The sequence below is a fragment of the Ammospiza caudacuta genome, chromosome Z (genome assembly GCF_027887145.1).
Source record: "Ammospiza caudacuta isolate bAmmCau1 chromosome Z, bAmmCau1.pri, whole genome shotgun sequence".
Classification (NCBI taxonomy): domain Eukaryota; kingdom Metazoa; phylum Chordata; class Aves; order Passeriformes; family Passerellidae; genus Ammospiza; species Ammospiza caudacuta.
In genome coordinates this window covers 78691410-78760718 of record NC_080632.1, presented here as the reverse complement: position 1 = coordinate 78760718, position 69309 = coordinate 78691410, and the positions used below count along the sequence as shown (strand labels likewise).

The 69309-nt window shown below is 52.6% G+C and overlaps 3 protein-coding genes across 4 annotated transcripts; 1 reads left to right on the top strand and 2 right to left on the bottom strand.

Moving 5' to 3' along the window:
* Nucleotides 1–11821: 11821 nt before the first annotated feature.
* Nucleotides 11822–24106, top strand: DNAJB5 (DnaJ heat shock protein family (Hsp40) member B5). Of its 2 annotated transcripts, none has more exons than XM_058823684.1 (4): nucleotides 11822–12311; nucleotides 15324–15568; nucleotides 17745–18343; nucleotides 22464–24106. In XM_058823684.1, exons 1-4 carry the CDS (start codon nucleotides 12244–12246, stop codon nucleotides 22695–22697), a joined length of 1146 nt encoding a protein of 381 aa, XP_058679667.1. In that variant the 5' UTR covers nucleotides 11822–12243; the 3' UTR covers nucleotides 22698–24106. The 2 variants fall into 2 exon arrangements, with proteins under 2 accessions (XP_058679667.1, XP_058679668.1); XM_058823685.1 differs by lacking the exon at nucleotides 11822–12311 and adding an exon at nucleotides 15071–15250.
* Nucleotides 24107–30893: 6787 nt separating this feature from the next.
* VCP (valosin containing protein) lies at nucleotides 30894–53530 on the bottom strand. Its single transcript, XM_058823288.1, has 17 exons — nucleotides 53405–53530; nucleotides 48422–48533; nucleotides 47870–48042; nucleotides 45954–46096; nucleotides 42760–42890; nucleotides 40954–41085; nucleotides 40437–40539; nucleotides 38604–38737; nucleotides 38212–38347; nucleotides 37105–37217; nucleotides 36351–36515; nucleotides 36121–36243; nucleotides 34823–35035; nucleotides 33249–33557; nucleotides 32235–32390; nucleotides 31754–31908; nucleotides 30894–31353 (listed from the first exon to the last, which is right to left on the bottom strand). The coding sequence occupies exons 1-17, from the start codon at nucleotides 53419–53421 to the stop codon at nucleotides 31248–31250; spliced, it is 2421 nt and encodes an 806-aa protein (XP_058679271.1). The 5' UTR covers nucleotides 53422–53530; the 3' UTR covers nucleotides 30894–31247.
* Nucleotides 53531–55217: 1687 nt separating this feature from the next.
* Nucleotides 55218–65105, bottom strand: FANCG (FA complementation group G). Its single transcript, XM_058824212.1, has 14 exons — nucleotides 64983–65105; nucleotides 64792–64873; nucleotides 63171–63302; nucleotides 62226–62419; nucleotides 61472–61625; nucleotides 60273–60403; nucleotides 59770–59916; nucleotides 58828–58988; nucleotides 58533–58599; nucleotides 57692–58029; nucleotides 57478–57533; nucleotides 56751–56888; nucleotides 55721–55853; nucleotides 55218–55448 (listed from the first exon to the last, which is right to left on the bottom strand). Exons 1-14 carry the CDS (start codon nucleotides 65103–65105, stop codon nucleotides 55331–55333), a joined length of 1974 nt encoding a protein of 657 aa, XP_058680195.1. The 3' UTR covers nucleotides 55218–55330.
* Between the last annotated feature and the right edge of the window lie 4204 nt (nucleotides 65106–69309).

The following is a 69309-nucleotide window of genomic DNA, read 5'->3' as shown; positions in this document are numbered from 1 at the left end:
CCACCACAGTCTGTGTGGCTTCCGTAAGCACGTCACCATGCCCTGGAATGAGACCCTTTCCCACCCCAGAGCCAGGTCACAGATCCTGATGCTCAGTTGTCATGACACATCCCCAGTCCTCTTCTCCCTCTCACATACAGGAGTGATGGACACTTATGCACCCACAGGTGCCTCAGGACCTGCAGGACAGGTACCCAGCTCAGTTCCCCCCTCTAATTGCACAGACGTGTGCCAACATCTGTCCTGGACAGGGAACATTTCCTGCAGTGGGTACTGCTGCCCAACTCAGAGAGACACAGGGATTCAGACCCTGCATGCCCCAAGGAAGCACAAGCACCAGCACCTACTGCATGCCCTGTCCCTGCCCACTCCCTCAATGACTGCTCTTCCCATTTAACTTTGAGTATTCATATTTTTCCTCAAACTTATCTAGAATTTGAGACCAGACACAGGGACTTGTATGTGCTCAGACTGCTGGTTTGTCCTAACTTAGCCTGCTATGTCCCTTATTGAACCCTCCTCCTGCACAAACGCAGGTCATTCAGTGCCATGCCAGCTTCAGTGACACTTTATAAGAAGGTGGTTTGCCAAAGAAGAAACCTGCCACCATCACTGTATGGCAGCAATCCCGGCTCCCCTTGGTGCAGCTCAGCCCCTCTCCCCGGGCCAGTACATTGAACCTTCTGTGGTTTTGTTCCTTTCCAGCAGCAGCAATTTCTCCTCTCCACCTCCCTCCCACTCCCCATCCTCTGGGCTGTACTTTCAGTGCCACTGCCCTTACTGAAAGTTGAAACAAAGCAGGCAATCAGTTTGGGACTGATTTTCTGAAGCATTAATTCTTCTATCCTGTTCTCATGTGGAGACGCTGCTGCTCTCCTCATTTACTCCGTAATTACACAGCACTGTAACTTTTCCCTCTCCATTATTTCTCTCCCAGCAAATCAGAAATGAGGGGCTGCAAAGTCTCCCTTTCACTCACCACCATCCCTGGCCAGGCCTGGATGTATTTTCTCTGAATGTACTTGATTTTTGGATGCATTGGCTTTATCTTGGGGTCTGGCACCATGTGCCAGGCTGAATCCTCTCTGCAGTTCTCACCATGGGAAATAGGATATGGCATTGGGAAGAGAGCCCCAGTGTTTCACATGTGGGCCACGCACCTGGTCAGCTGTGCAGGGCTTCCAGACACCTTTGCATCCCCAGGGATTTGGCCTCCCTGGACTCTCTGGAGTCCCACTTCACAGGGCTTCTGGGAAGCACTGGTGGGTGCCGGGGAAGGGCCAAACCCCTGTCCTGTCCTTTGGCCTGGGCTGAGAGCAGAATGCAGGGCTTGCTCTGTTCTCAGGATGTCCTCTCACGTCTGTGTTCCAAAGGGGGACAAGCACAGCTCCAGGCTCTGCCACAAAACCTGAGTGATGGAGGTGATGAGCAGGAGCACCATTCCAAGTTGGAGAAAGTGTAGAAGTTAGTGGACAGCTTCAAGGCCACCTGGACAGGACCAATCTCCTTTCCCCATGGGGCAGAGCAATGCATCGAGGAAAAATGCATGCAGAGAGCAGCAACTACAGACATGTCTGCCAGGCAGGAGAGGATGACTGTGCTCAGATACCTCATGACAGGCACCCAGGGAGACCAGATCCAACTGAAACCTCAAAAGACTACCCTCTGAATCAGAGGGACATGAGAAAGCTACTTGACTTGCAGATGGTGACCTATAGCACATTGTTAACCACTCCCCACTTCATACACTGCCTCCACACCTTGCCCCACCTGCCCATCCTCTGTCTCCAAGCAAGAAACAGGCAGAGAGGAAAAGCCTCCTTGGTACAGCCTCCAGCCAGACCATTAGATGCTCAGCCAGCCCCTGCCAGGAGCATCAGCTCACTCACTACGGCATCCCCTCCCATTTCAGCATCAAGACTGGCTGCTGTATTGGGTTCCTGATGCAAAGCTCTAGGCAAGACTGTTCCTGCCAGGAGCAGACAGCGACCTGGAGATCTGCAGAGCCATCACATGACAAGCAAAATGCCACACAGGAAACCCAAGGACTGAGAGGCACAAAATCCCATGAGACCAAGTCAAGATGCCCAGAGTCAGGCAGCTCCACGTCTGCTTTTACTTTTGAAGATAAGACAGGGCCACCTCAGCATCCTCTAGCACTCCTAAATGTGGGGGGGTGCTTGGATATCTTAACCCTGTCCTTTCTCCTCTGCACAGGGTTAGAACTTGACCTGCCCACTATTGATAAGAAGATGGGATACTAAGGAAGCAGCAAAATCAGAGATTGTAGTTACGGGCCATGGGTAGACAGGGAACCAAACCACTTCAGCACCAGCAGAATCTTCTGCCCTCAAAAAACATTACCTGCATCCCTCTGAGCATCACCTGCCATGGGGCCAGGGCAGACACTCGGAAGGAGGTTTGGTGGGAAATGGAGAACAGCCAAGACCAAAATAAAGGCAACCTAGCTTGTTCTTTCAGGAAACTCTCCTTGCAGACAATCCCTGTTATATTTTTATTTTTATTCTGGAGGTCACACATTTGGTAGCCCCACAGAGATATGAAGATTGCTACAGCAGTCAGCGGGGCACCACTTGCTGTCCCAATGAACTCCTCACAGCTCATCTGGCATGTCACGAATTAGATGCCAGGCAGATCTGCAATGGGAAGGCATCAGATGGACACACTTCCAGTAGATGGAGCAGGGTTTGTCTCCAACCTGTGCTTCAGGCTGGAGAAGCTACCCACCTCCAGCTGTGACTTTCAGGGACAGCATCTCTGCTGGAAGCACCTGGGGACACCCCTGTCCTAGAAAGAATGTTTCAGGGCCAAAATTTCCAAAATGACAGAGTGGCTGAACAGATTAGAGCAGCTCAGTGCGCTTGACACCCAAACACAGCAGAAACAATTTGGTCAAAATGTAACTTGGTGAGAGAAAGACATTCCCAGGAGAAACCAAGTAAATAGCTGGGCCAAAATGTAACTTGGGAGAGACATGCCCAGGAGGAACAGAGCGCTGCAGGACAACTTTGCTGACGAAAGCAGGGCAAAGGCTGGAAGCTGAAACAGAGCCAACCCAAACTTCAGCAGGCGTCCTCCACGTGCAGATGGGTCCCCAGGGGTGACTGACGCTATTTGGGTTCCCTGGCACAGCTGGCCTTCCTCCCAGGGAGATGTGGAGGTCAGGGGTGAGTGGCAAGAAGGATGACGGGGCTGTGGAGCTGCTGCTGGCTCTCATTTACTATCATCCTGCCTTGCTGGGTAGCATCACAACCAGAGTCAGGACACTCCAGATTCTAGTCCCATGCCTGCTGATGATTCCCACAGCAACTTGGGACAAATTGCCACATTCCAGCATGCCAAGCTAGGGTGGGGACACTGCCTTCCCTCTTCCAACTGCTTGGATACATGGCTGGCAGGAACGGCTCCAGGGGGGGCTTTCCCTGCCCACACAATCTGCATGCCCAGTTTAGACCTTTGCGTTGGTGGTTCAGTGAGGGGGACAACAGGCTTGGTCAGGACAAACCAAGGTGTCCAAAGGCAGGATCTGCTGAGTGGAATCTTCCTTATTCCCAGGCTCGACCACAGAAAAAGCACTGCAGCATCCCCCATGCTGCCCTTTCCTCCCACTCACTCCTGCCTTCAGGATCTGGCCCCTCCAGCAGAGCATGAGCACAGGTGGGGACAGCAAGCGACTGGAGAAGACCCAGTCCTCCCACACGCTGCCACTCAGAGCCGCTCGCATCTCCCCCGCGCACCTAACGGGGGCGGCAGGAGAGCCCCGCTGCGCTCATGCGAGGGGGCTGGCAAAGGTCAGCCCGGGAGATGGTCTCCAGCAAGGGCTGCCTGCCAACCACCGGCTGGGAACCACTCAAGAATAGCGGTGGGAAGGCAAAAAAGAAAGGAGAAAAGAAGAAGAAGAAGAAAAAAAATTATGAAAAAGAAAAAATAACCCAGCTGGCAGCACAGACGCTGCCGGGAGAGGAAGCGGCAGGTTGAGACAAGGACATGGCTCATTATGCCGCCCCCGCAGGTGCGGAGTGCCGAGCGGAGCGGCCGGCTCGGCTGCCGCCGGCGGCGCTGGCAGGGGAGAGACAGCGGCCACCATCCTCATCCTCAGCCCAGCCGGGGAGGACGAACCGAACACCATCATTATGGCTGAGAGCAGCTCCCACCCCCTTCCTCTGCACGCCCTGGGAGGCCAGTCAGGCTCTGACACACAGCAGCACAAGGACATGGAAGGTGCCGCTGGAACAAGCTCTTCTAGTGCTGTAATGACTGTCCTTGGTGGTTTGCAATGTGAGCCTGGATAACGCCCCAAGCAGCACACGCTGACCTTGTGGCTGATCCTGCTTGCAGCACGAGACTGCTGGGGACCATTCCCATCTGTTTTACCCCATGCTCAGAGCTGGGCAGACACGAGCCCCATCACATGCTGAGGCTACCAACACAACCAGAGTGACTGGGAGCTGGTGAGAGCTGGTGGTTTCCTCAGAGGACAAGCCAGAGGGCTGGATGAATCCCAAGGATGCCAGTTACCAGGTCTCCTGGACAGGGTTCCCCTGTATGGACAGCAGCTTCTGTAGGACATAAGAGCCCAGCCTGTCCTGGAGGGTGACCCACCAGCATCTCCTTAGAGATGCACCAAGCTCAGACCACAGCCAGAACAGCAGCAGGCACGGTATGGAGCATTAATCCCACCATTAAAAAAAAAAAAAAAAAAAAAATAAAACTGAGCATGGATTTTTTTCCCTTGCAGCCTTTTCCTCCTGCTGCAGCTCAGGGTACTGGAAAAGGCGGGTGACACCTCTGAGGATGGGAACAGGCAAGAAGGAGAGACAGCACCAAATGCGTGGGCGCTGCTCTTGCCGAGGAGAACAGAGCGCAAACCCTGCTGCTGCCAAGCCCAGTGTCCTCAGATGCATCTCCCCAGCTCACCCAGCCACAGACACTGGAGACTTCCCTGCGCTGCACTGAGCAGGGGATTCTGAGCAGGACAAGGGAGCAGTGCAGTAAGGAGCCAGTGCCTTGCTCCTGCCCCATCTGCTCAGCCATGGGGAGATCCAGATCCAGAAGGAGGTGGAAGCACCCTGGGAAAGGTCTTTCTTGCAGTGGCACGGCACTCGGATAGGCGGTTGCAGAGGTAAGTGGCCTTCTGCTCTGCTCCAACCTTCAGACATCAGGTAATGATGTTTTAACAGGTAAACAGCCCAGAGTGTGGTTTCCCACCTCCCCATCACCTCTGGAAGTGAGGCACAAAGTACCAGGAACAGCTGAAGCTCCAGGTGAACACAGCATGCTGCTCACGCCTCTAGGCTGGGGATTTCCTGTACCAGAACCAACATCAGTGGGCTCATCAGCCCTCGTGGATTTCTCTTTCCAGGAATTTGCTCAACTGCCTTTTCATCCCAAACAATTTTCCTACATCTTCCCTCTACCACTTCACCTAAGGCCACCATTTCCACAGGTTAATCCCAAACTGCTTCAGGAAATGTCTTCATGTCCTGAAATGTCACTGCATAATTTGACACAAGATGCCCAATTACAGGAACTCAAGCAACCCTTCCCTGCTCACCTTCCTTCCCCCCACCACACAGGATTTTATTATTCCCCATCATGCCTCCCTCAGTCATCTCTTCCCCCAGACGGAAGAGAGCCAGTTTATGTAATTGTTCCATCTATGGAAACGGCTTCGTACCTTTAATTATTCCTGCCACCCCTCCCTGCACTTTTCCCGGCGTGTCTTTAAAAGGGTGCGGATGCGCCAGCAAGGGAGACGGGCTGCGAAGGAGGCGCAGTTTTGGTTAAAACACCCTCTGCCCCCCAAGGAGGGGAGGCTGCGCTCTGCCCTGACCCCGCTCCTGCCCAGCGGGGCCGCAGCCAGCCCCTGGCCCGGAGCCCTTGTTTGTCCCCGGGCAGGCTGCACACCAAGCAGATCATTTGTGAGCACGGGGACGGCCAGCACCAGCTCCCCCAGCCCGGGGCCTCCAGCGCTGCCGGCGATGAAAAGCCAGAACAAAAAGCATTTGCAAGGCCAGGGCATGGGCACGGCGCGGGACACGCAGCCCCCCCGGCACGGGGACGGGGCCACCGAAGAGCACAGAGCGGAACAGGCGGGCCGCAGTAAGTGCTGGGTCAGTACCGCGATGACTCAGCCGCTCCACGGGCAGAGCGGAGCGAACTCCGGCTCTCCCAGCTCAGAGGGGCTCCACGGACAGGCCATGGTGGGAAATAGGAGCCCAGGGGGCTGCACACACTCTGCCAGGGACTCAGCAGAGCCAAGGAGCCCAGGCAGGACAGAGAGACCAATGCTGCGATCAAACCACAAGGAGGAGATGAACTGAGCGCCTGTGAAGTGAGAGCGCCCATTCCAAACGCTCCATCAGTAAGGAGGCACACAGAGGTTACAAAAGGACAAACATCTTTACAGCCTCAGCCCTTCACAGCAGCGCTCAGCTCCACCCACGAGCTGCAGCACCTGCACAACCAGATGCTTCCCCCCTCAGTCTATGGACAGGTGTGCAGCCAGGATGCTGTCCCCATGTTCTGCACTAATTTGACAGCATCAAGATGTGGGTTTTCTCCTCAAGACAGGCAGATTTCTCAGGACAAGATCCAGGTCACTGGGTCCAGACAGCTCCTCCAACCAGGAGCCACCTTGTTACCAGTCTAACCCATACAGGGATGCTGGAAAGATCAAGGGGGAGACTCACAAGGCAAAAGCCCAAAGGCACCCCACTTTGGAAGGAGACATGTGATAGCTGAGCCACACAGGGCATGTGTGGCTCAGCTATCCAGCTTCCCAGCTGGCTGGCCACAGACTCTGCGGAGGTGGGATGAACCGATGTCAGAGCAGAAGCTGTTTTAAACACAGACACTGAGCCTCCCAGTGGACCAGAGCTTTGGAGCCCAGTGGCTTTTCCATGACGAAAAGGCATAGCACAATGTCAGCCCTCACCATCTAAAGAGTCACAGCCACCCTCTGTTCCATAAGGACCCTGGCCCCATCGCACTGAGTGTTTGATCTGGCTATGGCATTGTTCCTGGGGAGGGGATGCTCACCCACCATCCTGTCAGACACCTCAGAGTGCCCCACAGAATCACAGAACCAATTAGGGAAAGACTTTTGAGCTAATTGAGTCCAGCCTATGACCAAACACCGCCCTGTAAAGCAGATCATGGACAAACTGCCACGTCCAATCTCTCCTTGAACACCTCCAGGGCAGTTGACTCCATCACCTGGAGTCCAGGAATGGAGAGTCCATTCCAATGTCTAATTACCTCTTCTACGAGGAAATGCTTCCTAATGTCCAACCTAAACCTCCTCTGGCACAGCTTGAGGCTTTGTCCTCCTCTCCAGTCCCTGGCTGCCTGGGAGAAGAGATCAACCCCCATCTGGCTATACCTCCTGGGAGTTGCAGAGAGTGATAAGGTGCCCCCTGAGCCTCCTTTTTCTCCAAACAGCCCCAGCTCCCTCAGCCAATTCTCACAGCACTCGTGCTCCAGACCCTTCACCTGCTCCACTGCCCTTCTCTGGACTCACTCCAGCACAGTAGTGTCCTTTTTAAGCTCCTCAGGGACTTGCTGTCCCTCCTGCCCCCACCAGTCCCACATGCAGCAGGGCACACCTCATGCAGGCAGGGCTCTTGAGATGCCTGCACTGTCCTGCATTCCCACTGCATGGCCCTGCTCCTCCAGTACCTTCCTGACACCTTCTCCTCACAATTCCCACCCTGGATCCAGCCCTCCCGGCCCTGCCAAGTGCTTGCAGGACCTTGAACCTCCTTCAGCAGAGAAGGGCAATGGAGCTGGGGATGAGAACCTGAGGGAGCTCAGGGTGTTCAGCCTGGAGGAGGCTCAAAGGGAGCCTTATCTTCTGTGACAGGAGGGTGTAGCCAGGTGGGAGGTCAGTCTGTCTTCCCTGGAAAAAAGTGACAGGACAAGAGGACAAAACCTCAACCTGCGCCAGGAGAGGTTTTCGTTGGACATTAGGAAGATTTTTGTCACAGAGTGACTGGGCTTTGGAATGGCTGCCCAGGGAGGTGTGGAGTGACCATCCCTGAAGGTGCTTCTAAGACAGGACCTGGCACTCAGTGCCCATGGTCTGGTTGATGGCGTGACGTCCACTCACAGGCTGGACTTGAGCTCAGGGGTCTTTTCCAACCTCATTCCCTCAGGGATCCTGCACCACCACAGCCCTCCTGCGCCGGGGTCCTGGGGCCCGTCAGGCCTGGGGGATGGGGCACGGGCCCTGCGCAGCCCCAGCCCCCGACAGCGTGCTGGGTGCCCCGGTGCCCTCAGAACCGCCCACGGCCGCCGCGCAGCCCCGGCCGGGGTCACGACCCCCGCTCCCCGAGCCCCCGGAGCCGCGGGCGGCGGGGGAGGGGGCGCGCCCACGGACGGCCTGAGGCGCGGCTCCTCGGTGACGTAACGCCTTTCCAGAAGATTCCCCCCGGGGATCCCGCCGCTGCGAGCGAGCGCCTGGCCAATCAGAGAGCGCCGAAAGGGCGGTGCTGGCTTGAACTGACCAATGGAAGGCGGCGACTGCGCGGCAAGGGGGGGAGAGACGGGCAGGGGAGCGGCGGGGACCCGCCTTCGCCCCGCCTCCCTTTCAGAGAAGACCAATCAGCGCGGCGCGGTGCGGCGATGGACAGCCCCCCGGGCCAACGGGGGCGTGGCGCGCGCGGGCGGGACTCCCCTGACGTGGCGGCCGGGGGGCGGGGGCGGGGGCGGTCCAGCGAGCGCGCGGCGCCCCGGGACAGCGGGAGCGGTGAGTGCCGGGGGGGCTCCCCCGACCGCCCCCGCACCCCCACAGCGACCCCCGCAGCCCGGCCCGGCCCGGGGCCAGCCCGCCTGCCTGCGGGGTGCCAGGGCGGCACTGCGGGACTGCCAAGGGGTGACAAGTTGTTGCCGAGGGGCAGGGAGGGGTCAGCCCCAGTGCCCCACAGAGCGAAGCGGCTCGCTGTGGGTGGGGGGGATCATGTCACCCCGGTGTCACTGTGGGGTGGGGCCGTGGGGTGACAGGGTGTTGCCGTGGGTCTGGGCGGGGGTCAGTCTCCCTCAGCCCGGGTGACAGGGTGCCCCTGTGGGACCGGCGGGGGGTGACAAAGGGTCACCCTGGGGTGGGGGGCAGTGCCCCTGTCTGGGGTTAGCAGCGTGTCGCTGTGGGGTCAGTCCCCCTGCCCTGGGGGTGACAGGGGTTGCTGTGGGACTCAGCCGTCAGTGTCCTGCGCCGTGCGTGACAAGTTGTTGCCATGAAATTGGGGGGTCATCAGTCCCCCTGGCCTGTGGGGATGGTGGAATGTCACTGTGGGGCTGGGGAGGGTCAGTTCCCCCGCCCCGAGGAGTGGCAGGGTATCACTGCGGGGCTGATTGGCCCCTCTGCCCATGGGGTGACAGCATGTCCCTGTAGGGCTGGGAGGGGGTGCTTGCCCCACTCCACCCATGGGGTGACAGTCTGTCCTGCTCTGGGGGCCAAACCTCTGCTTTATGAAGTGGCAGGGTGTCCCCAGGGCCTGGCAGGATCAGCCTCTGCCCGAAGGGTTGATAGGGTTTGGCAGTGGGTCTGAGAGCTTAGCCCCTTTGCCCCTTCGTGGGTGGGGAGCAGAGGGTAGCCAGCCTGTTCTGCCACCATGGGGTGACACGGAGTCTCTATGGGGCTGAAGGTGGGGGAGGAAGGAGTTGGCATCTCTGGCTCCTGTGGGCTGTCAGGGTTTCTTGGTGGGGCTGTGGGTCAGGGTCAACTGGGTTAACTGCCCTACCTGGTGACCATGTGTCCCTGTGGGCCTGAAGAGTGTGTCAGGAAGGGGTTAATCCCCGTGCCCCCTAACAGAGATAGTGCATCCAAGTGGGGCAGGGAGAGAGAGGGTGACACCCCCTGCCACGGGGCTGCAGTACAGCCCTGTGGAGCTGGAGAGGCTGGTGAGGTTAGGGTTAATCCCTCTCTCCTGTTTCACTTTGGAGGGAATAATGTGCTCTGTTTGAGCTATGTGGTGTGGCCTGGAAGGGGTCAGCAGCCCTCCACCACCGCCCTGGGGGTACCTGTGTATCCCAGTGGGGCTGAACTGGCTGGTGAGAGAGTTGGTAACCTCCCACCCAGGTGACAGTAACACGGTGAGAGGGACCAGCATGGAAGGGGTTAACCCCTGTCCTCAGTCGAGGTGACAGTGTCTCCTGGGAGGGCTGACCAGGAGGAAAGGGTTAACCTGCTTTCCTCTTGAGGCAGACAGTGGGTCCCAGTGGGGCTTGATCATGACAGGGGGTCACCCCTGGACCCTGTGGGTCTGTGCTCTGGGGCACAAAGCATGAGTGAACCCCTGTGTGTGTGACAGCCCCTAAAAAGGATAGCGCCTCTGGGCTCGGGAGGGGGACAAACCCGATCCCCCTGAAGTTCTTAGCCCCACAGTGGGGCTGGGTGGGGGGCATGGGGTGGTGGTCCGTGCACTGGGGGGGTTCAAACCCATCCCCATGCCATTGTGAACATCCTGGTGACTCTGGAATTGGGGTGCCCTACACGGGGAGGCAGCATGGGGGGCTTGACCCTATCTCCACACAGCTGTGAGCAGCCGAGTGTGGCTGCAAAGAGAGGAACCTACTTGGGGAGACACTGTGAGGGGCTTGACCCCATCTCCAGCCAAGAGCCAGCACCAGATAGGTCTGGAAAATGGGGGACCTTGTCGGGGGTGATCTCAGGTGGTACTTGACACCATCCCCACGCAGGAGACAGCACTTGGTGGCTGTGGGGATCTGGGACCCTCTCTGGGGACATTCTGGGCGGGGGTCCTGCTCCGTGCCCATGCAGGAGGCGGCCGCCGGCGGGGCTGGCAGCGGGGGCTGTGCTGGCAGAGGCAGCGAGGGGAGGGTTAACCCCGTCCCCACGCAGGTGCCGGCACCCCAGTGGGGCTGTCGGTGGGGAGGGGGAGGCGGGCGGTGCGTGTGGGGGCTCGGGGAGGGGATGATTCATTGCGGGTAGTCATGACATTGCTGCCTGGTTGCCTGAGACTGCCATCCAGCACGGGCACGGGTGCCTCTGCTTGCCCCGGCGCGACAAGATCCCCAGCAGCTCTCTGACTGAGCCCGGGATACGCTACCATGCCGGCAATCCTGCTCTTCTGGAGCCGCGCCGAGAGGTATGCGCTGCCTCGGCACCCGCGCCGGGCCGGACCCCGCCGGCTCAGAGCCCGGCGGGACTGCAGCCCCTGGGGACACGGCGGGATGGGGCTGTCGCCCGCCCGGCTGCTTCGCTTGCCGCGGGTGGGATGCAGGAGCTGCCCTGGCGGTACCCCCGGTACGGCTGCCTAGTTTCGGTGTAGAGCTTCTGGAGAGGATGCTCTCCGTGGCCTGCGAGTGACGGTGACAGACGAGGGGACGCGGTGGCATTAGCTTTCTTTGGCGTGCCTGAAGGTGACTTCTCAGAAGTAGGTTTTGCGCCGTGGGCTCGGGGGACGCACCGTCCCCTTCCCGCTGCCCTGCCGCCACGGGGAGCCCGGGACGCCGGGCGGGAATGCGGCACTCAAATCCCTTCTGCCGGGGGACCGGTGCCGGCGGCCGGTGCGGGGGACACAGGGACCCCCATGCATCCGAACGGGAAAAGCTGGGGAGGTGCACATTGGTTAACGTGACTTTTTTCCATATCAACGCCGCCCTACTTTTCTCCCTACCCGATTCGCCTGGCGGGTGCTCAGCCCTGGGCGTCAGCAGAGTCGTTTCTGGGGACACCGGGGGGCTCCTGGCTGCGCTCCCTGCGCTCCTTGGAGGGGGCTGCGTGGGGGACGTGACGGTACCAGGCGGCCGGGTGCCTTGTGGCAGCGGAGAAGAGGAATGCTGCAACTGACGGATTAAGCAGAAATGTCTTAATCTGTCCGTTTAACGAGAAAGCGTCAAGAAACCAATTAAAAGGAAAATCACGGCGCGGCGAGTGACTCCATTGAAGGGTCTCTCCGTGCGCGGCTGGGAAGCACACAAAGGACGGCAGCTCCCCGGCGGCACCGCGTCCACCGGAGGAGCCCTTTCAGAGCCATCCTGGGAGCGAGGTCAGAGCCAACCACGGCTGCCGGGCTGGCGAAGAGCTGCCCTTTGGGTGTGCCGGAGGAGCTGGAGGGGGGGACTCGCCAGCAGAGCATCCCTTGGCGGCGGCGGCATCCCCGGCACGAGCCAGCGCCTTTTGCCCCGCCACCCTCCTCCCGCCCTCCAGTGCCTCCCGGCCGGGCACACAGCACCTGCCGCCGCCTGCGGACAGCCGCGATGTTTAAAATAAAGCTAGAGCCTTTAAAAATGACAGCTTGGACTATGAATGTGTTCGTAAAGTTTCGGTAAGTGGGTTTCCGCCTCTCGACCTTGTGTCCTCGTTAAACCATCAGTGCCTGTCCCTGGCATCCCGCGGTGACCTTGCACCCCGAGATGAGGCAAAAAAAAAATCTTGTGCCGTTGCCAGGGTGGGTTAGTTCCCTTAGATGACTGCCGAGCAGAGGGATTATGTCAAACGATCGCTATTCAGCTGGCGCGCTAGCCCAGCGGTTGCTCGGGCTGATGTCATGTGCGGGGCCGGAACAAAGATTTATTCTTTATTTAATTTTTTTTTTTTTCTTTTGGTGTGGTTGCAAGAGGAGGATGGAGGTTAGGCTGGCTCGGCAGGGCAGGGGAATGCCTGTGGTTTTCACCAAGGCAGGGTGGCCGTGAATTATCTGGGGACATCTGATTTGCAAGGGTGGTACAGGAATGCCTTTGCCTGCCTGAAACCCCCCCCCAACCGCTCCCGAGGGGGTTAAATGGGAAGTCAGGAGAGGATGACTGAGCAGAAGGGGGAGAAGATCGGTGGCAAGGCGCAGCTGATCCCAGAGAGGTGGGAGGGAAGGAGGGAGGCTCTGCGGGGACAGAGTCGTGTTTTACCACAATTGTGCATGTGAGCTGAGCCTCGGGAGTGTGCCTTAACCCACCGGGTCACCCTCCGGCACCTGGTCCTCTCTGGCACGGTAAACGCGGCACCGGGATGCATTTCGGTACAGAAATTCCCTTCCCCATGCCCAGCCAGACGAAGGGGTCCTTGGTCAGGTCAGAGATCCTATCAGGCATCCCCACCCTGGCCAAAGACCTCTCGGTGGGCAAGACCAGAGATCTTGTGGGTAGCGACAGAATTTTGCATTTTTGGGATGTCTTTTCATGGGAAACACTTTGGGGTTTTGGCTGGATGAGGGTGTCCCAGTGGTGCTGTCAGGTTGGGCTCTGTGGGGTCAGAGCCAGACACTGAGATCCCTGGGCAGTGAGAGCTGAAGGTTTGTCTGCTCTGTGTTGCTGGAGCTAGGGTGTGATGGGTTATCTTTAGCGCTGCTTGGTTTGCTCTCGCTGTGGGAGGGTCAGCAACAGGGCGAGACAGGGCCAAATCATCATCCCAGTACCAGCCTCAGGGAGCCCGTGCCCTCCACTGGAGGTTGCTGTGGGGATGTGGGGTATTGGAGTGACCTTTGGTGTGGAGAATGGACAGGATAGCTCTTGGTTCTCCTGCTGGTTGCTCACACCAGGTCTCCTGCAGCTTCCCCAGCACTTAGGGAGGGTAAATGGGGAGGTGGATGTGGGCTGGGGGCAGAGCATCCCCCAGCACCTGTGTGGGCTGGGTGCTGCTGGCATCTCTGCATGCAGGAGCTGGTATAGAAATGTGCTGGCATCCGGGAGCTGCCACAGGAGACGCTGTCAGATGCTCTTTATGCCCCCAGGGACCTCCTCCCACCTCTTCTGTGCTGCCTGAGCTGTTGTACAGTGTTTGCAGATGCCCCCATCTCCCTTCACTGTGTCCTTCAGGGGTGCCTTAGCCCCCCTCCCCATCTACAGCAAAGCTTCTCCTCCACAGCTGGAGCAAAAAAGAGCAGAAGTTGGTGGTTTGGATGGAGGTGGCCAAATGTGGGGCCAATTTCCAAGCTCCTGTAGGGGGTCATTACCCAGGGCATGGCCCAAGGCAAGTGTTGGATGCTTGATGTGGCTGCCCGATGCTTAGAGCAGCACCCAAGCATGGATCCTTGGGGAGCATGGCCACCCTTGATCGAGCTGTGGTGATTGGAAGATCCCTCTGTGACCTCCAATGGGACCTCATGGACAGAGAGTAAGGGTGGGGAGAACATCTGGTAGCTTGTATGATGGTGAAGGAAAGGGCCAAAACTCACACCCCATTCCATAATCCCTCTGCTGGAGGGGCACAGTGGATTGGGGTGGCTCAGGTGTCTTTGGAGCAAGTATAGGGTGAAACTGGACTGTAGCAGGGAGCAGGATGTGAGCAGTGGGAGTGCAAGGGCAGCACCTGGGAGAAGCAGGGTCAGCACTGAGTGTGAGAGGGGCCAGGCCAGACCCTGCAGTTCGGGGTGTCAAGTGTTTGCTGTCAGATAACCAAAAGTCGAGGAGCAGTGGGAAACATCTGGGGAGAGGCATGGGACCTGTTAGTTTCTGCCTGGAGGAGCAGCCCTGCCGTCCCCCTGGCTGCTCCCTGGGTGGCTGTGGCTCCAGTGGTGAGTGGGGGATGAATTACGGCCACCGGGTTTTCCATGCCTTAGTATAGGCATGGGCACAGCCTCAGCCCCCGCGCGATGCAGCGAGTGAGCCCTGAGCTCCTGCCTTACTGCAAGATCCAGCTGGGGAGTGCAAGTCAGGCTAGAAAGTGTTGGGTTTTTTTTTAAAACAGAAAAAGAAAAAAGCCCTCCCACCATCACAAGATGTTTCTGTCTAACGGCTCCGTTCCCTCTCCGCTAAATACAAATTATGGCTCTGACAGCCGGAGGCGCTTATCTCCAGCTGAATGCCAATTGCTTTCAGGAACAAAATGTTTGAAGTTCCTCTAAGGTGAAGGCACAACATGGTCCCTGCCACTGCTTTCAGCCTCCAAAACCTGCTGTCATCACCCTGACTTGGGTCTCAGGTCCCCAGCTGGGAGAGAACCAGGCAAGGGGGTGGACACAGGCCGGCAGCTACATTTGGACATAGCTCAGCCCTCCTGACTCAGCCGGGGGGGGTGGACAGGGACGTGGTCCTGGCCTGACGTTAGCAGTGGCGTGGCCCCTATAATAGCACCGTGCCCCGACTTGAGCTCTCTCTCCCTGTCAGCCTCAGAGATGAGTCTGCCCGTCCCGGCCGAGGGGCTCAACAGGATAAAACCACAGCTGGGATACATTCTGGCACCGGGGCTCTGACCTCTGTTGGGAAGCGTGGACTTGAGCCGGCTTTGGTGCTGCTGGCCCGTGGGACACAGGGAGCATCGTCTCCGCAATAAGTGTGTGCCTGTCCCGTCCCCAGCTGCCCCTATGTGATTTTCACCTCACGAAGAGCTGTCTTTCTCCTTTCAGGAATAAGTACTCGGCTCCCAGCAGCGTTGCCATCATGGGGAAGGACTACTACAAGATTTTGGGCATCCAGAGCGGTGCCAACGAAGATGAAATCAAGAAGGCCTATCGGAAAATGGCCCTCAAATATCACCCTGATAAGAATAAAGACCCCAACGCTGAGGAGAAGTTCAAGGAGATTGCGGAGGCTTATGACGTCCTGAGTGACCCCAAGAAACGAGCTGTGTACGACCAGTATGGGGAGGAAGGTAAGGGGATAGGCACTACCCACTGGGAGGCAGGGATGTGGGGTCCAAATCTGTTTTAGAGGTGAGGGAGGGTTTTCACAGAGAGATGTTTCAGTATTTCATGCCTGCTCCTAAAATGGGACTGGTTGCCAAAGAATCAGAGAGAGTGAAGGCTCCACAGGTGGCAGAAATCACCTCTCATCCCACTCTTCCCCAGGCTACTTTTACAGCAATTTGTCAGCTTGCTTCCTGGGGTGGCTGGGCTCCTCCTGCCCTCTGCCCCAGAACGTTGGGTGCCAGCTGAGAAATTGAAGGAGCTCACCTCCTGGGTTGTACCTAAGGTAATTTGTTAGCAGCTCTTTAAATGACCTAAATAACACAGCAGAGACGCACTGCTTCTGCCCACACTCCCCCTGCACTTGGGCACTGGTCCCACTGTCCTCCCTGGTACAGGCTGACCTAGAGGATTCAAAGCTTTTCCCAATTTAAGTAATAGGCCCTTGTTTTGAAACCAAGCGGCTGCTGTTGTCTGGTGGTTGGCATGGAGGAGGAGGAGGAGGAGGAGAGCCGCTCCAAGGCAGGCGGCCTTATTAGTCGATGATGGAAGAGTGCAGCCCCATTCGAGGAGAGTGCCGAATAGCATCTGCATTAATCAGCCCAGGGCCTGGGTGATTAAAAGAGCAGGAGGTCTGGCAGGAGCAGGCTGCTGGGTGGAAGAGGCAGCTCCTCTCTCGGGCAGGTGCATCCCCTCACAAGCCACCGGCGGGATTAAGCAGCAGTGGGTTAATTGTTGACCCATTAGTTATGTCAGGGCTGTGATGGATGCACAGGGCACAGTGATTTGCTGCCCTGTAAAATGAGAAGAGACTCTCTCAAGTGGGAAACCAGCTTTTCCCGGGAGGCCTCAATGAAATCGGACCCCGCTCAGGCTGGCGTCATGGGATTAAAGGTGAAACCTCCTGGCTGTACAGTCTATTAGGAGTGGGGCTCACTGGAGATTTGGCAAATCCCTGTCGCCTGCAGGCATCTAAAATAAGAGTGAATTAAGGAAGAGGGTAAGAGCTCCCTTGCTGCCCCATCAAGTTAAAGACCAAGTTCCCCCATGTCCCATCTTTGTTGAACCTCTCATGTTCTATGACCTTCCCCACCTGTTTTGTTTCCCTTTTTTTTGGGCAATGAAGGTCAGCATTTTGAGGAGCTTCAGGGTCATACATGCTTTGTGGGCAAGGTGAAGTGGGAAAGCCCCTTCAGCCCAGCCAGAATACTTCAGCACTCAGAAGAGACCCCGAAACTTGTCCTGCTGTGGACAGAGCATGGGGGGTTGGGACAAAGGACTGCCTGTCAGAAATAGTCCTTCACTGTCACTGGTGTGCCCTGAAAATAGTCCCTGAGCTAGGCTTGGCTTAACCCTTCCCAACCCTGCTGATCAAAAATAGCCTTGCAGAGCATGTGTGACCTCTTTGGGGGGCATTTGTCATGTGCCTTGACTCTTTGGGACTTGGGATGAGTTGCTCTCACGTCAGGCTCAGCCTGGGACCTGGCAGTGGAGTTTCCCATGGGAAAGGTTGCTAAATGATTCAAACCTGGAGCTTACCTGGCATTTTATACAGCCAGTGTGCAGGGAGTTGCATGCCCACCTGGAGGTCTGCTCACCTGCACCTGCCTGTAGAGTCACTGAGCGTGGAGAAGATCTCTAAGATCATTTAATGAAGCAGTGCCATGTTCATCACTAAGCCACATCACACACCTTTTGAACACTTCCAAGAATGGTGGCTCTATCACTTCCCTAGGCAGCCTGTTCCTGACCAACTTTTCTGTGAAGCAATTTTTCCTAATATCCAGTCTCAGAGATAAGACAATTAAGGTAGGAAGGAGCCTGCTCATGGGGAACAATGGAGATGGACTGATCAGGATATTTTTTAAATTAAAATTAGATTAATAAGGTGGAGAGAATCAAAGAAGTTTCTTCAGTAGGGATAGAGGGAATGAAACCTGAATGGATTGTGAGTTTGTAGAGTGTAGGAATGAGACTGTGTGAGATGGTGCCTTCACAGTGGTTGGGCTGGAGGTGGTCTGCACACTCAGGAGAGGGTGGAAGGAGGTGGCAGAGGCCATTCTCCCACCTGGGCAGTGCAGTCCCTGCAGAGCATTTTCCCACAGGGAGCGTTCATGTCTCCTCTTCCCCCTTGTCTTCCAGGTCTCAAAACTGGAGGTGGCTCTTCAGGTGGCTCAGGGAACACCTTCCACTACACCTTCCATGGAGACCCCCATGCCACCTTCGCATCCTTCTTCGGAGGCTCCAACCCTTTCGACATCTTCTTCGCCAGCAGCCGCTCCCGGATGTTCAATGGCTTTGACCAGGAAGACATGGATATGGATGATGACGACGACCCTTTCAGTGCCTTTGGCCGGTTCGGCTTCAACGGCATTAATGGGGTTCACCGGCGGCACCAGGAGTCCCTGCACACGCGGAGGAAGGTCCAGGACCCACCTGTCATCCACGAGCTCAAGGTGTCCCTGGAAGAGATCTACCACGGATCCACCAAGAGGATGAAGATCACTCGCAGAAGGCTCAACGCTGATGGCCGGACCATGCGGACTGAGGACAAGATCCTAAACATTGTCATCAAACGAGGTTGGAAGGAGGGAACCAAAATCACCTTCCCCAAAGAAGGGGATGCCACTCCAGACAACATCCCTGCAGACATCGTCTTCATCCTCAAGGACAAGCCTCACTCGCACTTCAAGAGGGACGGGACAAACGTGATCTACACGGCAAACATCAGTCTTAAAGAGGTGGGTACAGGTGGTAAATCCCATGGGATGTGGGGTGGCACTGGTTCATGGCCTTTGGGGCCAAGATGGGAGGCAGTCCTTCTCCTGCTCTGGATAGGAAAGACCAGGTAGGTCGCAAGACAAGAGCTGCAGAGGCCAACTTGGTCTTGGCTTTGGAGGTGTTTGACTTCCATGCCAGGGGTGGGACGCTGATGCTGCAGTCCCTGCGGAATACACCTCACTTCTTGAGCCAATTCAGGTGGCTCATTTTATCCATTTCCTCCCTTCTTCATATGTCTTGTTCTTCTGTTTTAGCATAGGATATTCACATGTGGAACAAAGGGCACATCCTCTGTAGGAGTAAGAGAAAACCCCGGTTGGGTGGCATCAGTGTGATTCCTGCTTTTCCTGTAGCTGAGCCTGCTGTGGCTTAGTTACTGCCTAGGGTTGCACCAGGTGCTTCTTCCCATGTGCAGAGAGCAGGGTGACATGGAGGAAAGTAATCTTTTGCCCTCCCTGAGCAGTGCTTTAGCTGTTTTCTTTGATTCTGGCTTTCCTAGATGAGCAACCAAACAAATTAAAAACCCAGGCAATGAGTAAAACTCAACACTTCCAGGCTGCCAGTCCTGGAGGTCACGGCAGGGCTACATGGATGCAACAGATCATCCAGCAATCTGCACGAAGGTGGGAGAGGAAAGGGAAGATTACCTCAGTACAAGATGTGCTGTTCGCCACTGCTGCTGTAAAACTACCTTTTAATAAATCCCAGCTGGCAGCTGCATTTAACGTTGACATTTTTGGCAGCTGCCATTTGCTGTTCCTTTCAGACGGTAGACGCTGTCTGTCTTCTTAATGAGCTGATTTTTTTTTTCCTTCCCAAAGGCAGATTTATGTTCTCAAATGCATTGAATAGAAATAAGCTCAATGGGCCAGACCTGAGGCAGGAAAACATGATCTTGTGAAGTGTGCCAGGAAGTCAGGAGGGCTCTGTGATGGCTCTGCATCCCAGCTCAGGCTGTGACCTGAGTGTACTGGGGGCAAAAAGCACATGGGCAAGGCAGAGCTGGGCACTCCTGAGGCAACCTCAGCTCCACTGATACTGCAGACTCAGGAGTTTCCCTCACAGTGCAAAGTGCAGAGGTTTATTCCTGCAGTAGCTGGTTCTCCTGGATCTCCAGTCCAGAAATACTCGGGAGAGACTGCCTTATTTATGGAGCAGTGCATGCCTTATCTCAGATATTTCCTTCTGATCATTCCTTTTATCTGACCTGGCTGTGCTGATGCCCAGACCATGTTAGCCCAAGTCTGTGCACTGGCCGGGGTGGAGGGACTCCTGCCTGGAGTTGACTTTTTGAGCAGTAACTGGAGAAATGTGCTTGAGAAGTGCACCAGAAGTGTTGGACACCTGTGACCTCCATGAGCAAGGCCTGCATGCTGGCAGTAGATTTGCACAATGTAGACACAAAGCAGAAAATTAATGGTCCAGGCAATTCCTTATCTCTCTCAGCTGGAATTTCTGGTCTCTGACCTCCCCCAGCACAAACCCATCCTCATGGGGCTGCTGGTCTGGCTGACTGTCATCCCCAGCCTGCTGCTTGCCAGGACAGTGTGATACTCTGCTGCGTTTGTCTTCCAGGAAAAGAAGTTCCTTAAGTGCTCTGGAGCACGAGCAGATACTGGGAGCTCTCCAATTCTGTATGCTACCACCTCAGTATGTGACAGAGCACAACTTCTCCATCTCCTCAGCCTCTGGCTGTAGCCTTAGGTGTCTTCTTGCACCTTCTGCCTTGAAAGGCTGCCTCTTCTAGCCTGAGTTTTAGTCTCTGCCACTGCCATGAGAGAACATAGTGCCATCAGGAGAGCTGGCAGGTGATGGGTACTGGAGGGCCTTCCCAGCCCTTGAGTCCTGGCCCTGCTGGGTGCTTGGCTGGGGCAGTGCAGGCATTTTGCCACCTGTCTGCTGCAGAATCACAGATGTAGGAGTGCTTTTCCGGGGACTCATTGTCTTCCTTCCTAAAATCAGAGGCGCATGCTGCAGCGGGGAGCTGTGGGAGGGCGGAGATGCACAGCTCCACCAGCAGCTGCCTCTCCTGGAGGCAGTGCTGCCGGCAGGGCGTCCTGCCCTCCTGGCTGCTGCCTAATGCCTGCCCTGGGCACCATCCCGCTTTCCATCCTTTACCTGGCGTCACCTTCCTCGAAGCATCCGCGCCCCGGCTCATCCCGACTGGGACGCGGCCGGTGCCGACGCCCGCCCCAGCGGCTTCGCCACGAGCGGAGGAGGACCCAGTGTTGACCTAGATAAAGCTCTGCTCGCACAGCACGGTGCTCAAACCCAGGGTGATTTCATCCCCAGGGATAAACCAAGCCTCTTTCTAGGATGCGGGGTAGCTCCCGCGGTTACTGGTGTTACTTCAGCAACTGTTTTCCCAAATGCCAGCAAAGTTGAGCAAGAAGAATGAAAAACAGGGACATACGGCGGAGGAGCGATCGCCTCGGATTCTTGCGTCTTGGCTCTGGGAAGGAAACATTAAGATCCTGTCTGCCTTCGCTGTTACCGCCCGCTTCTGCTCACATCTCTGCCTGCTTTCCCCATCCACATGTTCCCACAGGGACTTCTTGTCCTCCTTTCTGTTTTGTGGCTGGAGATGTCCTTTCTTGGCACGCATGGGTGCTTGCAGCCATGGCACACTGCACTGGGCACCAGCGAGCAGGAGGGCTTTGGCATCCGTGCCTGAATGCACAGCACAAACTCCTTAATGTGGGGAGATTGTGCTTTGTTTTCCCCTCAACCTGCTGGAGATCAGCCAAGCACCTACTGCTCACACAGAGCTGGTGATGGCATCCTCCTGCAGGCTGAAGACTTCATCCCTGGAGGACACCCTCTCCAGGAGGAGGCCTGTGCAGATGAGCCATGCAAAGGAGATAGGACCTTCTCCCCTGTTCTCCACTCAACAAAGACCCTGAACCAGCTCTGGCACAGATCCCAGTGCAAGCCCTCTGGTTCAAAGCCTTGGTTCTGCTGCAGAAGCCCCATCCATCATCTCAGAGCCAGTGGCCAGCATGAGGTGTTTCTCCTGGTGCCTGTTGCTGCTCTGCCTTTGGAGGCTTTTCCTGGCAGAGGGGGGGAATGCAGAACATTCCCCCACCTACCCCAGAAACAGCAATTGCATCTTTCTCCACTCACCTTGCAGGGTGTTTTGGGAGGGCTGGGACTCCCAGGACCCAGTTCAGAGGGACAGACCTGTGCTGTTCCCCACATGGAAGCTCGAGGCTGTAGCTCAGCAAGCCCCCAGCCCCCACCCCCTTCCAGAAGCATCGTTCCGCAGTCCTCTCGCTCAGCCCTTGCTGAAAGCCTGGAGACGATCCTGCCCACATGTACGACAGAGCTGTCTGAGTTATTTAAGGACACAAGGATTTTCTTGCTGCATTCCTGCATCATGTGGCTTGCCAATGCAGGCCGGTGTGCGGCTGCTGCTGGGGGCTGGGGTGCACAGGGGTGGCACCCCCACACCGGCTCCTGGCTGTGCGAGGGGACAGGAGATGGGAACCAGCCCCTCCAGCCCCCCAGCTGCCAGGGAAGCCCAGTGCCACAGCCACGCCATTGTGCCATGCTGGCGTAGCCCTGTGGGGGCTGTAGGTGACAGGGATGGGACAGGGGACATGGGCTGTTGTGCTATAGATAACCCCGAGCACCGGGCAAAGCTGCCGTGCTCCGGAGGGTGACAGCTGATGGGCTGTGGCAGCATCCCATGATCTCCGCTGGATTTTCGGCTGCCTGAGGCTGGCCGACAGGGCTGGAAAGGAGCTAAATTTAGCCTGCGTTGTTGCTGTGGGTGGCTGGGTGCTGGTGGTGCCTTCTGGGCAGCCCAGCAGGTGGGGAGGGGAGTCCTTCCCCCCCATGAGAGTTGGGGCACCCCTCTCCTGCACGGCTCCTGCAGCCCAGTTCATGGTGGTTGGGCCAGGCTGGTGCCAATAGAGAGCTGTGCTTGCACCGGTGAGCATCATCCAATGCTCTTGGGCAGCACCCACAGGAGCAGGGCAGTTCAACTGGGGGAGCAGCCAGTGGGGTACAGGGTGTGGCTGTCAGGATGCTTTCGGGAGTCAGCCCCATCTGATGGCCTGTTCCCTCTTCCTTTCTCAGGCCTTGTGCGGCTGCACTGTGAACATTCCCACCATCGATGGACGGGTGATCCCACTCCCCTGCAACGACATCATCAAGCCAGGGACAGTGAAGAGACTACGTGGGGAGGGGCTGCCCTTCCCCAAGGCCCCCAGCCAGCGAGGAGACTTGATCGTGGAGTTCAAAATCCGCTTCCCGGACAGAATAGCTCCCCAGACGAGACAGATCCTCAAGCAGCACCTCCCATGCTCCTAGAGCCCAGGGACTCTCCTCTAAAGCAGCAATACTCCAAACGCGTGTGCCACAGCACCTGGCCTGCACAGAGCCAAGGTGTCACAGCACTTTTAAATGCAAAAAAAGAGAAAAAAACAACCCCTCACACTACTTTTCTCCCCCAAAAAACCCATCCGACCCACCCCCTATCCATCCTTTTTGGCCGGTTTTTTACTCCAACAACGGGGAGACTCCTGTCTGCCACAGCTCCCCCAACTGCCAAACCTTTTCTTTCTCCCCAGAGATCCATTTTTTCTGCCTCGCAAGAGCGAGAGCCGTGGGCCCTTTGCCCGGGGAGGTGCGTCGTGTCGTGGGTTTTTTATGTCACCTGCTTTTCAGGCCACTCTTCCCACAAGAAGCTGGACTTGCCGGGGTCCGGCGCTGTGTAAATAGGACTCCGCAGGATCTGGCATCCCCGCTGCTGGTTTTTCTCTTCCCCTCTTTGATACTTGCTGCTGTTTGGGGTCCCGGCTGCACCGCGGTGCCGGTCACTCCTGCCTGTGGCCCCCCCAGTAGCTGGACAATCTCTCACCTTGGGGCCACGGTACCAATCCAGCCGTGGTCCGCTCTCCTGTGCCAAGCCTACACCGAGCCTCGGCCGTGCCAAACAACGGAGCACGTGGGGATGGCCCATCCAGCCTCCTGCCCCTGCCCGGGGATGTCCCCAGTGCCCGTGGGCAGCACTTGCCTGCACCTGCTGCCCACAGGGCCCAGCCAGCAGGAGGAGGGGGGAAAGCCCAGGGTGGAGCTTTCTTTTTTCAGATGTGTTGAGTTTGCATTGCTGCTTTTATTTTTTAAATACATATATATAGAGCTCATTAGATAAACTTCGTAAGGGTTTTTCTCTGCCTGTATTGGGGATACTGGCCTGACGCACCCAGGCTTTTTTTGAAAGGGGGATGATTCAGCCACACGAACAGCAAACCCCCAGAGTGGGGTTGTGTGTGCGTGTAGCACTAATCTGGGTGCAAAAGCAGAGCCAAGCGTGAGCAGAGCTGTGGGTTTCACTAGTGTTTCAGGTCAAATTAGGGATTCTAATAAGAAGAGAGAGTCGTGTGTATATATTTTTCTACAGGGACAATTCATTCAGGAGGTGTTTCTGGACATCAGGGTGGATCTGGGAGGTGCATGAGGCAGTCTGTTTAGTGGCTCCATTTTCAAATACTGTATTTTTTTAAAACCTTTGGATTTCCATCAGGAGAATTTTTATATTTCCTACCTTTCTCAGCCCACTCTGCCTCATGCCATTTTTTTTCCCAGGAAAGGGCTGGTGTGGAGCTGGAGGCACATTTGACCTGGCTTTGTACAGCTCCTCTTTCACTGCAGCACTGCCAAGAAAACCCCTGCCAAAATATCCCCCTCCCCCTGCCTGGGAATCTTTTTTTTTAATTCCTAAAAAAAAAAAAAATTTTTACTAACTTGAAGCAGGGGGTCCCTTGGGGTGGGGGGGCTGTGTGTGGGGTGTCCCTGGGGCTGGGGGCGCAGCTGTACAGTGTTACCTGTGGGGCGAGACCTGTGAGGCACTGCTGAATCAATCACCTGCTTTGGCCAGCCAGGGGTGACCACTGGTTCCCTCCACTGGTCCCTGTGGAGTTCAATGTGGAGAAATGTGGTGGACAAGGTGAGCGAGAAGACAGGCCAGCACGCAAATGCAAGCTGATTTGTTTTTCTCGGTTTCAACGAGACCTGAATGTTTTATAGTGGGGTTTTTTGTAATTTTCTTTTTTTTCTTTTCTTCCTTTTTTTTTTTTTTTTTTTTTTTTGTAATGTCAGTATTGAGAGAAATAAAGAAGTATTTTGAAAAATACACTTTCTCAGTGTGTGTTGTGATGGGAGGTGCCAGGCTGGGCTCCAGCAGACAGCCGGGAGAGTGTACCAGGGTCACTGCCACCACCACCCTGGCCAGGTGCCCTTGGGGCTGGCAGGGAGAGGAAGAAGAAATCTGTTTGTTTTGGTACTTGTTGCACAGGACCTTCAGGGCCTGATAAGGAGGGGAAGGGAGTGAATACACGACTCCTTGGGTCACAGAATGGCTGCTCCCACCTGCATGGCCTCAGCAGTGCTGACCACATTGCCAAGGATTGGCAGCAGTGCTGGTGAGGGCTCTGTCCCCTCAGGCCTCTGGGATGTGGCTGACATGGGCAGTGGGACAGTCAGTGAAGGGCTGAGAGAGCAGTGCCCATCTCTTCTCAGAAGGGCCTTGGAGGGGCAGGGTGAGAGCCAGAGGCATTACTGGCACCCATGGAAAATCCTGCTGATGCCAGGGAATATTTGCACAGTGCTCCCATCAGGAGCTGTGCACAGGGACAGGAGGTGACAGCAAAACCCATGGGCCTTGTGCCCGTTGCTCAAGTCCAGTGTGTGGCTCAAGAGGGTTTGATTTTGGGTGAGAGCAGCCAATAAATTAAACTGGGTGATGTTAATTGCTACATAGTACTGCATATAGTTTCCATGGCCACTGATATGCCCATCACCATCACAGGGTACCTTGCCTCTCTGAATTTGGGGATGTGAGCCCAGCTCTCCTTTGATTGCCATGTTAAGGAAGGATGAGCTTTGGTGAAACCAGCCAAGCCCTGCACAGAATCAGAGCTGGTTTCTACATGTGACACCACCACACACCATCCTTCCTGCCCTGAAAGACTCTTAGGACAGATAAAGCCCAAGGTCAAGAACTAAACAACTTCAAGGGACTTTTATAGGGGTGGTCCATAGACAGAGGCAATGATGCCATTGCAGAATCAAAGCATGATTTGGGCTGGAAGGGACCTTAAAGCTCACCTCATTCCTGCCCCATGGCATGGGCAGGGACACCTTCCCCTTGACCAGGTTGCTCAAAGCCTCGTCAAACCTGGCCTGGAACGCTTTCAGTGATGGGGCATCCACAGATTTTCTGAGCAACCTCTGCCAGTGCTTCCCACACTGACAGTAAATAATTTCTTCCTGATATCCAATCTAAAACCCCCCACTTTCACTTTAAAGGCGTTACTCCTGGTCCTGTCACTACATGCTTTCATCAAAAACCTCTCCCCATCCTTCTTACAGGCTCTCTTTTAGGCAGTGGAAGGGTTCAAAAGACTGATATCAAAAGACAGTAAGGCCAATGGGGCATTGGGAAGCAGGGGACCTGGCATGGTGAAAGGTATGTAATAAGTGGTGGTTTGATCTGGGATAGAGTTCATTTTCTCCCCAGTAGCTAGTTCAGTGCTGATTTGGATTCAGTTGAGAATAATGCTGATAGCACACTGATGTTCCAGCTGTTGCTCAGCACTGTTTACCCTAACTCAAGCCCTGCTCAGTTTCCCAGGCTCTGGCAGGGAGCAGGTGCACAAGAAAGCAGGAGGGGGCAGGGCCAGGAGAGCTGACCCAAACTGCCCAGAGGGATATTCCATGCCATAGAACACCATGCCCAGTGCATGAACTGTGGGGAGAATGTGAGTGGCTGCATGGCACTTAGTGAAAGCTCACCAGCCCTTTTCAGTGCCAGTGTGGGCCCAGAGGATGAAGTAACAAGAGATCTGAGCAGACCTTGTTAGGCTAGGTTTATTATAAGCATTAGTTTAATAGTTTCTAGTCACAGAGTTGTTCTGCCTACACTCAAGTTCCTGTGTGTGTGCTTGAGGGAGCACCTTGCTTGGTGTGTCCCCTCTGGTGGGTTTGGTCCTCTGTGGGGCCTGGCTGAGCTGCTCTCTGCAGTAGTGGTTTATAGGTGTCTCCACATGCCCCATCTACACCATTCCTGAAAGTTTCCAAGAAGATGCACAGAGCTGGTGCCTAGGAACATGGTTTAGGGTGGACTTGGGAGTGCTGGTTAAATTTTTGGACTTAATGACCTTAGAGGTCTTTTCCAGCCTAAACATTCTGTGATTTGATGATACACATCTTTTAAATACCCCCCGGCATGCACCACGCCATGGCAGCCGGCTTCAATGCTTGACAACACCTTCAATGAAGAAATTTATCCTAATATCCAACTTGAACCTCCACTGGCACGACTTGAGGCCATTTCTCTTGTCCTGTCACTTGCTGTTTGGGAGAAGAGACTGACTACACCTTCCTTTCAGGTCACTGTAGAGAGTGATCAGGTCCCCTCTGAGCCTGTTTTTCTCCAGACTAAACACCCTCAGTTCACTCAGCTGCTCCTCACAGCACTCATGCTCCAGACCCTTCTCCAGCTCCACTGCCCTTCTCTGGACTCACTCCAGCACCTCAGTGTCTCTCCTGCAGTGAAGGGCTCAAAACTGGACATGGCATTTGAGGTGTGGCCTCACCAGCGCCCGGCACAGAGGGGCAGTCACTGCCCTGCTCCTGCTGCCCACACCATTGCTGATACTTTCAGGATGTCCTTGGCCTCCTTGGCCCCCTGGGCACCCCCAGCTCATGTTCAGCCACTGCTGACCAGCACCCCCAGGGCCTTTCCCACTCAGCAGCTTTCCAGCCACTGTCCCAGCTGGAGCTGCAGGGGCTGCTGTGACCCAGGGACAGGAGCCAGCACTTGGCCTGGTTGAACCTCACACAACTGGCCCTGGCCCATGGATCCATTGGTACAGCAGAATCTCCATTCGTGAGACAAATCTGATACAAGCACTCAGCACTGTCATTCCCTCTGTATTTCGGGAGCCATCTGTTGGGAAATGTTCATAACTGCACCTTTGGCCTTTTTCCTTGGAGAGCCAAACTACGGCAGAAACATTTTATTACATCTGCCTTCTTCCACAGAACCGGTCATAAAAAGGTTTGGGTTGGGAGGGTATTAAAGCTCACCTCATTCCAAATCCCCTGCCAGGGACTGGGACATCTTTCACTAGACCAGGTTGCTCAAAGTCCCATTCAGCCTGTCCGTGAACATTCCTAGGGATGAGGCAGCCACATCTGTAATTCCTTCCTGTCTTCCATCTTTGGAAGCCCTCCATTCCCCAGGGCCGGTAACTGTAGGCATCCTTTGAGGGAAGAGGGAGGAGATTTGGGTACCTGGTGGTTCTACCTGAGACAACATGGAGCGGACACAAGAATGTGGGAAGGAAAACCTACCTTGACCATAGAGAGACAGGAATGGGAATTGCAAAGGAAAACAATCACACATGAGGGTTCTTTCAGAGTATTTGCTGCCCAGTCTCCAGTGGGTAGTTCCCCAGGCATGGTCAGAGGGTATAATATTCCTGATCCTATGGCAAGCATGAAGCTGTGTCAGGGGATATTTAGGTTGAAAAGGTTTTTCACCCAGAGGGGTTGAAGGGCTCTGGAACAGCTCCCCAGGAAAGTGGTTACAGCACGAAGCCTGACAGAGTGCAAGAAGTGTTTGGACAATGCTCCAGGCCCGTGGTGTGTCCCTAGGGGTGTCCTGTGCAGGGCCAGGAGCTGGACTCAGTGATGGGTCAGGATGGGTCCATTCCAGCTCAGGGTATTCTGTGATTCCATTTCTACAAGAAGTGGCAAATCCAATGACCAGGACTAGAAGGGCCCTGCCTCTGTCCTCTATCCCACACTGTGCACCCTAAAGTCATGGAGCTACACAGGGCAGAAAACATCCATATTTCAGGAGGGACAAAGGAGATTTTGATGTCCTTTGCTCTGCCATGGAGCAGGTGCACAAACTGCTGGCTGGGGGCATGGCCAGGAGAGCTGACCCAGACTGGCAAAGGGATATTCCATGCCATGGAACGCCATGCCCAGTGTACCAGCCAGGGGGCCGAGGCAGGTGGGGTGTGAATGAGCAGCTGAGTGGGACTGATTTGCCAGCTGGATTCAAACGTCCACAGGTGGAGAAGTCCCTGGAGTGGGAACATCCATAGGGGTAGGAAATGTCAGTGAGGAGGGCACAGCCATAGGGCAGGGGATGCCCATGGAAGAGGGGCAAGGATAGCCATGGGCACACATGGCTGGGGGGCTCAGGGGGAAGGGATGTCCCGGGGGTCAGTGCTGCCAATGGAGCAGGGATGCCCATAGCACATCCATGCCTGCCTGGAGCAGGATGGGGACCTGCTGAGAGCAGTCATTTGTGACTCCCTGGTGATTGGAGCACCTGCTGGGCCCAGAGGGCTTTGGGGTGGTGCAGCAGGGTGCCAATCACTTGGATCAGGGACCAGCCTCTAACACCAACACCGTGGCCTGAGACAGGTCTCCCACCCTGCATCAAGCATGGCTGGACTGTGGCTCCCATCAAGTCCAGTGGTCCTGATGGGGCCTGGCTGTAGGGGCTGTAGGAGGTGAAAGGGCTCTGGGGACAGATGGAACCCAGGGGGGCACAGGGAGGTGCTGATCATGTCAGCAAAGGAAGGGGATGCCCTCAGCTTCCCCCTCATTAATCCCACACCGTGCAGGGCACACCTGAGCCAACAGCATCTTCTCTCCAGCACCTTTGGGAGCTGCCCAGTCCCCCCAGCAAGGATCTGGGCAGGGGAGGAGGTGCTACAGAAAGGCTCTGGCCCTGTCAGTGACTGACCAGGGTCTCTGCTGGAGAGGCCTGAAAGGGGCAGGGCTGGGGCCAAACCCAGTTGATACCAACAGCTCACCTGGGGCTGCTGAGGTTCACAGCGAGGGGGCTGGGGCACACCCTCAGCCCTCCCACCAGGTCCACACAGCCTCAGAGCAAGGGTCGATGCTCTTGGAAATCCTGTGGGTGCTGTCCCCTCACTGGGAGCTGTGTACCACAGATGGCAGGGAAGAAAGGAGAAGCTTTTCCAGTCCCTCTGCTGGATTCAATTAGCATTTGCAACTTGGAGAGGCGGTGGGGAAGATTTGGGCTGCCAGGAGCTGGGCCACACACACCCCGCCATGCCATGCCCTCCTTGCCCCAGTCTCCACAGCAGACAAAGATGCCAGGATGGATCTGTCCCTCGATTTGCTGGATGATGATATTCTCCCGCTGGGAGAGAGGAAGAAGCCCCTGTCCAAGCTGTGGAAGGCTTTGAGGAGTCCTGGAGAGCTCCTTAGCACCTGGCTCTAGTTCCGTGTGGCCAAAGCAAAGCTGGTATCTGTCCCTGCAGAGCTCAGGGAGGAGAATCAACCCTAGAGCAGAAAGGTGATGTTTAACCCACAAATGGGATGGAGCGAGGCAGGGGGAGCACCAGAGCTCCCAGCCTCACCCCTGCTGCCACGAGTGTCCCCCCGGCGCCGGCAGGAGCGATTTGCCAGCAGAGGTGGTGTGAACACAGGGACAGCGGGGGCCGGCACCGCCTCCTCCCCGCAGGGGCTGCGCCATTCACACGCAGCGCTCCCTTATCTCACTGCGCTTATCGCACAAGCCCCTTCCCACCACGCCCAGTCCCGTCCCTCTGCCATTAAATCCTGTCCTCTTAAATACAGACGGCTTGAGGGAGCCCTTCAAGATGTGCCAGGCTCTGGGACAGAACCCCACAGCCCAGCCCCACAGCTCCTGCCCTCTCCCTCGTGGCTCGGCCCAGAGGCCCAGGGAAACATTCTGCCACACAAACGGCGTTTTACCCTCCTTGCAGAAACCCTCCGTTCCTGCAGTCCTTACGAGCAGCTCGGTGCATTCCACAGCCACTGCCCCCCTCGGGCTGAGGGCTCAGCCATACCCAGCCTCTTGTCCTGCTCCTGCCCCCTAGGACCCACGGCTTCCCTGACATAAAACAACCAAGTACAGCAGTAGTAGCACCTTTTTCAGTACACAGAAGGGAAAATAAAGGAAGTGGAAAGGCAGGGAGGTAGAACAGGTGAAAAGGAAGAAAAACCATGATCAGAACCCAACTACTGTATCTGACACAAGGCCAGCTTTCCAACAGAGATCCAAGACAAGCATCAAAAACTGGGACACATGGAATGTGTTGAAGGTCCTCTCTCCCCAGCCACAGTGGTGTCACTGTGCCACAACCCGAGACACCCCAAATGCCCCTCCTGCCTGGGTGAGACAGGGATTCTTGGAGAGATCCTTTGCTGCAGAGCCACAGCAGCAAGAGACCTGAGAGCTCACGGCCAGCCTCGGAAGAGCAATAGCAGGTACCTGCTGCCAGGCTTTTTCCTGCCAGGGCAGAGACACTGCCAAACCCATTTCTTCCATTAACAGAGCTAAGAGGTGTTAAGCATGAAGAGCAGCCCTGTCCACAGCAGGGGAACATTCACACAGATGGGCTCCACTGGAGCACAGAGAGCTCACACAGCACCAGACACGGGTTTAGACAGAGCCAGCACCACACAAAGGAACTGCTACGACCTTGCTAGAGTTTTGTGGGATTTTTATTAATTTTTTTTTATTATTTTTTGTGGGGTTTTATTTTTTTTTTAATACAGGCTAGCGTTGTACCCTTGCTAAAGCTGCTGATTCTGCCACATAAACTAGAACAGAAATTTCTCAGAAATTAAGTCAGTTCCCCTCCTTGTTAATTCATTGTCTGCCTCCCAACTGAACACCGCTCTGGATTTGTGTTTGCAGAAAACATCCCCTGTACAAAGTCTGACGTGCAGCTACACTGTTCTGACTGAGGAATGAAGAAGCCAAGAGTCCACTGAACACTGGATTTTTCCCTGTACAACGTGGCCTGGTGTGGAGTTTGGTCCACTGAGGGCAGCGAGTTAACCGTAGAGATCGTCGTCATTGTCCTCGCTGTACACGTTGCCCCCGCTGCCACCTCCTGTGCCTTGGCTCGGGCCGGCGCCGCCCTGGTTGCCTGAGGGGAACCTGCATGCAGCAGCGCAGGACAGGAGAGAAGAGAAGCTGTTCAAAAGCCTCCTTGCAGTTCAGTGCCATACCCTCCCCTCTGTGCCAAACCCCAGTGACAACTAAGAAGGAATGGGATGAAGCCTTAGGGAAGGTCAGAGGGCTCATGGCTGCTGGCTGTAAAACCTCGCTTGAGGTAAAGGAAAAAAGGGACTTTGGGGGCACCAACAGAGCAGCTACAATCAACCTGCAGCACAGCCTACATTCGCCACGCTGTGTTGTGGTGCTCCATGCTCAAGGTTGAATGGGAATGCACAGTGCAAAAGAGGCTTGCTGCCCAGAACCCATCAGAAAGCTGCCCCAGTGCTGTGCTCGAGAGCTGGCTGAGCCACACTGCACAGCCCTCACACCCCACAGGTACCTGAAGCTGCCGAAGCCACGGCTCTGCTGTAGGGTCTGTGCAAACATCTCGTATTTCCTGATGTCGTTGTCACTGACAGAGCGGCGGGCAAAGCGCATGGCCTCCTCAAAGTGATCCCTGCGGATCTCAGGAACAGGATCGTCCTCCTCCACCTCCTGCAGCAGGACAGAGGGACCAGGTGAGCTGTGTGCCCAAGCTCCATGGGCCCAAGAGCTGCTCACAGCTTCCCCCCAGGTTAGGAGACTCCCAACACCCTCCACGGCGGGGGCTGGAAAGGTGTGCATGAGTCAGGGCTGCAGAAGGCACCTCCTCAGCAATGCTGACCATGAGGCATCCCAGGAGGGTCCTCAACCTCCCACAAGAAGAGAACAAAGTGCTCCAGCTCCACGCTCTGCACAAGAGCCCACTCATCCCTGAGGATGACAGAGGAACACATCACACCTCAGGCATGTGGGCAGGGAGAGCTCGGTGTACCACTCACCATGGCAGAAGGGTTGGTTTGCCTCTCACGCTCTCGCCTGATCTCGCTCTCGATGGATTCGCGGATGGCCAGTTTGCAGGCACGCTGGCAAATTTCTGTCAGGTCAGCCCCTGAGAAGCCGTTGGTCATCTTCGCCAGGAAATCCAGGTCAACATCCTAGGGAAAAATAAAAAAGAAAGAGGGGCCGTTCCTTTACACCTCATATCCTCAAGTGACAGAAAGGTATCTTTAGATCCCAGGGTATCAAGGTACTGTCTTAACTATGGCCAATTTTGGAAAGATCAGCTGTTGAGATTCTCATTTTCAGGAAAAGTTAACCACATACGAAAGCAGGCTACACTCCTCACACCCACCAAGAATCCACAAAGTGGCTGTAAGTGCCTCTGCACTTACAGATTTAGGGTATGACTTGCTCAGGTCTCAGCACGAGGAGTCAAGCAAAACACCATCAGACTGGAAATAGAGATGGGGCACAAGCAGACCAAGACAGCCGACCTCCTCCTCTCCTCCCCCTCAGTTGAGAGGGTATTATTGCAACCTCCTTTGAAACTAAGTAGGTAAGCTTGGCATAGAAAAGCCTGGGCTCCCACCTCATGTCTGTTTTTCTTTGATCAACTCTCAGCTGCCTTATTGCCTCTTCCCAGGCAAGGGACACAGCTCTTGCCTATGACAGGGCTCAGCAGCAACTCACTGCAATTGCTCCTCTTCAATTTGTATTTGACACCTGTGTGTTCTACACTTCTTTTTTTCCCAGAGTGCAAGAATCTTTTCCACCTCACCGTAATAGGCTTTTCTGATCCTGCACCATGAGCAGAACCCCATTGTGTGACAAAGAGCTGCTCTGCCTGCGGACCAATACCTGGCTTTGCTGAAACCTAACCTCAGAGCTCCAGCTTCCTCTCCCATTCTACTACATGGATGAGCCTCCAGACCTCGGTGCTGTCCACAGCTTGTGAGGAACATAAGCAGCACACAGCAAACCCACGCCAGAAGCAGTGAGGGTGCAGATTCTACCTTCGCAACTGGTGATTTCCTCAGATTGGCCTTAAGGATTGCAACCCTGGACTTCTCATCAGGCAGGGGGATGTAGATGAGCTGATCCAGGCGGCCGGGGCGCAGGATGGCTGGGTCAATGATGTCTGGCCTGTTGGTGGCACCGATGATGAAGACGTTCTTCTTGGTGGACATGCCGTCCATCTCGGTCAGGATCTGGTTGATGACACGATCTGCAGCACCGCCGCCGTCACCAATATTCCCGCCTCGGGCCTTGGCGATGGAGTCCAGCTCATCAAAGAAGAGCACACATGGGGCTGCCTGACGAGCCTGCAAAAAGCAGTGGGCACCATTATTCCATACTAATACTGCCCAACAAGGAGCATGCTGACTCCACACCAAGCCTTCCTGACCATTAACACAGCTCAAGAGTACCAGAAGCTCTTCACAAGGAGAGCTTGGAAGAGCTGCTCCGGAGCAGTCTCTTGCCACACAACCCCTCCATTAAATTCTCCTGAAGAACAAGTTGGATTTCCCTGAAGTGGGAACATTGTGAACCAGGCAGAAAAGCAGTAACTCCAATGCCTAAAGTGAAAAACGGAGCCATTTTGCTGGACTATAACTCTCCCTGCAAAACCTGAAGATGTCAGCTGGTTATTCAGGCACTGAAGCAGCTGAGATATATCCAATGGAAAGGAGAAATCCAATTGCTGTCTTCAGCTACCTAATGTGTAGTTATGGGAAGCTGGATCTTTCTTCACAGTGTGCAGTGAGAGGAGGAAAGACCACAGGCACAAGGAGGTGCCTGCTACAGCCCCTAGCCTGGAGGGTGTTGGGAGTGTCATGACCTGGAGACACAGCTGTGAGCAGGGGAGAAAATCCCAGTAAGAAATAAGGAAGAAATTGGTCACAATAAGAGTGCTCCAACACCAGCACACAGGCCCAGAGAGGTCAGGGGTTCTCCAGCCTTCACATATGTCCAGAACTCAATTCCCTGAGCTGATGAAATTTCAAAGTTACCTCCCTGGACAAACACCTGAACAAACAGTCTCTGAGATTCCCTTCCACCTTGATTTTTCTCCATTCTCCTGCCAATTTTTTTTCTAATAGTGCTGTCCCTCACCACAAGAGCAAGGATTCACAGGATAATCCATGCAGACACCTTCTGGGACAGGAGATGACACTATGAAACAAGTGAACAGGAGTGAGTTTCTTTCTAAACCGTGTATACTGCAGCACAAGAACCCATAGGACTGAAAATCTGTAGATGATGACAGTTAATGAGGTGCTAATCGAAGTTTCCAGGGATGAGGAACATACATGTATGTGCCCTCCTAACCACAGTGTCTGCCAAAGGCACTGGGGAATTTATCACCCTCTACTGACAGATGCCAACTGCAGTCAGGGAAAAGAGTTTTAAGAGCTATGTTGCTGAAAAGGATTAATTCCAATAACAGAAAAAAGCTCCTGCTCTCAGTGCAAGTGGGGAAAACACAGAAGACACAAAGAAAAAGCAGTAAGACAGATGCAGTGGAGACAAAGTTCTGGGGATACCTCAGCACCAAGACAGCACAGAGAGCAGGAGAAACACTTACCTTGTCAAAGATCTCGCGCACGTTGGCTTCAGACTCACCAAACCACATGGTGAGCAATTCCGGCCCCTTGATGGAAATGAAGTTTGCCTGGCACTCGTTGGCAATGGCTTTGGCCAGCAGTGTCTTACCACAGCCTGGTGGCCCATAGAACAGAACCCCTTTTGATGGGGTCATGCCAAATTTGAGGAACTTGTCTGGGTGCTCCACAGGATACTGAAAGAGAGCAAAACAAAAATCTCCCATGATGAGCCACAAAAGGTTACCTTGGAAGTATAGAATGGTTTGCATGTCAAGGGACCTTCAAAAGACCATCAATCCAAGTCCCCCGCCACAGGACGGGACATATTTCTCTGAGTCAGTTTTGGTTCTACCAGAAGCACTACCTGAGATTTCTGGTGGATTAAACACAAGATCCTGCCAGGTGCCACTGCAGTTTTTAAGCGGACACTGCCTTGGAAAGGTGCCCAAAACAACCTATTTATCTTTAGGAACTAAGTACAGCAAAGTACTTTCCCAAGTACCAGTTCAGTACTTTCCAGCACACTTAACCTCAGCTTCCCTCTGCCCTGCAGAAGCAAAACGGAACAGCTCATTACCTAACCTATTTGCTCTGCTCTCCAGAGACAGCAAGGTGTCTGATGTGAGCCTTTATCCTCAGCAACGAGGTCATATACAAGACAGGTGATGATTTTAACATCAGAAAGTTAGACTGAAAATTTAGATTCTTTTATTCACAGACAGGATGTTTCTACAGCACCAGCTGAAAGCAGGAATGTATCCAATCCAAACTGCCAGTGCAGACACCTGGAGTTTCCACAGATAATTTGCAACATTTTGTTCTGTTCTTTCCTTTTGTAGAGGGCTTCACAATTACTTCTCACCTGTCCCTGTGCTAAGGCTGACGGGGAGCCCTTCAGAAGGGCTCTGTATGAGCTCTCTGTATGAGCACTTTCATCCACTGCCTGGCAGATACAGCTACCATGTAAGACGATTCTCAGCAGTGGTCCCACTGCTGGTCTCCACTTAAGAGGCAGAACTATGGTTGTTTATGCATGTTGCACAACACCCACATAAAATGCCACTGCAGACTCAGCTCAGGAAAACATAATGCTGCTTCCCAGCGCCTTCCTCAAGTTCACTAAGATGGAACAGCATGGTATTTACAGTCCATTAGAATAAATGCCATAAACCCTCTACATTTACTCTGTTTGCAGCCCAAACAAGAAACTAAAGATATTCTATACTTTATTATAATATTTTTAAACTGGCTAAGCAAAAAATCTGTTGTAATGCCTTACCTGTACAAGCTCCTGGAGTTCCCTCTTTACATCTTCTAGGCCACCAATATCTTCCCAGGTAACTTGTGGCACCTCCACCACAGTCTCCCGAAGAGCAGAAGGGTTGCTCTGGCTCAGAGCCCACTGTTGTTAGAAGAAAGGGTATTATATGAATTCTAACATGTTACATTCTTTTGCTTCAGAGAGACAATTAATTGCACCCATAAGAATATGAGGCACTCCTGCATTACCCTGAAGTCATCCATGGTCACTGCCAGAGAGTTCATCACTTCAGCATCGATGGTTTCATCTTCTAGGTCTATGAGATCCATCTTCTTTCTGATTGCCTGAAGAGCAGCTTCTGAGCAAAGAGCAGCCAAGTCAGCACCAACATGGCCATGGGTCTCATTTGCCACCTGAAAGCAGAGCACTGACCATGACTCACAGGGACACAAGCAAGGGCAACACATGCACTGGTCCCTCACTGGGAAGGGAGGAGAACAACATCAGGGCTTTGCTGCACATTCAAGACAAATCAACACTCAGGCAAAGACACTGTGCCTTCTACTGCCTACTAGAGATCCAATCTGCATCTGGAATTTAGAAAGGTAACCCTGAGAACTGCAGTTCTTCATTCAGGACAGAGATGACAGGAACCATCCAGCATACAGGTGGTGCAGTGACACCACAATGCTCACCCAGCTGTGTGTGAGCTTTTTCAGGGGGACTGTACTTTTAAAGGCAATGACATAGCAAACAAATCCAGGATGACAGTGGCAAGGCACTTCTAGATTGGAATGATACACATTTGTTTCACTTAGCCATGCCATTCCTAACTAGTGAGTGATAAACTGGTCAGAAGGAATCCCAGGGATCACACACTCATGCAGTTCCAGGCTGTCCTAATTGAGCCACTCCACTTGTGCAATCAAGCCTTAACAATACTTCCATTATGAAAGGGAGCACTGGAAATGAGACAAGCTTTCCTAATGGCACACTACTCACCTGCTCCAGATCCACATCATCAGCCAGTTTCATATTTTTTGTGTGGATCTGCAGGATCTCCAGGCGCCCAGTGGCATCAGGGATACCAATATCTACCTCTCTGTCAAAACGACCTGGGGAGCACAAGCACACATTGAGCTGCTGATTCTGCGCACCACAGGAGCTGCTGCCTTCCTCTGACTGAGCAAGGTGATGTTTTCCACAAAATATCAGAAAATGACAGAGTTTTAGGTTTGCCTGCAACATCTATCAGCACATTAGAAGAGACAGAGAAGAGGAGGAGGAAAGGTATTAGGCATTTAGGGAAAGTGAGACTACTGTGAGACTAACAGTAAGACCTTGGGATTATACAGCACAGAGGATTGCAGATTTAGTAACTTCTTCTGAGCTGCATATTTGGGAAATAGGCTTCACTGAACCAACATACCATGAGACATTTTTGTTTCTACCTTTGTGTCCTTGTTACAAGAGTAAAAAAATACTGAGAGATTTAATTTTTTAGAACCTTCACAGCATTACCCAAGTGGTGAAACACATGAGGAAAACAGGGTCTCACTGCAATGTTCACTAAGATGTGTACACCTCTATTTTTCGTCCAGCCACAACTGTGCTTTCAAATGGCTCACTACACACTTAAGAGGCCAGTTCCCTCTGCATAGTTGATAGGTTTGCTATTACAGACTCTACCAACTGGTCACACACCAGATATTCATGTTTTGAAGACCTGAGTCTCAGAAACTACTGTAGTGTTCATTAATAAAAGTAACCCAAATCAGGTAATTCACAGCCCTCTGCTATCTAATGCATGAACGTCCCCTTAGGCATTTCCTCCTTAAGTGTGTCCTGAAATAGCTTCACCTAATACAGGCTAGCACACTTTTCCCACTCCTAAGTATTATTTCTACACATTCTCACCTAACATGGTACAGAAAACAACATCAAAGGCTGCAAGCCCGGAAAATAATTTCTAGCAAGAAGCTGGAGACAAGTCAGTAGTTTATGTAACACATGTTCAGCACGACTTTCTGCTCAATCCTTAAGGGGCCCCAGAAGCATGGCCTGTCACAAAGTGTGCGACACACAGGGAAGAGGGGCAGGGGTGGTTACCGAATCGCCGGAGCGCTGGGTCGATGCTGTTGGGTCTGTTGGTGGCTGCCATCACGATCACGTGCGCCCTCTGCTTCAGCCCGTCCATGAGGGTCAGCAGCTGAGACACGATGCGACGTTCCACCTCCCCATGGGTCTGTGGGGACACAGAGCAGCACTGGCACCAACAGCTCTACAAGGAGCACGGCAGCCAGCACTGCATGGGAGGCAGCAGATACAGCAGCCACAGAATGGTAACAAATGTCCTGAATTGCATCTAACTCTCCTGGTGTCCAACTGAATTCAGGTGTTAAAGAAATGCTGCTTTACTCTGTAGTGAAACGCAGAGACTCATGCCAGCTGCTACCAAAAAAAAGGGACATGCTAATTTACCTCCTACAGGCTCTCTTTACCTTCTCTCTCTTAGGAGCAATGGCATCCAATTCATCAATGAAGATGATGGCAGGAGCATTCTTCTCTGCTTCTTCAAAGGCTTTCCTCAGGTTGCTCTCAGACTCACCAGCCAGCTTGCTCATGATCTCAGGACCTAAAAAACAGCAATGCTGTGCCATTCAGAAGAAAGGCAGCTAGCCCCAAAAACATGCAGCTGAATATTTTTAGTACAACATCCACATGGGACAAGCTATACTTCAAGCCAAAGCAAATACTATCAATCAAATTCACTAAATCTGCAGCTGAAAGACAAGACCAGCATGCAGAATTAGTTTCTATCGTTATTTTGGTGTTTCCAGTTTACTCTAAGAAAATGCAGCACTAGACAATGAGCTACCTTTAGCTGCCTCTTTCCTTACCCTATTTCACACCTGGTGAGCTTCTCTGTAATGTGCCACCACACACAGTTAATGCCAGTCCTAGCTTGCAAGAGAAGCAATCAAATTATAAGGTGATGAATTACCAGGATAGGGAAGGAAAAAGCTCTATGAAGCCATCTTTAGCTTACATTACACACGTATACATTTACCTTTGTATGATCCTATAAACTAGTTAAAAAAGTCAAAACAATCAACCACAAATGAACAAAAACACAATCCCCATCTCCTCGTAAAGGTTAAATATAAAATTGAAGTGTGTAACCACATTGATCCCAAATGGATGGACAGCATTTCCCTAACATCTACAACTGCTGAACACTAGTGGAGGTTTAGAGATTTATCCTGTTTTTACAGATTTTGCTGTCATGCTGATGGCAGTGGTAATGGAGAGAAAATATGCTTCTGAAGGAACCAAGAAAAATAAACCTGACCCTCAGGCAAAGAGAGCTGCCAGCTGCAGAGACACAGGTGTGGGCAGGTGTTCTGAGTATTTCATTATAAGTAACTCACCAGTTCTTATCAGCTCTGTCTGCAGCACTGCCTGCAGCTCCAGATTGGGGCCAGCAGGCAGCGAATCCATGGCTTACTCTGACAGTGTTATTTTCATTATGCAATAGATGTACAAGCATCTGAAGAAACGGCTGGTGCATTAGCATTCAGTGACAGCTTCCACACACTTGAGGAAGTATATGACAGGGTGACATGTGGCTAAAATCCAATCTCTTGAGATAAAAGCAAGTCCCTAATCTTACTGCCGGTCACTGCTGTGCTGTCACATGATTGAAATTGGAGAAGAAAAGCTGCATTCCTTCAGTAAAAACGCTCTTATTCCAGCACTGACTAAAATGGGACAGAAAAGCAGTGTAGAAAATTGAGAATCTAGTCCTTACTAGGTATCAACTAGTATCCATCTCAAGTGCTACAGGTGACACTTTTAAATAGGAGTTATGCCACTTTTGTAGCTAAGTTCAAAGGATCTCATTATAGTTTTCAGGGAAGTTCCCTCCAAATAATGTACTGTGAAACAAAAGAGGTCTTTGTGCTTTACTTGAGGGCAAAGAGGAATCCAGAGCAGCAGCTTCTTTTCTGAACAGAACATGGTGGGAGCAAAGCCAGAAGCCCTGCCAGTTCTGCCTTCACCAACACAAATGGAAAGATGGACAGCAAATCCCTGTGTCTCAGCACGATCTTCCAAGCACTCTGCTACAACACAATCAAGCTTCAGGGAAGTGCCACTACACATTCTTCCACACAAAGGACTTCCAAGTGTCCCCAGAGACACACTTGAAAGAGGTAAGGAAAGATGTCAGGAAGACAATGTGGCCCTACAAGCTCTCTTAACACCATTCCTTACCATAAGACGAACAAGTGAGCACAGAGCAGACCTGGACCCAATGCAGCCACAAAACTTACCATTGATCAGGAAGAAGAAAGCCCCTGTTTCATTGGCCACCGCTCGGGCAATCAGTGTTTTACCAGTGCCAGGAGGACCATACAGCAGGATCCCACGTGGAGGCTGAGGACAAAGGTAAGGGACTTAGGCTGTGAGTATCTGACTGCTTAAGCAGCTTCACAGTGAATTTGTAAGCATTTGATAATGTCAGTCTGAAATTGTGATGCAAACTCATGCAACAGCTGCCATGTCAGCACTGCTATCAACACCCTTTACTACTTCCCACAACACACAACAAAAACCTTGCCAGTAACTGGCAGCGCTGATTCAAAGCATCACTCTGTTTTACAAGCTGCCAGTGTTCCAGTCTGTCTCCAGAACACGTACGCAAATACCTTCCAAAGACTAGCATTAAAAAAAATCCAAAAACCCACACCACAAATTGCTTACTCCCCTCTCCAGTATCTCCTAAATCTCTGTTGTGAAGAGACATCTCCCAGGGCAAGCCCACTTATCCCCCTGCACGTGAGGACATACCTTCACACCTATGGCCTTGAAGAGAGCAGGGTGTCGGAGCGGAAGCTCCACCATCTCCTTGATTTGAGCCAGCTGCTTCCGGCAGCCACCAATGTCATCATAGCCCACCTCATTCAGTGACTCCTCTTCATCCTGCCCAGGAGGAAACACATCAAACATCTGAGTGAAAACAATAGCTCAACAACCCCTCCCAGTCTACAGAAGCCAGAAGTATGGCTTTTTAGACATTTCTTGCCTGTCTTGAGATTCTCCCTTTCAAGTCTTCCTGATGTCTTCTATAATTGTTTCTTAGCTCTGTCTTCCCAGACATATAAAGAGAATTGCCTGCACGTACTCAGCCTTCACTGAAGCCCACCCTCTGGAATGACAGCCTCTGCTGCCAGGTTCCCTACAGACTCTAACACAAAACAAGCTCTGTGACTCTTTGATGGGGCTAATGGAAGTAACAAGAGACAATGTCAGTATAAAATATACTTACTCCATAGAGTAAATGCTATCTATTTGGCATATTCTAGCTGCCAGATACTCAGGTCCAGTGTTACCCTTTGAGATTGACTCCAATTAGCAGAGAATGTTAAGGTCCAGACATACAGATAAGATCATACCAACTCTTCCCTCACGATATCCATCCATTCTCCTGTCCAAACCTTTACTGGCCTCAGTTATTTAGGCAACGCTAAAATAATAACATAGCCTAGAATCTCAGAGAGGCTTAGTTCAAGTCCCACCTGTTTCAAGCAGGGACTGGACCTAACAAGCACTGAAAGTCTCAATATTGGAGATTTCTGCCCCTCTCTGGGCTCTGCTCCAAGATTGGGGGAAACATTTTTCCAAGGATCTACTGGGAATTTCCCTTGATCCAGCTTATATTAGTGTATCCAGTCATGTCCCTGGGCACAGCTCTCAGAAGAAGCCCGGTCATCTATCCCTTCCCATCAGGCAGTCACCAGTAGGCCTTCACCTTCCCTTCTCCAGGCTGCATTATCCCATGATCCCAGTCCCTCCTCCTTCATTCTTGACCACCAGCTCCTCATAATTTTTGTGGCCTAGGCTGAACTTACTCCTGTCTATCTCTGCTGTTGCTGAAGAGGCCAAGTGGAATGCATGGAGTGCCCAGGTGCAGTCTCACAAGGGTCACAGACGTGTTTTTCAGAAGGCAGCTTACAACAAACCAGCACTCACACTATTTACAGGCAGAAAAAGGTACTTATTCTATGAAGTACACACCCACCTCAGCTCATTTTCCCCACATTTCCTACTGTGTACAGTAAGGTTGCCAAAACCTGTCAGACAAGGCCCTCAGGCTGCCACAAGGTTGCAACACTCAAGGCTTGACACCTTAATGAACTGGGGAATTTTTATTTTTTTAACGTATACCATTTGAGGATTTCAAATTTCTCTTGGAAAAAGTGCTCATCACTTTCTTTTCACATGGCATGAAATGTAGCACCATTGTAAGCTCTCTCTGCTATGGATCAAGGGAACACTGGAATCAAAAGATGCATCCATCCAAGCACAGTGTGAAATATCTGGAAGCAGATGCAGAACAGCTGCTGCCAAAGCACGGCATCTCATCAGCAAACCTACCCCCTGGTGCTTTCAGCATATGAGGAAGACACTGGGAGTACCTTTCTCTGACTACCTTCAGCAGCAGCACATCTCCTGAAACCAAAGTTTCTATTACATTCAGTAGATAAAATGTCAAAACAGGAACTGCAAACACTGCTGCCCTCCAGCACTGTCCCAGAAACAGGCTTTAGACAGAGGAGATCCAGCAGGAGCACCACGTGGCAGGGTTCTGCTCACCTCTCTTTTGATGGGCTCTCCCTCACAATGGATCACTGTGTCTGGAGCCACTATGCAGTACGGGCTTGGATCTGTCTCCACCACTTTGAACTCCACTGCACGCATCCCTCCACGCACCAGGAAGATGTCACCTGTAAAACCCCACATGTCAGTGGCCTGCTGCAACCCACATCTGCAAAATGCCAACCCCAGTACAAACAGCAGCCCCAGAGTTTAAGGAAGTTGGTCACACAGGCAGACACTATAGCATTTATAACACCGCTTTGCATGTTAAATTTAAGATCTGCATCCACTGCAACAGCCTGAGCACTGTTTCAGTTCTCAAATTTCATCCAGTAAAAAACAGCAAACAATGGAAAAGAATACCCTGCCCAAATACAAACCACAAAGGCAAGAAATCACTTTTTTTTTCCCATTCAGTTTCAATTTAACATTTTCAGGACAGGCAAAAAGCCCTAACCCAATAACAATTAATTCTGAATTTATTGTAACTAGTTGATACTAGTTATAACTGTTTGTCTCCAGAAGCAGAATAATAGGTAACACTGCACTGTGACTTCTTGTTGACAGATGCTGGATAACTTCGACTTGTGTCTATAGTGTACTTTCATCAAAGGTACATCAAAAGTGTTATGAACACAACCCCAAAAGTCTGCTTGGTTTTCTACTCACTTCCCAATTATTCCTTAAATTACTCCAAATAATGAATTTACTCAGGGTGCCAGCTGGTATACATGTCTCGGTTTGATCTGGGATAGAGTTCATTTTCTCCCCAGTAGCTAGTTCAGTGCTGATTTGGATTCAGTTGAGAATAATGCTGATAGCACACTGATGTTCCAGCTGTTGCTCAGCACTGTTTACCCTAATTCAAGCACTGCTCAGTTTCCCAGGCTCTGGCAGGGAGCAGGTACACAAGAAAGCAGGAAGGGGCAGGGCCAGGAGAGCTGACCCAAACTGCCCAGAGGGATATTCCATGCCATAGAACACCATGCCCAGTGCATGAACTGTGGGGACTTCACTGGGAGACATCACACACCGATGAGGGACAGGCTGGGCATCATTCAGCAGGCGGTGAGCAACTATCTCAGGTGTCGTGTAACACCAGTCTTTTTTATCCCCCATGTTTCATCCCCTATCTATTCCATTATTATTATTATTATATTTTACTTTGTTTCAATTACAAAAATGTTCTTAACTCCAAGGTTTCTCCTTTTTCCTGATCTGCTCCCCATCCCATGGCTGGGTGGGGAATGAGTAGCTATCTGATATTTAGTCACATGCTGGAATCAAAGGACAACAGCCCTTGGCAGCCAGCACAGGGAAAAAGGGTTGGCATAACAACAGATCCGAGTAGAAGGTGTTAAGACAAATTTGTTATATGCATTCAATATATAATAGTAGCTGGTGATGGTGTTTATTTGTGCTTGTTCTCAGGCTATGTTTTTAACACCTCACTCGGTGGGAGTGCCCCCTGTGGTGAGGTTTATTGTCCTTGCTACCTGGGCTAACATGATCTTTCTGCTGTTCTTTGCAGTAATGGCTTATGATGAGATGGAGGCGCTGGTCCTGAGAGGAATCTGAGGAGTGAACTGAGCACTGCCATCGGCTCTGTACTTCGGGAGCCATCCACTGGGAACCACTGGTAACTGCACTTCTCCTATATCTCCTGATGTCTTCCTTCCCGACCTCTTTCAATGCCAGGCTGATTACAGTAGCATTTGAACATTTTAAAGATTTTTAACATCCTTTTAATACACCTGAATCCAGACTGGTTCTTGTCACAGAATTTCCCGAGTTGTTAAGGACCCATGGGGATCACTGAGTTCAACTCTTGGTCCTGCACAGGACAGGCCCAAGGATCATACCACGTGCCTGAGGGTATTGTCCAAATGCTTCTGGAATTCTGGCAGCACGTCACTGAATGTGATTCAAGTCATGTTTACAGTTAACATATTTAAGAACATCACCCAGAGGGGAAAGTGTCCACGCCAGTGACTAACTAAAACATTCTGAACTCCTGAACAAGTGTGGAATCCTGAAAAACTAGTAAATATGTGGAAAAAGGTGTGCCATCAGGCTGGCAGTTCCAGAGAGACACAAATCACTGCAATGTGCTGGGACCTGGCCCAGCACATTGGAAGCCCGTTCCATATCATTCCATACTCTAAGAGGAAAAAAAGGTCTTTGGATCTGATGACAAAACATCAGGCACTGAGGCTACTCTATCCCAGGGACAGGCAAAGCATGGTTTTCAGAGGGAGTATTGCATTCCTTATTGTGCAACAGCCTCTGGAAAACAAAATGATGCAATGGACTGCTCATGATGACATGGAGAGCAAAGGCTGGTGGGACCAGCAAACTTTGGGACAAACATTCAGCAAAAGCTGCCTGGACTGCCCCTGTCCAGCCAACACTTTTACACGCTGTAGAAGGAGACAAAGTTCCTGTAGTGCACATAAAAAATATGCTGGGATAAACAGTCTGGGTCACTGCTGCCTCAGGCAAAGGCATGCCCACACATGGTTCTGCTTTTCTACACATTGTTCTGCTTTTTCTCAAGGACCTGGGTGGACTCTGTGGGTGATGTGGGAGGATGGAAAAGCCCAGTGTATGGGTCAAGGTGATTAGATTTCAGGTGAGAGTAGGAAATTCACTAAATTGCATGATGGTAATTGTTACATGACACTCATGTGATCACTTCTATAGCAGCTATATGCACATCACCACATTCAGCACCTCACAGCAGCTGACTCCACCACTCCACATGTGGTGATCTGAACCTGAGTCCCCTTCAATTACCACATTAATGAAGGATGGACTCTGATGAAATTGGATAAGCACAACATAAACCAAATCAATTGATTAATATGCAGGCAACTCACCAATTATATCACATGGTAGCAACTTAGTTTAATGAGATTTTCTCCCAAGTACCACCTGAGCCTTTCTTATGCTCTTCCATCTCATGCAGCTAAAAAAAAATGCAAGAGAACTACCAAATTGCAGCCAGCAGCAGCAATTACTCCTTCTGAAGATTAAGGAAAATTTATATCATCACTAGCAAAATCTCTCCCTACAGATGCTGGTCTAATGCCTCATGGAGATCTGTGCAAGCTTCTAGAAATTCTCTGTATTTAGTCTCAGGACTAGCTCACACTTGCAGCCATGAGGACTTGAATGACAGGCATTGTTACCTTTCCTGATAGGTCTGTAAGCTTCCAAGAAGTAGGGCTTGAGATAGACCTCAAACAGATTCCCTGTGATCCCTTCTACCGTGTCATCAATTGGCAGCACATGGATACGCTTGCCATATTTCACATCTGGGCAAGGCTGGATGCTGCAGAAGAAGAAAACTCCAGTTAGCGCTGGACTTACACCTCAGTGTTACACCTGGACAAGAAAAGACATGCCCCTTCCCAGGAAAGAACATCCAAAAACCATCAAAAGCCTTGGTGAGACTTCCTACCCACACAGAAATATTTCAGTACTGACAAGGCAAAAATCATACCCACCAAGAGCTAGTCTTCACAGCACACACTGGCTGTTACTCCTTTCAGCCCTGTCCAAGACCACTGGAGAATTTAACAGTTTTCTCCTACCCTTCTGCTCTTCTGCAGACCCCCTCTCCACATTCACACATCTCTAATATAGCCTAAAGACCTGTGAGAGTCATGAGGAAGTTTTTATATCAACAAGCTACTGGAGAACCAGCTGCAAGGAAAAGTGAGTTGGGGAAAACACTTTCTTCCCTCCTCTCTCTCACTGCAGTGCTCAGTCCCTGATGCTGGCTACATTAATTCCAAGCAAAGGCTCTCACAGTACCAACCAGAGGTAAGTACCTTTGCAGCCATGTGTAGGTCAGTCCCACTTCCTGAGGGCTCATGAGTAGGTTGAAGGCTGAAAGCCCTTTTCCCTTTTAAATACATTTATTATTTTGTTACAGTAATTATTTTGTAATGTAGCCCAACAGCCTACTGTAGCAACAGCTCAAAGTATCCAGCTGCAGCAGAAACTGGCTTCACCAGCTAAGAAAAGCCAAGGAACTGCAGCTGAGTACACAGCTTCTCGTATGTGATATGTGACTTTTTTTAGACTCCTAATGGATTCTTTTTCTTTTACCACGTGCATCACAGAGAGGACACAGCAAGAGGGTAAAAGACAAGAGAGACCGTCCCAGAAGGAAAATATTTGATGCACCACAATCAGGAAGTGTTAGCATAATTATCTGGATTTTGGCAGAAACCAGGGCACTGTAACACTATAAGCAGCTAAATATTGGCAATAAAAACTGAGGGCAAGTGAGTGAAAATTCCCTGACCTTGCAAGGAATCAAGACAATTGGTAACACATTTGGGAGACTGAGAACCACTACAGACACAGTGCTAACAGAGAAGACAAGAGACTCCAACAGAAATCTCACATCAGGTTAAAGTAAGAATTCACCTCTACTTTAAATCCAAAGACACAAAGCACCATTTTTAACCAATTACAGTGGTGTTTAAAACTTGCATTTTTAGAGGTAAAGGGATGGGTGGAACAGCATAATTTCTCTCATCTACTAAGTTTGTATAAAAAACGTTTTGCATTTAAAAATTAACACAGATATCACTTCAGAAAGTCTGGTGTCATAACCAGGCTCTCATTTTCTCAGAGACAATTCTTAAGAGGACAAGAAGCTGTTAGCCCTCCCTTATTTAAACCTGCAAATTACCACTTATTATGTTCAGGAAATGCTCATGTGCTACCATTCTACCCACTCCCATCACAGAATGGGACCTATTAAAGCAGAGATACGTATTTCCAAGTTTTACTACTACTTTTAACGTCCCCCCAATTCAAATAATTTTATGATTCTACTTCCCACAAGTGCTGCACAACAAAATCCCTGGAACATTTTTTAAGCATTCCTAATTTAATAATGACTTTAAAACAAAAACTGGAATATAAATATCATTGGGGCATTTTTAATCTTGTTATTTGTCTGCTCCACCTTTTTTCTGGCATTCATTTTTAACAGGTTTTAACTTGTTTTTGCAAGAGGGCAGCTCAGATACTATGAGATAATGTGTGATGCTGCTAATGTTTTCCACAGGAAACACTGTGCCCTCACCTGATCACATCACCCAGGCGCACTCTCAGGTTGTTGCGAACAACCCTATTCATGCGAATCTTCTCATCTGAGCAGGTATCATCTGACAGAACAATGCACACTGCTTCTCTCCTCTTCTTTCCTTTGAGCAGAACAGTGTCTCCTCTGAACAGCTGCAGTTCATCCATCTTTGCCTGTAACCAGCAAAGTGTTAGAACAAGCTTTTGAAAAAACAGGAATTCAAGTATTTGAAGGAGTTATTTGACTTTGGAAATTACAACTTGGAAGTGATATACTAAACCCAGAGAACAGAGACTCTTACTACAGTAGTATAGAGCTAATCCTGAAACCAGAGGAAGGGCACAAGTCCAACTGAATCCTACAAACTGAGGCTCAAAAAGCATTTTGTTAAGGAGGAGTGTCAGGAAACAAGACAACCCTCCCTCAGTGGTAACAGCTGTAGTTTCTGACATAAACACTTGTACTCATGTTGCAAAGTTACATTTCAAGTTAACAGACAGCAACAGCTTGCAAATTAGCAGATTAAATGCTTTGCCTCTACGGATGACGCACCTGGGACAGTGACACAACACTGTTGTCTTCATTGATGGCTTCGTCAACAATTAACCGATTGGGCCTGTTCTTCTGCTTCAGAATCGCAGTCGACAAGTCATCGGCTTTAGAGCTGAGAGAGAAAACACAGCTTATGAGCCTGCATGATACCGGCCCTGCCCAGCCACCTCATTTTCATCTTCACTTTCTAAAAGTTTCTTTGTTGTCTTGTCTTTTAGACACTTTATGTGTTTGTAGCACAAAGGAGAACATTACTTCCCAGGGACCAGTTGCAGGAGTTCAAGGAAGGATGCCTTCTGCCAGTAAATGTAACTATGAGCTTCCAATGGATACAGCTATGAAGCTATCCACGAAAAGAAGTGGTCAGTGAGATCTTGCTGACTGTAAGATGTTTCGCCTCAATGAATTAGTCAGACTCATCTGAAATCACATGTAACTGCTGCCAACAAAACAAAAGTTCAAGTCTATTTGGTGTCAAATCCCAGATAAATAGCAGCATTAAAGGACAATGCTGGGGCAACCCTGTCAGGAAGAGCTGTAAGAGTTAAGCCTGTAGATGCCTGTTTGTTAAACCTAGCAAGCTGTAGAAATATTCAAGTGCTCACAAAAAATTATTTTGTGTTGGGGGTTTTTAGCTGTTTTCCATAACGTCACAAAAGTCACTGCAGCTCTGGCCTATAATGCCACCAAGAAATACAAGAGATAATTCACTTCCCTTGACAAAATGGAGCAAGTAAAAGATCAAGGAAATGGAAGAAGGGCAGATTAACTGTTCTCCTTCAAAATCTAATACAGCAAATAATTCACTCTATGACAGATTATGAACTGAAACCAACTTATTCTAGAGGAGCTCTTGAAAGCTGTACATTAGCCCACACAACAGGGGTGGAGTGCTGTAGCTTCCCCCAGTGGGCTGACTACTTTCTCCAAGTGTGTGGCTGTGCCAAGGTCAGAAGAGAAAACCTTGCATAGTATGACTTGATTCTGAAAGAAAATAAATTAAAATAAACTAAAATAAAGTCTTCCCCTGACCTAAGGAAGCAGCAAGCACTGGCAAAAAGCAGGGAGCTTCATGGACAATGGCAGCAGCCATAACTTTGGCTCCATCTCACCCTTTTTGAGACAGAATGATCAGAAGAAACCAATCCTTGAGTGGAAAGGGCAGTGCTTGGCATGTTCACTGCATTTTTAAGAGTCCATCAGAGAGGGGTGACATACCTATGGTGTGATGTTACCCAGGTCCCTCCCCACCTCAAGGCAGAGGCTTTTCCAAGACAGGCTATGCAGTGTTGGCTCCCTTCTCTGCCACGTAAAAGGGGAAACAATACCAAGCAAGCCCGTGAGAGCAGCCAGCTTGCTTTCAAAAGGGTTTCAAGCTTCCCTTAAACACTAGTATCACAGGAAACATGTTGCAAACCACAGGCAACATTATTTTAAGTGAACAAAAGTTGTAAAAGATTTTCTTTCCCGGACTGCCAGCACTATTGAAAGTTACCTTTTTCCTCTTTATTAAAGAGTGCAAGAGGTAAAAAGAACACAATAAAAGCTGCTGGATACATCCTAGACAGGGCTCATGAATTCCACAACGAATCTAAAAATGTGAGTCCTAAAAAGCCTGCAATTTCCAGGAAAACTGAGAGAATAGTAAGTAAACTGAACAAATACATTATCAGGGCAGATTATGGTTAAACAGTGCATAAAAACCAAATACCTACTTCTAAGGACTTTGCCTCCTCTTTAGCTCATGGCCACTGGAAACTGACCCAGCAAACAGATTTCAGAATTTCAGCTAGGGGACACCAGGGAGACACAATACTCCTTATGCGGGTTACCCAGAGTGTGACTGTAACTCCTCCCTCTGCACACAAGACGTGGTCCCAAAGCCTTTTGATAAGAAACCACTGCCAGACTTCGGCTATGTGAAATGCTGCTGAAACTATGTGTCTGTCCCTTGGGATGCAGGGACTGCCATTACAGCCAAAAAACCAGCCGGGAACACCAGATCAAAAACTAACAATAGACAGACCGGGTAACAACCGGAGGCTTTTCAAGCAACACTCTAGACAAAACAAAAGCTGCAAAAAACTGGAGAGGAAGTTTGGATAGCACCTGACATGCAGCAGTGCAGAAGAACACAGCAAGAATCCACTTGGTTCTGCTAAATAAGAGAAAAAAGTTTTAGTATGGAAGAACTGAACCTACATTTCCCTAAGAACTGAGGGCTGGATCAATATCAGATGCACTCAGAGTGATCAAAAAGGATTGGAGGCATTAAAAATGGAATAAAAGTGTACAAGAAAGCGCACCCAGGGAGCTAAATGTGCAGGGTCAGCTTCAGCGCTCTGACCCCATAGGTCTGCAGAGGAAAAAACAAAGCTGCTACAAAATTACATGTCAGCTAGGCACGGAAATGATGTCATTTCTCCTGCAGACAAGGCTAAGGTTTAGACAGACAAGCATTACCCATCTTTCAGCAGCAATTTATAATATTGTTATCATCACCATTTGCCCCCACTGCATCTCTCCAGGGGTTCCTCATGCTGCAGCTGAAATAACAGGGCAAAAGAGATCTGTGCACCTCAACCATGATCAGACAAACCCCAACAACAGTGGGAAGGAGAGCACAAACAAAAAACACCAAGCAGGAAAGCCTAAGGCATGAGCTGGGACTCTCTCCTGCCAGGAAACTTTGGGAAAGGACAAGGACAGAAAGCTAACCCAGGTAATAGTTGAAGTTCTTTGATGAGCCTGGTCAGAGACAGCCTGGTGGAAACCTTCCAAATCACCTCCCTGACCTACCCAGTTCGTCAGCTCGCTCACACGCTTTCCCTCTCACCCCTTTCTTTCCCTGACTTAACAAAGAGACGAACTGAACACAAAACATAGCTTTAGAGCTGTTTTGGAATTAAAAAGTAATTCAAGGTCTTAAGTAATTCAAGGTATTAAGCTGCCCTTAGACAGAAGCCAGAAGTGAGAACACAATCAACTGCACAGCAAATGGCCAAGCTTGCACATAAAGTGCAAGACATCTACAAAACTGAAGCAAAGATGCATTGGCCTTAAAGGCCAACCATGAGCAGGCTCCCTCAGCCTCCTTTTATCTCGCAGTAATGCAGTTCAACAGCTTTACTTCACATATGGGACGACCAGAGGCACTTCCTACAACTTACAGACTCACAGAATAACCTGAGCTGAAGGGACCCATCAGGATTATCAAGCCTAACTCCTGGCCCTGCATAGGACAGCCCCAACAATCCCACCATGTACCTGAGATCATTGTCCAAATGCTTCCTGACCTCTGCCAGGCTTGGTGCTGTGACAACAACTGGAACAGCTCCCTGGGGAGCCTGTTCCAGTGACTGACCACCTTCAGGATAAATCTCTTCCTGGTATCCAACCTCAGGCTCCCCTGACACAGCCTCATGGACTTAATTACACCAGTGGTGGTTTCTCTCCATGTCAGAGCTCCCCTTGTTCAACAACTGATAATGCCCAGAGCCATCACAGGGCAGGGTATGAAGAACAAGAGCAGAAAGTGGTTACCAATTAGTGATTCTTCTGAAAATGATAACCAACCTCCAAAGCCCTGCTTAAAGTAAGGAAACAAGCTGTTTCCTTTCCTTCAAGCCCGTGCTAAAAACAAGGGAGAAGGCAGATTGAATGATTCCAGAATGCAGTAACGAAAGTGAAATCAGCCATGTCTTCTGCACACTGACGTGATTTTTTTACCACCATCGTTGTGAAATCACTTCCCAGATAAAACCTGTGAGCAATTCCTTACCAATCTGAACATATGATTTACAGACTGAACTGCTTTTCCCAAGTAGGTATTAAAGAAAATAGTCATAAAGCATTTTTATCCCCAAGTGAAGTATCTGAAGTATGTGGTGACTACAGACACTGAGGTAAGACAACAAAGGGGGCAGTTTAGACACACTGTGGAGAAACCAAGTTTTCAACACTGTTTCAGACAGGCTGGGAGAGGAAAACAGGGATCCCTCAGAAATCACACTCTCTTAGCTTTTGGAATGCTACTTGCCATGCCGAGGCTCGGTTCAGCAAGATGGCTGCCAGCAGCTGTGACAAAAAATGGCATCTAAAAAGTAACCGTGATCCAGCTGCAAACAAACTTTTTCTGGTCCCTGCGTGGGTGAGAAAAACTTTGCTGAAGTAGAAATACCTTTTTAAAAACACTGTTAACCTCACCCAGTTCCACAACAGGGGTCTGGGAATGTCACTTCCACTACAGACACGGAATGCCTGGCACACTTCGCTTGAACTGACCCCGCAGGGCCAAGCAGTTTTAGATTCCAGAAGTTGTTTAAAAGAGGGAAAACCTACTCAAAGAACACCAAAATACACTAAATGGGACCAAAAGTGCCTCTAGCGAAGTCAAAAAGTCACTTTCAGAATTTCTAGATTGGGAAAATTTATTTTTTGGGTTCTATTTCACGCCGCTCAAAATGCACGTGGGCTGCGTGCGGAGACTGTTACTCACTGCTGGGGAGCACGGAAGACGATCCTCAGCCTGCAACTGAGCACAGCCGACAAGAGTGAGGCAAGATACCCGAGACGGAAACACCGCCGACCGCCTCGGCCCTGCCCGGCACAACATGTCGGCCTCGGCTAGCGCCAAATCACTCGCCAGCCCCGGCTCCCGGGCCGCTGCGAGCAGAAGGAGCCCGGGACGGGGCTGGAAAACAAAGCTCTCCGTAGTTCATGGCCCGGCGGGCGGGCGGCCCTAGGCCCGGCGGAGGCACGGCGGGAGGCCCGGCGCGGCCTCGCCCCCCCGCCATGACTCGACACTTCCCGGCCAGGCCCGGCCGTGGCGGGGCGGGCGGCGGGAAGCGGTTCATCCTCGTTCCGGCGCCGCTTTCGCCCGCCTGGGGCCCGCGGACCGCCCCGGGTGAAGCGGGCAGGCCGGAGCGGGCCCAGGCCGCAGCGGGGCCTAGGCCGCGGGGAGGCGGTGGGGCCCGCACTTACTCGGATCCCGAGGCCATGGCGCTGCGGGGAGGGGGAGAGGGGCGGCGGACGGCGGCTCCTCGGGGCGGGCGGGGAGTCCGGAGGGTCGCGGGGGTCGCGGGCGGCGGGCGGAGGGTTCGGGGCGTCCGCGCTGGTTGAGCCTCAGCGCCGACTCATCGGCGAGGGGAGCCCCGCCCACGCCGCCTCGCCTGCCTAGCAACAGCGTATGCCCGCCAATCGGAAATTCCGGCCGGCCGCCGTCTCGGCCAATGGGCGAGAGCGAAAAAGAAAGACGGAGGGCTCCGCCCGAGCCACGCCCCTCTGTGTGCCCTGGCCAATCGTCACCAGCCAGACGCCACTATGCGCAGCCAATCGCAGTGCCGCTCACCCTTCGAGCGACAGCTGCGAGGCCAATGGCGAAGAGCCACCGACGGGAACATGCGGGAGGGAAGTCCCGCCTTCACAGCCACTGCTGATTGAGCAGCTCCCGAGGGCAGAGCCAATCGGAAGGGGCGTGGTGCGCACGCGCGCCTCTTCCCGCCACTCAGGGCCGCCTCGTTCCTGCTCGTGGTCGGGAATGGCCGCCGCCTCAGGGTGTGGGGGGGGCTGGGCCCGCCCTGACACGGCACCGGCACCGGCCGCCAGGCCAGGCGGCTCAGGCCACATCCAGCCCGCCCTCGAACGCTCACAGCGAGCCAGGGGCAGCCACAGCTTCTGTGGGCAGCCTGTGCAGGGCCTCAGCACCCTCACAGGGTAAAATATCTTCCCAATACCGCATCTAACCGTGTCCTCTGTTAGTTTGAAACAGTTATCCCTCATCCAGTCGCTCTATGTCATTGTCAAAAGTCCCTCTCCAGCGCTGCTGGGGCCCCTTGAAGGCGTGGGAATCCCGGGGCCTTTCCCAGTCTGAACAATCCCAGCTCTCAGTCACAGCAGAGCTGCTTCATCCTTCTGATCACCTTGGTGGCCTCCTCTGTGCTGGCTCCAGCAGGTCCCTGTGGTTCCTGTGCTGGGAGCCCAGGGCTGGATGCAGTGCTCCAGGTGGGTCTCAGCAGAGCAGAGCAGAGGGGCAGAATCCCCTCCCTGCCCTGCTGCCCACGGAGCTCTGGGTGCAGCCCAGGATATGCCAAGGTGTTTTTCTGAAAGAATTGCAGGTCAGAGCCCACCCACAGCCCCTCTCTATCTCTTCAGCGTTCACAGGAGGCTGCACCAGCTCCTACCTTGCTGTCATGCCCTCTTTCCCCTCACTCCTTGGCCTTGCAGATCCCAAGCACTCCTTCCCTCTTGTGGGAGGCAAGGCTTTCCAAAGGCTTGGGCAACGGGGTAAGGGCACCTTCCTCATCCAAAAAACTCTCCACCAGACACGGGGCAGGGACATGTGCTCCTTCACCCCTGAGGGAGAGGGGCCTGGAGCTGTGGCATTGGCACAGACCCTCAGGACCACAGGGGACACGCAGGTGTGGGTCTGGACTGGAGCAGCACTGTGAATTTCAGACCTCTGAGCTGCACACTTCAGAGAGAACCCATTCTCTGGGCTCAAACCACAGTAACCAAGCAAAAAGCAGGCACACAAAGCACAGACAAGACAGACCACCAGCTCGCTGGAGCCCGAGTGCAGAGCCAGCCCCACCACGCATCGGGCACAGAGGATGAAGGTATCTCTGCCCTTCATCTCTCACACATCCAGGCACACAGCCCATGGGCTCGCAGTAGCTGGAGGCAGTGTCAAGGCCATGACTGCAACATTTCTCTGGAAAAAGAGCATGGAAAAACCCAAAGCTAAACAGAGCTGAGTTGTTTATTAGAAAAGGAGATGCATTCTGTTTCAGTCCTTTGGGAATCTAGCTTCATCACAGAGTAATTCTGAGTCTTGAAGGAGTTCTTAAAGGCCTTGTGCCAGCCAAGTGCAGGGAGACCTCAGCAGATGGGTATGGGGGCATGACCAGGTCACCTTGGGGTGTCCTGGGCTGCTGCCCTGAGGTAATCCTGTATGCTTCTAGCAAGAGTTTCACTGTGAGGGAACACTGCCTGCTGCTGACATGAAACCAGGTACAAAGGGAGGGGCCTGAAAGAGAGAGGACCGTGGCAGCAGTGAGGACTCCAGCATTTCTTTGCCATGCCCTAAGACATTTGTTCTGCAGGTCCCCTTGCTCCACCTGCAGTTCTGTCCTCCCCATTTGCTCCATGTCAGCTCTTCTGTGCCCCAGGGAGTCCCAGCAGAGCCACAGCCTGTGGCCCCTTGGAGCAGTCACCAGGGGAAGCTCCTCGGACACCTAAACTGCCCTCATGGCCTGAGAGAATTTGCACTGCTGAGACCTCACCCACCCCTCTACACACCTTCCCTGCCCTTGCTGCTGCCCATCCTCTGCAGGGCAGCTCTGGGAGAACTTCTGCCACTGAGCAGCCGCCTCCTGCTTCCGGTTCAGCTCCCACAAGGCCTGCACCAGGTAGGAGGCAGCAGCTGGGTCACCTGCAAGACAGGAAGCAGGATCAGCCCTTAGCAGAGGAGGAGCAGGTCCCCAGCACTGCTGTGGGTTGCAGGGCATTAGAAAAGCAGCTCAGCAGCCAGACGAGGTCAGTGAGTGTAAGGGGAGGTGGTGTAATGGGGAGGAGGCTGTCCTGGCTGTGTCACAGGCTCTGGTTAACGCCAGGCTGGCAGATGGCATCAGCCCTGGGGCATAGCCTGCCACACCTCTCTTGGGACACAGAGTGGGGTTCTCCTTGCAGGCACGTCCGCAGCCCCAGAGGGAGCAGCCAGGGGCAAGACTGGGACCAGCAGGTCTGACAGATCCTGGTGGAGCTCACACCTCCTTCAGCATGTCAGAGCACTCAGCAGGAGAGAATGGCCCTGTCAGCAGCACTAGCTGTGCCTTGGCTGAGCTCAAGACAGGAATGTTCTCTTTGCAGGCCTCTGTACTGCCAGGCATGGACTTGCTGCTTCCTCGGGTAAAGCACAGCTCCACTCCTCTGTTCTGGGAAGGCCGACCTGACTGGGAGAAAGCTGGCTGTACCTGGGACAACTGCCTCTTGCCAGAGTGATGCTGTGCCCACCACCATGCCCCTGTACCTGCTGCTGCCAAGCTGGGGTTGAGAAAGAAATTTCCAAGCTATCTGAGGGCACAGGTTGTTGTCAGGGTTCTGATATACTCCTCTGATAATTGTTTTGGGTTGTTTCTCCATGCCAGTGAGCTGACCAGGCCCCACAGAAGTATCTCCAGTATGTAACATTGCTAGTGGCCCTACTGTTGACCTTGACACCGGAATAAATGTGGTATAAAGCATAGGAACTTCCTGCTGAATACAGCAAAGCAGCCCAGGACAAATTTGTGGAAATCCCTTGTGTTCCTCACCAAAATGAGCCTGTTACCTGGTGAGATCTGCAAACTGTGCTGGAAATCCAACAGGGCTTCTTTGTTCCTCCCCAGCTCCAGGAACTGTGTACCTCGCCCGAGGAGAGAGAGCAACCTGATCTTCTGGAGCACCTCCACTTCTGGCTGGAGATTCTCTGCCACAGGAAGACACACACACATGAAGACAGCATCCTCCAGATGTTCTAGAACTCCCCTGTTCCCAGCAGGCTGAGCCAGGTTAGCAGTCAGGACAGGCCAAGCATTTCCTTGGGGTGCTCATCCTCCAGCTCTGGAGACAGAGGCAAAGCTCAGCCTCTCTGCTGGGCTGGAAGAGGTCGGGAGGCAGCAGAGGGGGAGAGTGAAGAATGTCAAAAGCCCAGAATGTTACACGGCTGTGCTGAACAGTGACCTCAGCAGCAACCTGGTCTTTAGCTGTCCCTCTGCACCACTGGCATGTATCTTTCCCCCAAAAACTGAATTGGAGAAGCTTTCCAGTTCACAGCCCCTTTATAACTGCTGCCTAGGCAGTGAAGGAGGCAGAGCAAAGGCCAAACTCTGCTCCAAAAAAACCCAGCCAGTCTCTTCAGAGGCTTCAGCGTGGCCCAGAGCTTTGCACCCTGGGACAACTGCCTCTTGCCAGAGTGGTGCTGTGCCCACCACCTTGCCCTGCACCTGCTTCTGCCAAGCATACAGATCCTAACCCAGGCAAGGCCCCACACAGGTCCTGCTTGTGTGGTGTCCTACCTGTGTGTCTGATGCCAGACCCGTGAAGCTGGACACGTAGGAGGTCACTGAGACACCTGTGGGTGGGAGGCCAGAGGAGCTTTGGAGCCACTCCTGGGCTCTCAGGAGTGCCAGGTTGTCAGGGCAGCCTCAGTGCCATGCTGTATCCTGCCCTGGCCCCACCATCCATGGCTGCCTGCTGGGGAGGCCCCTTCTCCCAGCAGGGCTTTATCACCTGCTGAACTGTGTCACAGCCTCCTTGCTCTCGCCCAGCTTGGCCCATGCCCAGCCCTGGTGCAGGTATCCAGCTGCTCTCCAGGCAAGGCAGCACAGGCTCTCCTTCTTCTGGGACAGGAGCCCACCTGCCAGTTCTGCCCCTGGCAATGAGGACTCCAGCTGCTCCTGCCTCTCCTCCACTCGTAACACCCGTGGAATGAGGTCAGTTGTCCGGCTGATGACCTCCTCACACACAGTTATGGCATCCTGGTGCCTCCCAGCCTGCTCCAAGGCAGATGCTGCTTCCAGGAACACCTCTGGGATCCTGGGCAGAGCTGAGCTGCCATCCAGGGGCACCTGGGGAGCAAAAGTGACATCAGTGCTGCAGAACTGCAGATTTCTCTGCCAAGCAGCATGACTCTGTTCATACTGGGAACGTGGAGCTGCTGCCCAGCAAAGCTCAAGCCCTCTCCCACAGTCCCTGGAGCCTGGTGGAGCAGGCAGAAGATGGAAAGCACTCACAGCTCAGCAGAGTCAAGGCATCAAATCCCTACTCTGGAAGTGAAGGACATCCAAAATCAGGCTGACAGCTGCTCCCCAGAGGGAAGGGGAAGCTGTCTCTCCAAACAGCAATGGGGAGTGCTCTCTGGTGTGAATCCAAAGGCAGACATGCCACAGGTGCTAGCCCCCACTTAATTTCCTTTACATCAGCCCCTACCTCATTTCCTTCACATCCCAAACTAGACACTGAAGCCTGGAGTCCAGGGCTGATGCCTGGGCCCAGCCCTTGGGACTGGGTTTGGATGCCTCCAACCTTCATCCTCCAAGTCACCAAGGGAGCTCTGTACCAGGACACCCACCTGCTGCTGCAGCCCCTCCTGAAGGAGAGACAGAAAATCCAGGTAATGTTCCACTGCATCAGCCACCCTGCAACAGAACAGGACATGTGGTGGAAGGAGAAGTGCCATCAGCCAGGTGAAACCTGGATTGCCAGCCCACAGTCCCTCCCCCTGCACCACACTGCCCTGTTCACAATCTCTGTGCTTTGAGCAAGCCTACAACAGCAGCACTAAACTGGACCATTTCCAGGAGCACAGGGAAAACTGCAGAGCCCAAACAAGCAGCATGCTGCAAGCAGAGCAGAGGCACTGTTACCTCCCATCCTGGAGACACCGCTGTGCCAGAAGGTATTTCACTTCCGAGGGGTGGCAAGGCCGGAGGAGGGAAGTGAGTACTGGTGTGTGGACAAGCAGCTCTGTTCGCATTAGGAAATAGGGACTAGAGGAAGCAGCTGCTGGAGGGCTTTTTCCCAGAGCCTGTGAAAGAGGAACAGAAAATATTATCAACACTAGGCTGGTCAAGTCTCAGGCAGCTGCAATCTTTTGTCACTTCTGACATCTGGAGATGCACTCAGGCAAGCAGCAGTGCTGCACTTCACAAGCACAACTACATTGTTCTCACAGTGGCTTCCAGCAAGAGCCATGAGGATCACAAGGGGCAGGCCATCTTCTGATCTCCATATGGCACTGGGAGATTTGCAAGATCACCCAGACCATTTCAGATTTTTAGTTCACGGTACTTTAAGCTGCCTGGAACACCATCTCCCATTGCAGCCACAGACCTAGTTAGACCTAAGGAGAGATCACCCTCTCCTCTCTGTATGTATCTGACAGTTTTCCAACAGCTGAAGAGATAATTCAGGGTCTACTGCTATGACCTCTCCCAGGCAGGTTCACACAGCTAATGCACTCTGCCTCACTGCAGCCAAAATCTGCCCTTAAAAGTCTCCTTGCTATTATATACTTTACTAAGAGATTGATACTTTCTGACCTGAGACCATAACCTCCCAAGCCACCACAAACATGAACTGGGACCCAAAGTCTTGCCACATCCAAACGCGGTGCTGAGCAGGAATTTCAGATCTTGCTGGACTCCTTCCTGCCCACTTGCTGAAGGCAGAACCATGATATTTTGGGGACTCCTTCCAGGGTCAAAGAGCCTGGAAGGAGTCCAGGAGAAGGAAGAAGCCTACTTTGGAAGCTCTGTGCAGGCTCTGCTGGGCAGAACTCATCCCAGAATGACAGGAACCAGACAAACCTCGTAGAGCAGGGTCAGGGCCTGCAGCTCTGTATCAATCTCTCCCAGGTCATGGTACACTGCTGCCACGTGGGACAGGGCAGGAAGGCACTGGAAATCTACCTGGAGGGCCCGTTTCAGGTGCTGAAGGGCTGTCTGAGGCTTGCCCTATGTGGATGGGAAGACATGCATGTTGAAAGCACATCCTGCAGAAGTCTTCACAGTTTGGTAGGATCCAGATCCTTGCTCTGCTTCCCCAAGAGATCCCCACTAAGCAGGGCAGCAATTTAGACAAAGGCAGCCCTCCTCAGGTTGCTTTCTGAGCTTTTCTCTCTGCAGCAACACTTTGCAATCAGCCGAAATCTTGGCATGGATTTTGCAGCCTGTCCAAGAGGCTGGGGCCACAAGGGCAATTTCTGCAATTTCTTACCTCCCTGAGAGGCCTTGGACCTCACAGAGGCATCGTGGACATGAGCCTGAGCCCACCCTCCCCACAGCTGCCTTTCCCCTTTTGCTGTCATTACCATTCGCTGAGAGCAGCAGCCAAGGCAGGTGTGGATCTGGGCCAGGATATTCTTGGAGCAGAATCCTCCTGCAGCTTCCTGAAGGAGGGAAATGGCGGTGGGGAAGTTCCCAGCCTCCAGCTCTTGCAGCCCTAGGACAGACCCAACATATTGGCTCTGTGGCTCACTTTTGTGTCCCACCTGGCCCCAAACAAGTGTGGTGCCCTTTCCTTCCCAGAGCCATAGGGACTTGCCTGATCCCCTCCAAACCCAGCGATGGACAGCCCAATAGTGCCAAGCTGCCATCTTGGCTTGAGTGGTTTTGCAAGAGAACAAGTCATCAATGGAAATGTTCAGCAGGAATAACAGCACTGCCAAGCCCAGGATGCTTCCTTTGGCCCAGAGCAAGGACAGGGGATGTGCTGGGCAGGTTCACCTCCACATTCATCCACAATGATAGCAGTGCAGATAGGGAAGGCACACACAGAACTTCAGAATTTTTTCAGCGCATCTGGGTCATTTCCCAGCAGGATGCTTTGGGATATCAATTAATTAATATTTATTACAACTCCTTATTTGCCTTTTCTTCAGTCTTCAGGTTTCCCTCTGAGGCTGCTCTCACATAGCAGCACCACACTCACATCTCCTACAGGACAGGAAGGCCCTGTAGGAGCCCAAGCACAGCGAGGCAGTGCTGGCTGTCCCTGGAGCTGCTGGGATTGTCAAAACAGTAAAGGAGAGAAAACAGGCAGGACAGAACACAGCAGCCAGAGGAGATCCATTGTTTGCTGTGACACCAGGCTACAGAGCCTCACAACAGCTTTGTGTAGCTCTTGCAGCACCATGGTGTGACAGGAACAAGGTGCTTGCAACAAGGCAAGTTCCAGAAGAAAGGAAAATCTTCATAAATCCCCTGCCAGCCATCTGCTTTAAGGTCACTGCAGGGCCCAGACACTTCCCCTACAGCCACAGACAGGCAGAGGAACCCTGTGATAGTGCAGAGAAGGGATGAGCTGGGGAAAAGCAGGGAAGCTTTTTGAATATGGAATGTAAAGGCTGAGTCTCAGAGGCTCAGCCCAGACCCACTTCCAAAGGAACAGCCCGAAAAACCCCAAGGGCCAGTTGGCTTGGGAAAAGGAACCAGGACAAGGGCAAGGAAAGTGTTCCTGGGACAGAGCAGCAGGAGACTGTGCTGGCCTGAGTTCCTGCCATCCATAAACCTTGCAGGAAGGCTGCTGCAGTGCGGAGGATTTCCTTCAAGTCCTTGGCGCTTTGTACAAGGGGCAGGGAGGCCCCCTCAGGAGGGACCCGCCATGCCTTGATCAGGGAGAGGAGCTTGTTCTGCCCCTCACTGCAGTGAGCTCTTCCTGGGTCCTGTGAAGGCACAGAGGAGAGAGAGCAGGGAATGCTGAAGGGAAGCAGGAAATATAGGTCCAAGTGCACAGAGAAACAGGTCCCACCCAACCAGTCAACACTGCTCCCTGCAGTGGGAGCAATGTCCCACCATCTGTTCCCTTTGGCTACAACCCCCCTACTGCAGTGATTCCTGCCTGGCCTGGGGCAGCACCTCCCCACCTCAGCGTGGGGTACACCTCCAGGGCCTCCTGGCATGCAACAGGCAGCTGTTGGAGTTCATTCAGAAAGACAGGACCCATCAGCAGGGAAGGTTCTGCATCCCACTGCTGTTCCCTGCAGAGTCTGCAAGTCCATGTGCAGCACTCTTCCAGCCTGCCCAAGTCTCCTGTCCGACACACAGAGGTCCAAGGCCCACAAAGGCAGAATATTCTGGGATCCATTAACACTCTCAGGGCCATTAGGCAATGCTGGGATGCCACGGGGTGGATTAGTCATGCTGACTGGGCAGCACTAATTGGTTCAGCTGTCCAAGTGCCACAACAACATTTTGCAGAGTGAGTTTTATGACAAACATGGTATTTATGCCAGCTCTGCCAGCATCTGCCTGTGCCCAGTTACCTCAGTGGTGCTCAGGAGCTGGAAGAGGCCAGCAACACTTCCCAGCTGGCTGGCTGCCAGCCACCAGGCTGCTTGCAGGGCCCCCAGGCGGTGCAGAGGTGCCTGCAGCTCCTCCAGGGTTACCTCCTGCAGCACCTTTTCCCACAGCTCCTCCGTGCCAAGATCCTGTCTGCAGGCCCCACAAGCCTCCAGAACTGAAAAAAAAAAAAAAAAAAAAACCCAAGCAAAAAGACCTAGAGCTGTGAGACAACGTGTTGGTGCCCTGTAACAGACACCCTGGATGCAAGAGGGAGAGAGAGCCTCAAGCAAGCACATCCCTGTAGCAATGGAAGGAATGGGGTTGCAGAGCTGGCCTGGTCCCAGCAGAATGGAAAACAAGCAGCACATTCAAGAGACAACACACAGCACAACTCAGAGCTGGACTCCAGTGCTGCTGAAGTCATCTGCCGTCAGGTAAGCATGTGCCAACACTGCAGATCCACCTCTGCAGCCTGTTTCAGTGAGCTTTCTTTGAAGCCAGCACACCATAATTAAAGAAAACACTCATTTTCTACTGTCACTAGAACTTTGCTCGAGACTTGGCATCTTATACATTAAAAACCCTTGTTTCCCTTGAAACCTCCAGCCCATCCCTGCAGGCAGCAGCAGGCAGGCAGCTGCACATTGTCCCTGGCCACATGCCACTCTACCTCCATCCCTTACACACAGAGCCTGGATGTAGTTCCCCCCATCTCCAGCCTCTCCAAGCACAGCCAGGGGTGCCTGCCCACAGTTTCCAGGTGGAGCCAGGCATGTCTGCTCAGTTTCCCCCATCTCTGGCCTTCCCCGGCAGAGCCAGGAGTGTCTGCTCACAGTTCCTGCACCTCAAGCCAGTCACAAAGTATCCCCAGAGCACAGAGAATGCTCTCTTCACCCCAAGAACTCCCCAAACAACCACATCCTTACCCCTGAGGAGCCCCTGGCGTATTCCTTCTGCTTCTCCTTTGATGACAGAGTCAGATGCTCCCACAGTGAAAAGCAGGGAGTTGTAGAGGACAGTGAGTTCCAGAGGCAGGGCAGGGAGGGCAGCTGGTAGCCCTGTGGGCACAGCAACCCAGCAAGAAATGTAGCTGGCTAAGAATAAACAGCTATCCATGCTCAACACCTGGCTTGTCGACAAGAGAAGTGGCTTGGCAAGAAGTTTTTAGTGATTGTGGTGTGATTTAGCCACCTGGGAGCTGCAGTGCCAGACAGACAGCATGTGTCAGCACTCCAGGTGCCAACACTCCTCTAGACATCCATTCCCCAGCTACCAAAATGCTGCAGTCCTCTAGGACATTCAGTTCTCCCAGAGGAGCATCAACAGCCTACTCTGTTCCAGTACACGTCCACCATTTCACACACTGTGTCTCTCTCCTTATCACAGAGTCACACAATGGGTAGGGCTGGAAGGGACCAGAGTGGCTCATCTGGTCCAATCTCCCTGCTCAAGCAGGGCCATCTTAGAGCACACAGGATTGCATCCAGATGGTTTTTGAGTATCTCCAGCAAGGGAGACTCCACTACCTTTTAGGGAAATTTGTGCAGTCACCAGGGTAAAGTTATTCCTCATGTCCAGGTGGAGCTTCCTGTGCATCAGTTCCTGCCCATTCCTTGTGCTACTGCTTGGCACCACTGAGCAGAACCTGGTTCCTGCTCTGACCCCTCCGTGCAGACACTGACAGACATTAATGAGGTCCCACTCAGTCTCCTCTGCTCCAGACTGAACATGTCCAGATTGCTCAGGCTTTTCTTGTACGAAAGATGTTCCAGTCCCCTGGTTATCCTCATTTCCCTCTGCTGGACCCTTGCAAGGAGTTCTGTGTCTCTCTTGCACTGAGGAGCTGAGAAAACTGAAAGTAAAGCTGCCTCACGTTGGGCTTTCTCTGCACCACACCTGTGTCAGAGAGCCTCTTCCCTGGCTTCCTACAGAAAAGGCTGTCTCACTTTTGTTTTACAGAAACCCCAAAGCTCTGCCCAGTTAAGGTGGAGTCTGGGGTTGGACAGTAACTCCTTTTCTGGCCCAGGTCAGCATAGGGCAGCAGAGATCATTTCAGCTTGGCTGGTTTCCAGCACTGGGATACTGTAGCTGAAACTGGAGGAGCAATATCCATAAACTAAAACACAAGAGCCTCCACCTCAGCTTGAGGAAGAACTTCTTTACACTGAGGGTGGCAGAACACTGGAACAGCTGTGCAGGGAGGTTGTAGAGTTTCCCTCTCTGGAGACATCCAAACCCCACCTGGATGTGTTCCTATGTCACCCGCTCCAGGTGGCGCTGCCTTGGCAGGGGGGTTGGACTGGGTGATCAGAGATTCCTTCCAGCCCTGATGATTCTGGGATTAACTCTTTTGCAGCAGGCCCCGTTCAGCACTGGGCAGCGGGAACCCTTTCACCCCGCCGCCTTCAGCGCTCGTTTCCAGCATCGGAACACCGGAGCTGCATCCCGGTAAGCAGAGGTGTCAGGGACCCGGTGCTTCCACGGCACACGCTTCCGGCCCGGGACAGCACCGGCAGGTGAAGGCGGGGCAGGGCGGCCGCTACTCACCGCGGATGCTCCGGAGCAGCTCCCGGAGCTCGTCTCGCAGCTGACGGCACACGCGCCGCGTCTCTCCGCCGCACCGCGCCGTCTGCAAAGGACGCACTTACCGCCGGCCCGGCTGCGGAGCGGCACCGGCGGCAGCCCCGCACCTCGGGGAAGGGGGGCGGGGGAGTGGGAAGGAAGAGGACGTGCCGCACCGTCCATCGCCCGACCACCGCCCGGCTCTGGGCAGCCCAGGCCCGCAGGTAGCCCCGCTCTGGCTCCGGTTCCGGCTCCGGCCCCGGGTCCGTCCCGCGCCGCCGCTTCATGGCCGCCGCCATCGCCCGCCGCCGCCTTTCCCGCCCTCGCCGCCGATTGGCGGGAACGGCCGTCACCAAGGCAACAGGGAAGCGCGGGGCCGAGGGGGCGCGCGCTGGGAAGGGGGAGGCCGCGGAGGGACAAACCTCGGCGCAAAGCGAAGCCAGCAGTCCGACGGTCTGGGTATCAGATGAAAGGCGGCATTTGGGGCTCCGAGGGCTTGCAGGGTCTTAGTTGGTGGCAGCTTTAGATTAGGAGAAATCCAGCAAAGTCTGCCAATTTCTAGCTTGGCACAGCCCTGTCGGGCAGGGCGAGTGGCCTAAACGGAGGCCATTTTCCGTGACCCCTAGCTGGAAGGGTCCCGAGAGGTGAGCGATGCAACCCCTGGCTCCGTGCAGGCCCCACAAGAACCACACATGGGCAATGCCCAAAGATTTACTGAACTTTGTCAGGCCTGTAGCCAAGACCCCTATCCTGGGGAGCCTGTTCCAGGGCCCGACCACTCTCCTGGAAAAGTCTTTTCCTAAACCCCGAGAGTCTTGGACCCCAGCTCAACTTAAGCCGACACAGGTGCAGACTGTTCCCTCGGGTCCTGTTGTTCCTGCAGAGAAAAGATCGGTGCGTAACCCTCCATTTCCCCTCAGAAGGACAATATAGATGAAGGTCCCTCTCAAGGAGACCCCAGATGGGTTGGGGAGAGGGATGGAACAATGAGGTGCCTCTCATTGGCTTTCACCGTTTTATTTGCAGACATCATTTTCACAGCTGCCCGGAGCCCCCGTGCCACCCTCGGACAGCAAATCACGCTTCCCCTCTACTCCCGATTAACTAATTATGCAATTTAACACCGGAGCAACCCGTTCCTGGCTGCCTCATGGGGTCGGTCGTGCCGTGCCCAGGACGCCAGGCGAACAAACACAGCCTACTTGCCTGTTTTGTAGGGTTTTTTGAAAAGAAAAAGGCTCTGCTTCCCAGCAGAGACTTGAGCATGGCTTCCACCTTCCAGGTGTAGCTGCTGGATGTGAATGAAAGCATTGACAGCCAGATATGTAGATACCCAGGAAAGTGTAGCACCATGCTGCATGCAGAGCTCCCAGGTTGCTTTCCACAACTGGGTCCATCCCCTTTTTTTTCCCCCAAATGAGGGATTGAGGTACAAAGAGGTTAATAAAAAATAAAACAACAATCTTGCTCCAAGCCACGTGGTGCACTGAGTCAGGGTTCAGAGGAGAGAGCAGGGCTCCCCAGCACTACTGCTTCCTGAGGGGAAGGGGGGACATGCACACTGGGACTGGGACTGTGCCTTGGCATAAAAAAGCAGCCTGAAGAGTTGAGGGAAAACCAGAGAGAGATGGGACAGAGGAATGGCTGTGGGAATAGAGCTGGAACGAGCCCTGGGCTCCCCAAAACAGTGCCATCCCTTGGGGTCCGTGTTAGCCCCACGGACCAGAGCTGCAGGTGCTCCCAACACTCACAACTCTTCACAGTGGCCACAGCTTTTGGTCACTATTTTCTAGGCAGCAAAAGAGACACAATTGAATTTTTGTTCTGTGCCAAGTCCATGGGACACACCATGGGCCTGAGCCAGGGAAGTTTCCCAATGGCTCTCCCATGCCAAGAAATACATGCACAGCATTTGCAAAGCCCAAAGTGCAGAAAGATTGTGGAGTGCAGGATGAAAACTGCTCAGCTGAGCACCCTGTCCCCTGTCACACTCAGCCCAGGGACACAGGGATCAGAAGTTATCTGTCTGGATAACTCATCTAGAGCCAAGTGGGGCCCTATGGCCTCTTTGGAGGCATGTGGGGCAAAACCTCCTCCCCAGCACTCCACATTTCCCAAAGAGCCTTGGTTTGGACTAGGAGGCAATCCCCTCCAGGGGTTTTAAATCAGCAAACACAGCCCTGTCTGCTGTAGCATCAGCAGCATGATCTGCTTCCAAGGTCGCCAGGCCCTAGACTGGCATTAACTCTGTAATCCCCAGCATGCTCAGAAGAATGGCAGCCAAACAATCAGCTTGAGGGCAGCTGAGGAAGGCTGACAAAGACTGAAACAGTCAATGAAATGAAGCAAGAGCATCTCCAGCCCTTGGAAAATTCATCTTCGTGAATCTGAAATCTTTGGTGTAGCAGCCAGCCTGCCGTGTCCGAGCAGCCAGCACTCCATGGCATCTCTGCAGTGACAAGGATGCACTTGCAGCTCTTCCACTGCAAGTTTTCTTCAGTCTCTGGTGAGATAAGCATGTCCTTTGATGAGGCTACAGCTCTGCTGTTCCCTTTGCTCTCCCTGGCCTCTTGGGACCACAAGCCCACACATGGCAGAGGGGTGGCACAGAGGGGTGAGGAGAAGATTCCCAAGCCCTGTGTGAGTGCTCCAGCCATGAACAGTGGGCATGGGAAGGCTCAGCTGCACTGGAGTGACCAGTGAAAAGAGAAACAAGTCCCAGAGATGGAAGCCAAGGGGCCTGGGTGGCAGCTGTGGGGACATCAGGGGCCAGTCCTACACTATCAGCAGCCACATGGACTTCTGCCAGCACAAATACAGGCAGGCAGAAACCTCCTGACCAGGTTATGAGGTTACAACAAGACCAATTTGAGCTCCAGCCTTGAGGTTTAGCAATGTGTGTTATCCAGATTAACCTCACATTAAGTGAAAATTTACTGGGTAACTGCTACCTCTACACCCTTCCTCCTCCCCATATTGATGCACCCCTTGTTCCTTCAGAAGCTTATGGCCACCAGGCAGTCAGATTTCAGCAAATAACCTGTTTTTAAGGGTGCCTAAGCCCACTTTAATTGTGGGCTGATGCATTCCTGCAGATTTCAGCTTCCCTCACTATTTGCCACTAGCCCTTCCTTGTGCTAGCACTGGTGTTGTGCATCCAGGCAGTGAGGCAGGCCAGGGTGTGATGCCAGCTACAAACCAGTCCCTTCTTGTGACAGGTGAAATTGAGCAGGACCACAGAGCAGAGGACATGAGAGGCTGAGGTAGCAGGGCACAGCCAGCAGATCAGAAGCAGGCCAGGCAATGGAAACCTATTACAAGAACAGTTTAAGCCTTACTGGAATTGCATCTGAACAACTGAGTAGGCATTTTGCAGGGGTAAAATACAAAATTCCACCTGCCCTCAAGAGCCACAGCAACTGGGCACTTGGGAAAAATGGCAAGAAATGAAATAATGAGAGAGATATTCCCTGGGACTCTGCAGAGCAGAAGAGAAGAAAAGCCTGGAGTTATGCTAACAGTCTGCAGTAAGGAACTCTAACAGGGGCAGTCATGGTGCATGAGTTAAAAATTAATGGGATTGGGCAAATATCATTGCAGAAATCCCAGGCAAGCAGTCCTTGTCTCTTTCCAAAGAGGAAGGAGACAAAAAGTTTTATAGCACCAAGTAATGCCACACAGTGGTTCAGGGCAGTAAGGAATCCCAGTTCCAATGGAAACTGCAGGAGGAATTGAGTTCGGATGTGACCAGGCACCATGGTCACCACCCTCCACCTGTGCCTATAAAGAAAGAAATGCCATGCCTCCTGACTGTGAGCAGTCAAGGGCATGTTGGCATAGCTTACTTGTGACATGAAGTCTCACAGAGAATGGCAAGGCCAAGGGGGAGACAAGCCCCAAACATGGGATGATGGATGTGATTGACTGCATCTGGTCCACAGCACTCAGCACACACACACAGACACCAGAAAGTTAATCCACTTCCCAAAAGAACTGGTGCCTGCTCCAGGCTTTCAAGTAGCTGCTCTCAGGCTCTGTATCTCACACCAAGGCTACTCCTGTAGCTGGGACAGCTACTCCAGCTATTTCCTATTTCCTATTTACAGCTACTTCCTATTTCCTGCTGGCCAGGCCCAGCATGGGTGTGAGCCCATATTCTGTCACTACATCCTCCTGCGTCTTAACTGTTCACAGTAAACAGCCAGCATCCAGCAGCACACAGGCAGGAAGAGATCAAGAGCCTTGGCTGCAACCACCCAGCCCACAGGGACATGGACAGGTTGAGAAGTGGAGAATTTCTAGGTCATCCACACAGCTGCCCCTGCTACCACTGGCCCAAGCTAAGCCTGCTGTAGAAGGCAGCCCAGAGCGCTCCCCACTGCACTTCACAAGGCTGAGGGAACCAGGAAAGTGGGACTGAGTGCAGGGCAAGAGAGGCCTCACCACAGAGCAACTGTCTGACTTTACAGAGGAGTAGCTGCCACCGAGGCTCCAGGAACCATC

Excerpts from the sequence above, each read along its gene's own strand:
- DNAJB5 (XM_058823684.1), top strand. The coding sequence starts at position 12,244 with ATGTTTAAAATAAAGCTAGAGCCTTTAAAAATGACAGCTTGGACTATG. Across the intron at positions 15,569-17,744 it reads CGACCAGTATGGGGAGGAAG|GTCTCAAAACTGGAGGTGGC; the intron begins GTAAGGGGATAG and ends CTTGTCTTCCAG. Across the intron at positions 18,344-22,463 it reads CAAACATCAGTCTTAAAGAG|GCCTTGTGCGGCTGCACTGT; the intron begins GTGGGTACAGGT and ends TTCCTTTCTCAG.
- VCP (XM_058823288.1), bottom strand. Across the intron at positions 42,891-45,953 it reads TTACAGACCTATCAGGAAAG|GTGACATCTTCCTGGTGCGT; the intron begins GTAACAATGCCT and ends GGGGTTTTACAG. Across the intron at positions 32,391-33,248 it reads GGAAATCACCAGTTGCGAAG|GATGTTGACCTGGATTTCCT; the intron begins GTAGAATCTGCA and ends ATTTTTCCCTAG.
- FANCG (XM_058824212.1), bottom strand. The coding sequence starts at position 65,105 with ATGGCGGCGGCCATGAAGCGGCGGCGCGGGACGGACCCGGGGCCGGAG. Across the intron at positions 64,874-64,982 it reads CGGTGGTCGGGCGATGGACG|ACGGCGCGGTGCGGCGGAGA; the intron begins GTGCGGCACGTC and ends CGTCCTTTGCAG. Across the intron at positions 60,404-61,471 it reads TGCAGCAGCCTTCCTGCAAG|GGCTGCAAGAGCTGGAGGCT; the intron begins GTTTATGGATGG and ends GGTCTGTCCTAG.